The sequence below is a fragment of the Hypanus sabinus genome, chromosome 4 (assembly GCF_030144855.1).
Source record: "Hypanus sabinus isolate sHypSab1 chromosome 4, sHypSab1.hap1, whole genome shotgun sequence".
NCBI lineage: Eukaryota > Metazoa > Chordata > Chondrichthyes > Myliobatiformes > Dasyatidae > Hypanus > Hypanus sabinus.
This window is the reverse complement of record NC_082709.1, coordinates 79,338,845-79,401,910: the sequence shown is the minus strand read 5'-3', so window position 1 is coordinate 79,401,910 and position 63,066 is coordinate 79,338,845. Positions and strand designations below refer to the sequence as shown.

The following is a 63,066-nucleotide window of genomic DNA, read 5'->3' as shown; positions in this document are numbered from 1 at the left end:
GAGGGTGTGGATGGGTTTGAGTGGGGAGTTGAGGTGGGTGTGGATGGGTTTGGGTGGGTGCTTGAGGAGGGTGTGGATGGGTTTGGGTAGGGTGTTGAGGTGGGTGTGGATGGGTTTGGGTGGGTGCTTGAGGAGGGGTGTGGATGGGTTTGGGTGGGGAGTTGAGGAGGGTGTGGATGGGGTTGGGTAGGGTGTTGAGGACGGTGTGGATGGGTTTGGGTAGGGTGTTGAGGAGGGTGTGGATGGGTTTGGGTAGGGAGTTGAGGAGGGTGTGGATGGGTTTGGGTAGGGTGTTGAGGAGGGTGTGGATGGGTTTGGGTAGGGTGTTGAGGAGGGTGTGGATGGGTTTGAGTGGGGAGTTGTGGATGGGTTTGGGTGGGTGCTTGAGGAGGGGTGTGGATGGGTTTGGGTAGGGTGTTGAGGAGGGTGTGGATGGGGTTGGGTGGGTGCTTGAGGAGGGGTATGGATGGGTTTGGGTAGGTTGACGAGGGTGTGGATGGGTTTGGGTAGGGTGTTGAGGAGGGGTGTGGATGGGTTTGGGTGGGGAGTTGAGGAGGGTGTGGATGGGGTTGGGTAGGGTGTTGAGGACGGTGTGGATGGGTTTGGGTAGGGTGTTGAGGAGGGTGTGGATGGGTTTGGGTAGGGAGTTGAGGAGGGTGTGGATGGGTTTGGGTAGGGTGTTGAGGAGGGTGTGGATGGGTTTGGGTAGGGTGTTGAGGAGGGTGTGGATGGGTTTGAGTGGGGAGTTGAGGAGGGTGTGGATGGGTTTGGGTGGGTGCTTGAGGAGGGGTGTGGATGGGTTTGGGTAGGGTGTTGAGGAGGGTGTGGATGGGGTTGGGTGGGTGCTTGAGGAGGGGTATGGATGGGTTTGGGTAGGTTGACGAGGGTGTGGATGGGTTTGGGTAGGGTGTTGAGGAGGGGTGTGGATGGGTTTGGGTGGGGAGTTGAGGAGGGTGTGGATGGGTTTGGGTAGGGTGTTGAGGAGGGTGTGGATGGGTTTGGGTGGGGAGTTGAGGAGGGTGTGGATGGATTTGGGTAGGGTGTTGAGGAGGGTGTGGATGGGTTTGGGTGGGGAGTTGAGGAGGGTGTGGATGGATTTGGGTAGGGTGTTGAGGAGGGTGTGGATGGGTTTGGGTAGGGTGTTGAGGAGGGTGTGGATGGGTTTGAGTGGGGAGTTGAGGAGGGTGTGGATGGGTTTGGGTGGGGAGTTGAGGAGGGTGTGGATGGGTTTGGGTAGGGTGTTGAGGAGGGTGTGAATGGGTTTGGGTAGGGTGTTGAGGAGGGTGTGGATGGGTTTGGGTGGGGAGTTGAGGAGGGTGTGGATGGGTTTGGGTAGGGAGTTGAGGAGGGTGTGGATGGGTTTGGGTAGGGTGTTGAGGAGGGTGTGGATGGGTTTGGGTAGGGTGTTGAGGAGGGTGTGGATGGGTTTGGGTGGGGAGTTGAGGAGGGTGTGGATGGGTTTGAGTGGGGAGTTGAGGAGGGTGTGGATGGGTTTGGGTAGGTTGTTGAGGAGGGTGTGGATGGGTTTGAGTGGGGAGTTAAGGGTGTGGATGGGTTTGAGTGGGGAGTTGAGGAGGGTGTGGATGGGTTTGGGTAGGGAGTTGAGGAGGGGTGTGGATGGGTTTGGGTAGGGTGTTGAGGAGGGTGTGGATGGGTTTGGGTAGGGTGTTGAGGAGGGTGTGGATGGGTTTGGGTGGGGTGTTGAGGAGGGTGTGGATGGGTTTGGGTGGGGAGTTGAGGAGGGTGTGGATGGGTTTGAGTGGGGAGTTGAGGAGGGTGTGAATGGGTTTGAGTGGGGAGTTGAGGAGGGTGTGAATGGGTTTGGGTAGGGTGTTGAGGAGGGTGTGGATGGGTTTGGGTAGGGTGTTGAGGAGGGTGTGGATGGGTTTGGGTGGGTTGAGGAGGGTGTGGATGGGTTTGGGTAGGATGTTGAGGAGGGTGTGGATGGGTTTGGGTGGGGTGTTGAGGAGGGTGTGGATGGGTTTGGGTAGGGTGTTGAGGAGGGTGTGGATGGGTTTGGGTGGGGTGTTGAGGAGGGTGTGGATGGGTTTGGGTAGGGTGTTGAGGAGGGTGTGGATGGGTTTGAGTGGGGAGTTGAGGAGGGTGTGGATGGGTTTGGGTGGGGAGTTGAGGAGGGTGTGGATGGATTTGGGTGGGTTGAGGAGGGTGTGAATGGGTTTGGGTAGGGTGTTGAGGAGGGTGTGAATGGGTTTGGGTGGGGAGTTGAGGTGGGTGTGGATGGGTTTGGGTAGGGAGTTGAGGAGGGTGTGAATGGGTTTGGGTGGGGAGTTGAGGAGGGTGTGGATGGGTTTGGGTGGGTGTTTGAGGAGGGGTGTGGGATAAAGAGGGGTGGGGAATGGGAAGTGGCTGGTGGGATGGGGCAGTGAGACTGGGAGAAAGGGTGTAAGTGAAGTGGAGATCGAGGAGGTGGTGAGATGAGGGATCGGGGCTGGATGAAGAGATGGGGAGAAGTGATGGAGGTCGAGTGAAAAGTGAGATGGGGGGATGTGATGGGCAGATGGAGGAGTGCAGATGACGGGTGGAGTTGAGGAAGGTGGAGATTTACGGATTGGGTTCAGTGCGAGGGGTGGTGGGACTGGGATTGGGTTGGATTGTTATATGTGAGGGATGATGGGGACCCGTTGGTGATTCTGTCCCTACCCCCCACCCACACCCAAGCCGTCAGGAAAGGGTGGTGGTTGAGCAGGGAGGGAGGGAGAGACCGGCCTGTGGTAAGAGGGGCTCAGATTGCAGCCTGGGTGCTGCTGCAGGGAGCTCAGGGCTGACACATCACATCTTTATTGATGCCTCTCAGGTCCGGGTCGTAGCTGCTCCGGGAGAAACAGTCGACCAGCTTCTTGTCGCAGTCACAGACAGAGCGTGCACACGTTCCATGGGGGTCAACTGTGGGTGTGTGGGAGGAGAGAGAGGAGAGGCATCAGTACAGTCAGCCCACAGCCTGTCTGAGGGACAATCAGCTCCCTCACACATTCCCTCGGGAGCCCCGACTCTCAAAGTAACTGATCTCAAAGTCCCTTCACTGGAGGGTCCTAGAACATGGAACGTAGAACACAGAACATACAAAATGCTGGGGAACAGGGCAGGCAGCGTCTGTGCAAATGAATAAACAGTCATTGTTTTGGACAGAGACCCTTCATCAGGACTGGAAAGGAAAGGGGAAGATGCCAGCCCACGATGTTCTGCTGACCTTTTAACCTACTTTAAGATCAATCTAATCCTTCCCTCCTCCACAGCCTTCTATTTTTTAAATCTATCTACCTACGAGAGGTGACCTGATAGAGGTGCACAAAATAATAAGAGGCATAGATCTAGAGCAGTGATTCTCAACCGTAGTTTGGCTAATGCCCCCTTAGGAGCTCTTCTCAGGTTCCAGGGCCCCCCTTTCAAACCGGGATACAACACGAAGAGACAGACAGAAAATCATCTATTATTGAACACCAGGAAAACTTGAACATGAAGTATGGCGATAATGGATGCGAGAACCCTTGATTAAATATGTTGACCCGGTGCAGTCTGATTCGCAACTGACTCTGAAGTGAGGCTGTGTGGGAGGAGCTAAAGCAATGAATTTACCAGGTGCGCAGAATTCAAACGGTGTGTTGGAAAGATATTATAAATAGGGGGGAAACTACTGATTCCAATGAAGGGTGCTGCTTTTGGGTATTTCATCGGTTCAGTTACCAGGGCCCCCATAAACACTTGGGGCTCCCCTTCTCACAGTTTTCCGTCTGTGGCCCCCTTCAAACGTGCCAGAGAATGGCTGATCTAGAGGATAGCCACAGACTTTTTCCCAGGCTAATATGAGGGAGCAAAATTTTAAGATGCTTGAGGAAAGTATATGAAGGATGTTACAGGTAACTCTTTTTTCAGACAGTGGTGAGTGTGTGGACACACTGCAGGGGTGGTGGTAGCGACAGACACATTAGGGGCATTTAAAAACTCATATATGGGTAATAGAAAAATAGAGGTCTACATAGGATGGAAGAGTTGGATTGATAGCAGGTTAAAAGGATAGCACAACATTATGGGCTGAGAGCACATCCTGAACTGTGATGCTGTATGTTTAACAGGATGTGAGCTCCCAGTGAGCACAGGGTGCACCCAGAGAGCAGTGTGACAATAGACAACAGACAATAGACAGTAGGTGCAGGAGTAGGCCATTCGGCACTTCTAGCCAGCACTGCCATTCACTGTGATCATGGCTGATCATACACAATCAGTACCCCGTTCCTGCCCTCTCCCCGTATCCCTTGACCCCGCTATCTATAAGAGCTCTATCTAACTCTCTCTTGAATGCATCCAGAGACTTGGCCTCCACTGCCTTCTGGGGCAGAGCATTTCACATAATCACCACTCTCTGGGTGAAAAAGTTTTTCCGCAGCTCTGTTCTAAATGGCCTACCCCTTATTCTTAAACTGTGGCCTCTAGTTCTGGACTCACCCATCAGCGGGAACATGCTTCCTGCCTCTAGTGTGTCCAATCCCTTAATAATCTTATATGTTTCAATCAGATCCCTTCTCATCCTTCTAAATTCCAGTGTATACAAGCCCAGTCGCCCCAATCTTTCAACATATGACAGTCCCGCCATTCCGGGAATTAACCTTGTGAACCTACGCTGCACTCCCTCAATAGCAAGAATGTCCTTCCTCAAATTTGGAGACCAAAACTGCACACAATACTCCAGGTGTGGTCTCACCAGGGTCCTGTACAGCTGCAGAAGGACCTCTTTACTCCTATACTCAATTCCTCTTGTTATAAAAGCCAGCATGCCATTAGCTTTCTTCACTGCCTGCTGTACCTGCATGCTTGCTTTCATTGACTGATGTACAAGAACACCTAGATCTCGTTGTACTTCCCCTTTTCCTAACTTGACTCCATTTAGATAGTAATCTGCCTTCCTGTTCTTGCCACCAAAGTGGATAACCTCACATTTATCCACATAGTGTGGAACACTCACAGGATGAGTGTGTGGTCAGTAGTGCAGAATGTGACCCAACACAGCAGAAGTGGGGGACAGGTAGAACGAGAGTCACTAAACATCAAGATGGGAGATGGGAGCAGTACTAGGGTCATGTTGCACAATGTGTAACATCCTTCTCACCCTGTTGATGCAGGGAGAGACGCTGATCTCAGAATGAGTTAATAATGAACAGTTCATCGACGTGGAGGCTGAGGGGGACACACAGGAGTCAGGAGCAACACAGAGATGCAGGGGGATCTCAGAAGACCGGTCAGCATCCGTGGGGAGGAGTGGGCTGTCAACATTTCCTGTCAAGTCCCTTCCTCTAGTCCCTGGAAGAATATGATGTGAACCCTGACAAAACCCCACTAGTGGCTCCATCACAGGCACACGCATGACCAGAGAATAAAGGTGACATCAGACAAGTAGACATCTCTATGCCTGAGACCGTGTTCTGCTGAAATCCAAGGACCCTCTGGAATGAGTGAAGGATGGTTACTGACCGCATCGGAGGACAGACCCAACCTGGGATGGTCAGTCAGGCGTGAATGTAAAACATAGAACTTGGGACAGTACAACACATAAGTGGGCTTTTCGGCCCACAAAATTGTGTTGAACCAATTTAATAAGTAATCAAACGGCCAACTAATCAATCCCTTATGTTACACAGAGATCATATCCTGCCATTTCCCTCCCATTCATGTGCCTATCTAAACATCTCTTAAATGCCCCTGATGTATCTGCCTCTACCACCATCCCAAACAGCACATTCCACACACCCACCTCTCTCTGTGTAAGAGACACATCTTACATCTTGCCCCTTACATCTCCTTTGAAATTACCCCCTCTCACTTTAAAGCATGCTCACAGGTATTAGATATTTCAACCCCGGGGAAAAGATAGTGTCTGTCTACTTTATCTATGCCTCTAAGTCCTATAAACCTCTATCAGATCTCCTCTCAGCCTCCACTGCTCCGGAGAAAATGACCCAGGTTTGTCCAAACTCTTGTTTTAGCACATACCCTCTAATCCAGGCACCATCCTGGTAAACGTCTTCTGCACCCTCTCCAAAGCCGTCCTATAATGAGGTGACCAGAACTGTACTCAATACTCCAGATGTGGCCTTGTAAAACTGCAACATAACTTTCTGACTTTTAAGCTCAGTGCTTCGACTAATGCCTTGCTTTGCAGGCATGTCATATGATTTCTTAACCATCCTATCAAACTGTATAGCCGCTTACAGGGAAGTACAAACTTACACCACAAGATCCCTCTGCTCATCAATATTGTTAAGGGTCTTTCCTTTAACAGTCTATTGCCTCTTTGCATTTGACGTATCAAGGTGCAACACTTCACATTTGGCCAGGTTAATCTCAATCTGCTATTTCTCCACCCACGTATAAAACTGATTTATATCCTGCTCTGTTCTTTGCTAGTCTTCTCAGCTACCTACACTATCAACCTTCATATCATCAGCAAACTTTCTAACCAGACCATCTACATTTTCATTCAGATCATTTATACAGGTCACAAACAGCAGAGGTCCTAATACAGATCCCTGTGGAACGCCACTAGTCACAAGCGTCCAGATAGAATCAGTCCCTTCAACCAAGACGCTCTGTCTTGCATGGTCAAGACAGTTCTGAAACATATTTATGAACATACTTAGAACATAGAACAGTACAGCGCAGGACGTTTGGCTCACAATGCGGTGCTAACTTCTTAATTAAAATCAGATTCAGATTTATTATCACTGACGTACAGAATGTCACAACTGATTTATTTTCCCTCTCAACCCCACTTTTGCCTTCTCCCTGTAACCTTTTACACCCTTAATAATCAAGAACCTCTGCTTCAAATATACTCAATGACTTAGCCTCCACAACAGACTTTGTCGATCAATTCCACAAATTCACAATCCTCTGGCTAAAGAAACTCCTCCTCAACTCTGTTCTAAAGGGATGTCTCTATTCTGAGGCTGTGCCCTCTGGTCCTAGACTCTCCCACTATTGGAAACACCCTCTCCGTGTCCACTCTATCTTGGTCTTTCAATATTCAAGATCCCCATTCATTCTTCTAAACTCCAGCGAGTGCAGTCCCAGAGCCATCAAGTGGTTTCATTCCTGGGATCATTCTCATCTGGACCCACTCCAATGCCAACACATCCCAAGGGGCAGGAGGAACAGCCAGAGGTTGTGGTGCATATTGGCACCAATAACTTGGGCAAAAAAGGAGAAGAGGTTCTACACAGTGAGTATATAGATTTAGGAAAGAGGGTGAAGAAAAGGACTTTTCTTCAGTATTTACCAAGGAAAAGGATATGGAGGACCAGGAGACCAGTGTTGAGTGTATAAATATGTGAAGATATTTAGACATCAAGGAGGAGGAAGTATTGGGCTTCCTAATGAGTATTAAGGTGGATAAGACCCCGGGTTATTGAAGGAGGCAAGAAATTAGATTGTTGGGCCCTTGACCTGTATCTTTGTGTCCTCTCTAGTCACAGGCGAGCTCCCGGAGGACTGGCAAGTGGCTAATGTTGAACCTCTGTTTGAGAAGGGAACAAGGGAAACTCCTGGGAACTATAGACTGGTGTGCCTTGCGTCATTTGTAGGGATATTGCTGAAGAAAACTCTTAGGGATGGAATATATGAGTATTTGGAAACCCATGGAATAATTAGGGAGAAACACCATGGCTTTGCGCGTGGCAGGTCATGCCTCACCAACTTGATTGAGTTTTTTGACAAGCTGACAAGAAGGATTGATGAGGGTAGGGCAGTGGATGACAAATGTGTTTGATGAAGTCCCTTGTGAGAGGTTAATCCGGAGGATTAAGATGCTTGGGGTCCACAGCGAATTAACTGTTTGGATTCAGAACCACCTTGTGCATAGAAGACAGAGGGTAGTGGTTGAAGGGATGTATTTGAGCTGGAGGTCTGTAATTTGTGGAGTTCTACAGGGATCTGTGCTGGGACCTCTGCTGTTTGTGGTGTATATAAATGACATGCATGATACCAAGATTGGTGGAGTTGTGGATCGTGTGGAAGACTGGCGAAGGATACAGCATGATATAAAACAGTTGCAGATATGGGCAGAGAGATGGCAGATGGAGTTCAACAGAGATGAATGTGAGGTGTTGCACCTCGGTAGGAGACAGTCCACGGTTAGGGGCAAAATCCATACAGTGTTGCTGAGCAGAGAGATCTTGGGATTCAAGTTTATAGCTCCATGGAAGTGGCTACACAGGTCGATAAGGTGTTTAAGAAGGCTTATTGAATATTAGTCAAGGCATTGAGTTCAAAAGTCAGGAAGTTATGTTGCAACTTTATAAAACTCTAGTTAAGTCTCATCAGGAGTGTTGCTACAGTTCTGGTCACCCCACAATAGGAAGGATGTCGAGGCTTTGGAGAGGGTGCAGAAGAGGTTCACCAGGATGCTGCCTGGTTTAGAGAGCATGTGCTGTCACGAGAGGCTGGACAAACTTGAGTGCTAGAGGCTGAAAGGAGATCTGATAGAGGCTTACAAGATTATGAGAGGCATAGGTAGAGTGGACAGAGAGTATCTGCATCGCAGCGTTGAAATGTCTAACACCAGAGGACATGCATTGAAGGTGAGAGGAGATAGGTTCAAGGGAAATGTAAGGGGTACGTTTTTTACTCAGAGAGTTGTGGATACCTGGAATGTGCTGCCTGGTATAGTGGAAAAGGTAAAAAAGGTAGAGTCTTCAGAGATGTTTAAATAGACACATGGGTGTAAGGAAGATGGGGGGGACACAGACACGGTGTAGGTTAGAGAGATTAGTGTTTGGGTGTTTTTGATTTGCTTTTAAGCTGGTTCAGCACAACATTGTGGGCCAATTGGCCTGTACCTCTGCTGAACTGTTCTGTCTTTTCTTAGATAAGGGGCTCAAAGCTGTTCACAGTACACCAAGTATTGTCAGGAGATCAAAGGACAGGGTACACAGCCCCCTCCATATACATGGAGAGGTAGTGGAAAGTGTGAAAAACCTGAGGTTCCTTGGAGTTGTGTTGTCAAAACAGCCGACATGGACCACCAACACCTCGCTGACATGGACCACCAAACCAACACCTCGCTGACATGGACCACCAACACCTCGCTGACATGGACCACCAACACCTCGCTGACATGGATCACCATCACCTCGCTGACATGGACCCCCAACACCTCGCTGACATGGATCACCAACACCTCGCTGACATGGACCACCGACACCTCGCCGACATGGACCACCGACACCTCGCTGACATGGACCACCAACACCTCGCTGACGTGGACCACCAACACCTCACTGACATGGACCACCAACATCTCACTGACATGGACCACCAACATCTCACTGACATGGACCACCAACATCTCACTGACATGGACCACCGACACCTCGCTGACATGGATCACCAACACCTCACTGACATGGACCACCAACACCTCACTGACATGGACCACCAACACCTCACTGACATGGACCACCAACACCTCGCTGACATGGACCCCCATCACCTCGCTGACATGGACCACCGACACCTCGCTGACATGGATCACCAACACCTCACTGACATGGACCACCGACACCTCACTGACATGGATCACCAACACCTCACTGACATGGACCACCAACACCTCACTGACATGGACCACCAACACCTCACTGACATGGACCACCAACACCTCGCTGACATGGATCACCAACACCTCACTGACATGGACCACCAACACCTCACTGACATGGACCACCGACACCTCGCTGACATGGACCACCGACACCTCGCTGACATGGACCACCGACACCTCGCTGACATGGACCACCAACACCTCGCTGACATGGACCACCAACACCTCGCTGACATGGACCACCAACACCTCGCTGACATGGATCACCAACACCTCGCTGACATGGATCACCATCACCTCGCTGACATGGATCACCATCACCTCGCTGACATGGACCACCAACACCTCACTGACATGGACCACAAACACCTCACTGACATGGACCACAAACACCTCGCTGACATGGACCACCAACACCTCGCTGACATGGATCACCAACACCTCGCTGACGTGGACCACCATCACCTCGCTGACATGGACCACCAACACCTCACTGACATGGATCACCATCACCTCACTGACATGGACCACCAACACCTCACTGACATGGATCACCAACACCTCGCTGACATGGACCACCAACACCTCACTGACATGGACCACCAACACCTCACTGACATGGACCACCAACACCTCGCTGACATGGATCACCATCACCTCACTGACATGGACCACCATCAACTCGCTGACATGGACCACCAACACCTCGCTGACATGGACCACCAACACCTCACTGACATGGACCACCGACACCTCACTGACATGGATCACCAACACCTCACTGACATGGACCACCAACACCTCGCTGACATGGACCACCATCACCTCGCTGACATGGACCACCAACACCTCACTGACATGGATCACCATCACCTCACTGACATGGACCACCAACACCTCACTGACATGGATCACCAACACCTCGCTGACATGGACCACCAACACCTCACTGACATGGACCACCAACACCTCGCTGACATGGACCACCAACACCTCGCTGACATGGACCACCAACACCTCGCTGACATGGACCACCAACACCTCGCTGACATGGACCACCAACACCTCGCTGACATGGACCACCAACACCTCGCTGACATGGACCACCAACACCTCGCTGACATGGACCACCAACACCTCGCTGACATGAACCACCAACACCTCGCTGACATGGACCACCAACACCTCGCTAACATGGACCACCAACACCTCGCTGACATGGACCACCAACACCTCACTGACATGGACCACCAACACCTCGCTGACATGGACCACCAACACCTCGCTGACATGGACCACCAACACCTCGCTGACATGGACCACCAACACCTCGCTGACATGGACCACCAACACCTCGCTGACATGGACCACCAAACCAACACCTCGCTGACATGGACCACCAACACCTCGCTGACATGGACCACCAACACCTCGCTGACATGGATCACCATCACCTCGCTGACATGGACCCCCAACACCTCGCTGACATGGATCACCAACACCTCGCTGACATGGACCACCAACACCTCACTGACATGGACCACCAACACCTTGCTGACATGGACCACCGACACCTCGCTGACATGGACCACTAACACCTCGCTGACATGGACCACCGACACCTCGATGCCTGTAAAAAAGACACAACAAAGACTCCTCTTCCTCAGAAAGCTGAAACAGGCCGAACTCCCACAAAAGCTGTTGCTTAACTTCTACAAAGGACAATTGAAACCATCCTGAGTCACAGTGCCACAGTGTGGTATGCCAGCTGCACAGCCGCTGAGCGACAAGACCTGCATCGCGTGGTGAAGGCGGCCCAGTGAATTGTCAGGATGGAGCTCCCAGGACTGGACACCGTCTATTCCAGCAGACTCAGGAGGAAAGTAATCAGCATAACCTGAGACACCACACACCCCGGCCACTCCCTGTTTGACCTGCTGCCATCCAGCAAAAGGTTCAGGACACTAAAAGCCAAAACAAATAGACTGAGGAACAGCTTCTACCCCAGAGCTGTGGCCTCCATCACACCACTCCCACAGAACAATGACTGAAACTGTGAGCACACACAAGGACTCAAATACTTGCACTAACGGCACTTTGTGCATTACTGTGATATTCTGGTGCTGCTGCAACTTATTTTCTGCTACTGAGCTATTTAATACTGTTTTTGTATTACTGTCTTGTTTTTATCTACCACTTTGTTTGATTGCCTGAGAGGAAGCCAAACAGAGTTTCATTGTATCTATGTATAATGACAATACAGGTCATTCATTCATTCAAAGATCATTCATAACCAATGCCTTATAAAGCCTCAGCATCCTTGCTTTTAATTTCTAGTCCCAACAAATGAATTCTAACATTATATTTGCCTTCCGTGTTACTGACTCAGCCTGCGTGTTAATCTTCAAGGAAACCTGCTCTTGGACTCCCAACCCCCAAGCACCTCTGATTTCTGAATTTGCCCCCTTTTAGAAAATAGTCTCCATCTTTTGGTAAGACGGCAAAGCGGTTACACACAGCAGCCTCTCGGGGGCCAAGCGAAGGTGCTTTTCTCTTTGTTAAATGTGTTTTTATACATGGTAAGACTATTCTTGACTCCACGAACTACGAGTACAGCAGCTCAACTGTACCAGCGGACTGCTTACTGCTGGCCGCGGTGGTTCAGAGAAGGCAAGTCAGCCCATCAGGCCAAGAGAGTTGGACCGGGCTATCGGGCTGCAGGAGGAGCTGGTTTAAGTTTGGAAGAACTGACCCTGGTGCAGACCATTCTGCTGCTTGCTACTCAGAGGCACTAGATCTGATGTCTTCATTTGGCGTGCAGTGAAACCATGAGCGACTGACTTGGAATTTTCTTTTGCAAACACAAGACCCTGCTGGACACTGATTGACACAAAGCTACTTCCTTGTTTGGTGGCGAGGCAGCAGTGTCGCCTCAGTCATAATGAGGAGTTGGTCTCAAGACACAGGCTTGCGTTGTAGTGTGGCGTTTGTGGTGGTGGGGGGGAGGCCTCCAATTGGTGCTGCCCTCCAGTGTTGGATCAGTGGAATTACAGCGTGGACTTCAGGAAACAATCAATTTGCTGGACATTGCTCAGGGTCTTGGGCTGAAAATTCTTAAATGACTTTGTTCTTTGTTTTCCCTTTCTCGCTATTTTAAATGTGCACGTATGTTTTAGCACCTTGGCCCCAGAGGATCACTGTCATTCAGCTGTATCCATGAATGACATTTAAACTTGATTTGATATTGTTGATCTTTATTCCTTCTACCAAAGTGCATGGCCATACCCTTCCAAACACTGTACTCTATCTGCCACATCTTTGCCCATTCTCCAAAACTGTCTAAGTCATTCTGCAGGCTCCCTGCTTCCTCAACACCACTTGCCCTCCCATCTGTCTCTGTAATGTCTGCAAACTTGGCACCCAAGCCATCATTCTGCCATCTAAATCATTGGCATATAACGTGAAAAGAAGCAGTCCCAACACCAGCCCCAGTGGAACACCGCTCGTCACCAGCAGCCAACCCGAAAAGGCCCCCATTCCTTGCCTCCAGCAAGTTAGCCAGACTTCTGTCTGTGCTGGAATCATTCCTGTAATACACTACACGCTGCATCTGCAAAGGAAACAGCATTCTGAAGGACCCCACGCACCCCTCATACAATCTCTTCTCCCTCCTGCCGTCTGGGAAAAGGCTCCGAAGCATTCAGGCTCTCACGACCAGACTATGTAACAGTTTCTTTCCCCAAACTATCAGACTCCTCAATACCCAGAGCCTGGACTGACAACTTACTTCCCTATTGTCTTGTTTATTATTTATGGTAATGCCTGCACAGTTTTATGCACTTTATGCAGTCCTGGGTAGGTCTGTAGTCTAGTGTAGTTTTTTTTCTGTGTTGTTTTTTACATAGTTCAGTCTAGTTTTTGTACTGTGTCATGTAACACCCTGGTCCTGAAAAACATTGTCTCATTTTTACTATGTACTGTACCAGCAGTTATGGTCGAAATGACAATAAAAGTGACTTGACTTGACTTCTGCTGAGTGACACCCTCAAATTTCTGTCATACTGCTGGTGTCTCCCACAATGAAAACTAACGCAAAATAGTTCCTGAGTTTCTCTGCCACTTCTTTCCCCCAATACTACCTCTCCGGCATCATTTCCAGAGGTCTGATATCCACTCTCACCTCTCTTTTACTCTTTATATCTCTGAAAAAGGTTTTGGTATCCTCTTTTATATTACTGGTAACCCACAGGTATGTAACACATCGGTGTATAACATGCAAAAGCATAATGTGCAGGTTTGTAACGGACCGGTGTGGTGTATAATATACAGGTGCACAATGTGTGAGGATGTAACGAATGGGTGTATGACCCACTGCTGCAGTCCGAACAGGCATTTTGCCTGCTCAGGGACAGAATCCCTGACGCATTGATTTCTGTGAAGGATCCTCAGCTGGAGTCTGCACTTACCGCAGGCGAGGGACTGCTTACGCCCACAGATCCACGTGTAGTGGGTCCAGTAGGGGTAGTGATACCAGCGGCACCCACCTTTGGACTCCAGCTTCCCGTAGCAAATATCATGTAGACGGCAACATCTGGGAGAGACAGAGGCAGAGTCAAGCATTACGGGGAGTGTCAAGATGACAGGAGGTGTAGGGAAGCGCGGAGTGTGTCTGGCAGTGCAGGGTGTGTTAATCAACAATAACATTGGCAGCTGGACCACTGAGAGACTGTTCAAACTGTTCAACCTTCTCCCCACACCGCCCCCACCAAACCTCGTCCATCTGCTCCTTCGTTTATTTAACTCTCGTTTTACCTGATCCAGTCCCCAGCACTGCCCCTCCCCAATGACTCTTATCTTCCCCAGACCCACATACAGTGACCCTCACAACGGGACGGTCAAAGAGGCATCGACCGATTCGAGAACATAGCTCATGAGGATACGCTGAGTGAGTTAGGGCTTTCCTCTTTGGAGTGAAGGAGGATGAGAGGTGACTTGATAGGGGTGTACAAGATGATAAGGGGCATAGGAGCAGACAGCCAGAGGCTTTTTCCCACGGCAGCAATACAAGGGGGCACAATTTTCAGGTGATTGGAGGAAAGTATGGGAATGGAGGGGATGTCAAAAGCAAGGCTTTTACAGATATAGTGGTGGGGTGTGGAATACCCTAACAGGGGTCGTGGTTGAGGCAAATACTTTAGGGACATTTAAGTACTTTAGGGACATTTGATAGACACGTGGGTGATAGAATATTGGACAGTTATGTGGGAAGGAAGGGTTAGATGAATTTTGGAGTAGGTTAAAAGGTTGACACAATATCATGGGCCAAAGGGCCCGTACTGGGCTATAATGTTCTACTTTCAATGTATTGATGGTCTCAGTTGAAACGGCAACTCGTCATTCTTTTCCCTTGATGCTGCCTGACTTGCTGAGTTGTTTCTTTATGTTCTATGTTCATCCCACCAGCTGCAGTTGAGCCAGTTTTCACTGCGACTTCTTTGTTCCTGTACTGTGTCTCTGAAGACAATAGGTGCAGGAGTGGCCATTCGGCCCTTTGAGCCAGCACCACCATTCAATGTGATCATGGCTGATCATTCACAATCAGTACCCCGTTCCTGCCCTCTCCCCATATCCCTTGACTCCGCTATCTTTAAGAGCTCTATCTAACCCTTTCTAGAAAGCATTCAGAGAATTGGCCTCCACTGCATTTTGAGGCAGAGCACTCCATAGATCCACAACTCTCTGGGTGAAAAAGTTTTTCCTCAACTCTGTTCTAAACCCCTACCCCTTATTCTTAAACTGTGTCCTCTTGTTCTGGACTCCCCCAACATCAGGAAGATGTTTCCTGCCTCTAGCGTGTCCAATCCCTTAATAATCTTATTTGCCCTGGTTGCCAAGGACATTGCCTGCCAGTCCCATCACTTTCAATGAACTCTGCTCACACCCCAGTCTTTTGTACACCGCCTTACCTTTCCCCTGTGACCACAGTTTGTACTGCAAGGGACTAGGGATTGTCAGCAAATGCAGGAATAGTCAATACAGGGAGTAAAATTCCTGGCCATAGAGGTCATTGCTGAGACTTCAGGTTGTAGGGATAGTTTTGGGAATAGAGAGGGGGGGTTAGGATTTAGGGACAGGGATGTGGGCGAGTTAAAGGTCGGGCCTCCTCCCCGCGCTTGAAGGTCTGCAATGGGGACAATGGACATTGGTAGGTGTTGGTCAGTGGATGAGGACTACTGAGACTGAGGGCTTCTGGCCCCCGGATCAGTGAGTACCCCCCTCCCCCACTCCCGGGACCGGATGGCCATGTGAGGGCTGGTGACCCCCAAGCTACGCGAGTCGTAGAGTCCAGAGTTCGAGTTCGGTGTCTCAATGCTGAAGACCGAAAGTTGATCAGGAGTTGAGGCCCGATGGCCAAAACTCTGGGCCTGCGATACCCGGGGCACGATATCGGTCTACTGGAGCCTAGAGGTTTAGAGGGCTGTCCTGGGGTTGGGGGATCATCGGTGTGTGGGGGTGCGTGAGAGGGAGGGTTGGAAGGAGGAAGGGGGTTTGTTTTGCTGTCATTGCTTGTTGAGTTCAGTTGTTCTGCTCCACATCGTGGACATTCAGTGTAGGGCCAGAACGTGTGGCCGCACTTGCGGGCTGTGCCCAGCACACCCTCTCACTCTGTAGGTCGTTGACAGAAGTGACACATTTCACAGTGTGCGTTGATGTACATTTGTCAAATAAATCTGAAGCTGAATCTATAATGTGTCAGGGAGTACTCTGGGTTAGCGAGCATCTGCAAGCTATAGGGAGCGTCTGTCAAGGGAGCATCATTCAATGCAATGATTAAGGGATCATCACTCAATTCTGAAAGAAAAGGACTATTAATGAAAGGGACTCACTCAATGCAATGAGTAAAGGAGCTGTGCTCATTGAGAGGGACTATCACTCATTGAAAGGAGCAAGGGACCATCTCTAAATCCAAGGAGTGAAGAACCGTTACTCAATGCAAGAAAAAGAGGGACCATCACTCAATGCAAGGAGAGAGTGCTGGATGAACTCTGCAAATCAGGCAGCATCTATGGAGGGGAACAAACAGTCAATACAGAGAACCTCTCAAGGGACTAGGGAACGTCCATCAATATAGGGCAAAAGAATGTTTGTCAATACTGGAAGCGAAGGAGAGTGCCAGACAGGAAGATTTAAAATGTCATTCATTGCAGGGAGCTGGGGAGTGTCCATCAATGCAGGCAACACAGCAAATTGTCAGATCATGCAGATGGGAAAATTTGGGCAAGAGTAGTTCAGTTAACCTGTGCTTTCAGAGTCATGAGCAGATTATTCATGCTTCAAAGTCTGGTCTGGTAATTACCGGCCAGGCCGTTACAGGATACACCATTACAGGGCAGGTAATTACTGGGCAGTCCATTACAGGACTGCTGATGTACATTGGGTCTGGACCCTTTAGGACTGGGGGGGTGGGGAATGAGCTGGTCCAACAAGGGAGTGACTCTGATGAGCAGAGGATAAGAACTAAGGAAGTTAAACGAGGATAGGACTGGAGTAGGCCACTCGGCCCCTCAGTCCTGTCCACCATTCGATGTGATCCCACCTGATCTGCCCCACCCAGGCCTCATCTTACGTTCGGTGCCACTTCCCCGTCACCCTCAATCCCCTGATCTGTCAAAACTATCTCTCCCTCCCCCAGTGATCCGGCTCCCTAATCCTCCAGTGCAGAGCATTCCAGAGGCTTCCCACTCAAAATTAGGAGATTTAGATCAGATATTTGGAGGGAACTCAGTCTGGGGAGGCCTGGAATGGGAACTGCTTTGCCCCTAACTGTGGAGGGTTGTGGGCACAGCTCAACACGGCACAGGAACCAGCCTCCCCTCCATCGACTCTGTCTGCACTCCTCACTGCATAATCAAAGACCCCACCCACCCTGGGTATTCTCTCTTCCCCCTCTCCCAATGGGCAGGAGATACAAAAACCTGAAAGCACATCCCACCAGGATCAAGGACAGCTTCTAACCTGCTAATATGACTATTGTACGGTTCCCTAGTATGATAAGATGGACTCTTGACCTTATTATCTACATCGTTATGATAGACTCTCAGTGCAGAAACAGGCCCTTTGGTCCATCTAGTCCATGCAAACTGTTATTCTGCCTAGTCCCATTGATCTACCCCTGGACCATAATCGCCTTCCTCAACTCTCTTGCCAATGCAGCCACCCAGGTTTCTCATTAACGTTACAATCGAACCCATTTCCACTGGCAGCTCGCTCCACGCTCTCACCATCCTCTGAGTGAGGAAGTTTCCTCACAGATTTTTCTTAAATATTTCACCTTTCAACTTTAATGCAAAAACCTCCAGCTCCAGTCTCACCCAACCTCAGTGAAAACAGCCAGCTTGCATTTACCCTGTGTATACCCCTATATACCTCTATCAAATCTCCCCTCATTCTCCTACACTTCGGTGAATAAAGTCCTATCTTGCACCTTATTGTCAGCCTGCACCGCACTTTCTCAGTAGCTGTTACACTTTAGTCTGCACTCTCTTATTTTTCTCTCAATACAATGTGTAAGGATTTGATCTGTAGGAATGGATTGCAAAACAAGGTTTTCACTGTATCTCACTACATGCGAAAATAACAAAGCACTTGCAATTCCAGGGCCTGTGGAACATCCCAAAAGATACCTACAGTGTTAGGAGCTCAGGGGCAGGAGACTGGACCCCTATGTCCATCTGGACTCTTTCTGTGCCTTCACCCCAGGGTGCTGCAACCACACCTCCTGGGAGCAACAACCCAACTCTCAGTGCCAACAACCCCTTCCCTCACCAAAACAACCCCTTCCCTCACCAAAACAACCCCTTCCCTCACCAAAACAACCCAATTGGGGGCCAAGGTGGTGAGCAGTTAGCACGAAGATGTAACAGCCTGGAGTGACAGAGTTCAGAGCTTAATTCAACCTTCCTCCATAAGGAGTTTATATGTCCTTCCCATGAGCCCGCTGGTTTCCTCCGTGTCCCCCGGTTTCTTCCCGCAGAGTTACGACGTACTGGTCAACAGATTAATTGGTCATTGTAAATTGTCCCATGTTGATGCTAACTTTAAGTTGGGGTTGCTGGGCACTGAGCTCGAAGGGGCTATTCCATGTTGTATCTCTAAATTAAAAAAATAGATAAATCCAACTCACTTCCAAACGTCCACAGACTGTGGGGCCGTGTGGTGAAGGGTGCAGAGGTGTGGAGAGGTGTCTGGGGCAGGGTGGTGAAGGGTGCAGAGGTGTGGAGAGGTGTCTGGGGCAGGGTGGTGAAGGGTGCAGAGGTGTGGAGAGGTGTCTGGGGCAGGGTGGTGAAGGGTGCAGAGGTGTGGAGAGGTGTCTGGGGCAGGGTGGTGAAGGGTGCAGAGGAGTGGAGAGGTGTCTGGGGCAGGGTGGTGAAGGGTGCAGAGGAGTGGAGAGGTGTCTGGGGCAGGGTGGTGAAGGGTGCAGAGGAGTGGAGAGGTGTCTGGGGCAGGGTGGTGAAGGGTGCAGAGGTGTGGAGAGGTGTCTGGGGCAGGGTGGTGAAGGGTGCAGAGGTGTGGAGAGGTGTCTGGGGCAGGGTGGTGAAGGGTGCAGAGGTGTGGAGAGGTGTCTGGGGCAGGGTGGTGAAGGGTGCAGAGGAGTGGAGAGGTGTCTGGGGCAGGGTGGTGAAGGGTGCAGAGGAGTGGAGAGGTGTCTGGGACAGGGTGGTGAAGGGTGCAGAGGAGTGGAGAGGTGTCTGGGACAGGGTGGTGAAGGGTGCAGAGGAGTGGAGAGGTGTCTGGGACAGGGTGGTGAAGGGTGCAGAGGTGTGGAGAGGTGTCTGGGGCAGGGTGGTGAAGGGTGCAGAGGAGTGGTGACATGTAGAGGGCAGAGAGTTGAAGGGTGCAGAGGTGTGGAGAGGTGTCTGGGGCAGGGTGGTGAAGGGTGCAGAGGAGTGGAGAGGTGTCTGGGGCAGGGTGGTGAAGGGTGCAGAGGAGTGGAGAGGTGTCTGGGGCAGGGTGGTGAAGGGTGCAGAGGTGTGGAGAGGTGTCTGGGGCAGGGTGGTGAAGGGTGCAGAGGTGTGGAGAGGTGTCTGGGGCAGGGTGGTGAAGGGTGCAGAGGTGTGGAGAGGTGTCTGGGGCAGGGTGGTGAAGGGTGCAGAGGAGTGGAGAGGTGTCTGGGGCAGGGTGGTGAAGGGTGCAGAGGAGTGGAGAGGTGTCTGGGACAGGGTGGTGAAGGGTGCAGAGGAGTGGAGAGGTGTCTGGGACAGGGTGGTGAAGGGTGCAGAGGAGTGGAGAGGTGTCTGGGACAGGGTGGTGAAGGGTGCAGAGGTGTGGAGAGGTGTCTGGGGCAGGGTGGTGAAGGGTGCAGAGGAGTGGTGACATGTAGAGGGCAGAGAGTTGAAGGGTGCAGAGGTGTGGAGAGGTGTCTGGTCCGGGCTGTTCCCGTGCCTCACCCGTCTATGCCGTCTAGGGGCTGGCCTTGGCCGCCAATGCCGCAGTAACAGCCGTAGTCTAAGTAGTCGATCCACGTGAGCCAGCGGCCTTCACCCACACGACATTCGATCATGCTCCCCAGCTGTTCCAGTTGACGCTTGAAACGGCCTCCACCCACGGGCAGTACCAGACCTGCGGGGACAGACAGGAGGATCACTGAGAGTCACCAGGGAGGGGGGAGGAATGTGGAGAGGGGGAGTGGTGAGTGACATGGAGGAATATGACAGGGGGAGGGGTGAGTGACATGGAGGAATATGACAGGGGGAGGGGTGAGTGACGTGGAGGATTATGACAGGGGGAGGGGTGAGTGACGTGGAGGATTATGACAGGGGGAGGGGATGAGTGATTTGGAGTGGGGGGGGATGTGGAGAATGGTGAGGGATGTGCAGGGGGACATCGGGAGGGGTTGAGTGATGTGGACTGGGTGGGAGATGTGGAGAGGGGTGAAGGATGTGGAGAGGGGTGAGGGATGTGGAGAATGGTGAGGGATGTAGAGAATGGTGAGGGATGTGCAGGGGGACATGGGGAGGGGTGAGAGATGTGGAGGGTGTCAGAGGGAGGGTTGACTGATGTGGAGGGGACGGGAAGGGTGAAGGATGTGGAGGGGGACAGGGGAGGGGTGAAGGATGTGGAGGGCGGGACAGGGGAGGGGTGAGGGATGTGGAGGGTGTCAGAGGGAGGGTTGACTGATGTGGAGGGGACGGGAAGGGTGAAGGATGTGGAGGGGGACAGAGGGAGGGGTGAGGGATGTGGAAGGGGACGGTGAGGGATGTGGCGTGTGTGGTGGATGTGGGGAGGGGGCAGAGGGAGAGGTGAGGGATGTGGAGGGGGTGGGGGATGTGTAGAGGCAGAACGGGGAGGGGTGTGATGTGGAGGGGGACAGAGTGAGGGATGGGGAGGGGACATGAGGAGGGGTGAGGGATGTGGAGGGTGTCAGAGGGAGGGTTGACTGATGTGGAGGGGACAGGAAGGGTGAAGGATGTGGAGGGGGACAGAGGGAGGGGTAAGGGATGTGGAGGGGACAGCAGAAGGGTGAAGGATGTGGAGGGGGACAGAGGGAGGGGTGAGGGATGTGGAGGGGACAGGGGAGGGGTGAAGGATGTGGAGAGGGGGGACAGAGGGAGGAGTGAGGGATGTGGAGGGGACAGCAGAAGGGTGAAGGATGTGGAGGGGGACAGAGGGAGGGGTGAGGGATGTGGAGGGGACAGGGGAGGGGTGAAGGATGTGGAGGGGACAGGGCAGGGGTGAGGGATGTGGAGGAGGGGGACAGAGGGAGGAGTGAGTGATGTGGAGGAGGGGGACAGAGGGAGTGTTGTGGGATGTGGAGGGGTGACAGAGGGAGGGGTGAGCGATGTGGAGAGGGGGTATGGGGGAGGGGTGAGGGGTAGGGTGGACAGAGGGAGGGTGAGCGATGTGGAGAGGGGGGTACAGGGGGAGGGGTTAGGGTGGACAGAGGGAGGGGTGAGCGATGTGGAGAGGGGGGTACAGGGGGAGGGGTGAGGGGTAGGCTGGACAGAGGGAGGATTGTGGGATGTGGAGGGGTGGCAGAGGGAGGGGTGAGCGATGTGGAGGAGGGTACAGGGGGAGGGGTGAGGGGTAAGGTGGACAGAGGGAGGGGTGAGCGTTGTGGAGGAGGAGGACAGAGGGAGGGTTGTGGGATGTGGAGGGGACAGGGGAGGGGTGAAGGATGTGGAGGGGACAGGGCAGGGGTGAGGGATGTGGAGAGGGGGGTACAGGGGGAGGGTTGAGGGGTAGGGTGGACAGAGGGAGGGGTGAGCGTTGTGGAGGAGGAGGACAGAGGGAGGGTTGTGGGATGTGGAGGGGACAGGGGAGGGGTGAAGGATGTGGAGGGGACAGGGCAGGGGTGAGGGATGTGGAGAGGGGGGGACAGAGGGATGAGTGAGGGATGTGGAGCAGGGGGACAGAGGGAGGATTGTGGGATGTGGAGGGGTGACAGAGGGAGGGGTGAGCGATGTGGAGGGGGGATGGGGGTGGGGTGGGGGATGTTGGGGTGACAAGGAGGGATGTGGACGGGGGGTCGGGGAGGGGTGAGGGATGTTTAGTGGGGATGAGGGGAGGGATGTGGAGGGGACAGGAGAGGGGTGAGGGATGTGGAGGGGGGACAGAGGGAGGAGTGAGTGATGTGGAGGAGGGGGACAGAGGGAGTGTTGTGGGATGTGGAGGGGTGACAGAGGGAGGGGTGAGCGATGTGAAGAGGGGGTATGGGGGAGGGGTTAGGGTGGACAGAGGGAGGGTGAGCGATGTGGAGAGGGGGGTACAGGGGGAGGGGTGAGGGGTAGGCTGGACAGAGGGAGGATTGTGGGATGTGGAGGGGTGGCAGAGGGAGGGGTGAGCGATGTGGAGGAGGGTACAGGGGGAGGGTTGAGGGGTAGGGTGGACAGAGGGAGGGGTGAGCGATGTGGAGAGGGGGGTATGGGGGAGGGGTGAGGGGTAGGGTGGACAGGGAGGGGTGAGTGATGTGGAGAGGAGGGTATGGGGGAAGGGTGAGGGGTAGGGTGGACAGAGGGAGGGGTGAGCGTTGTGGAGGAGGGTGGCAGAGGGAGGGGTGAGCGATGTGGAGAGTGGTGGAGAGTATCAGAGGGAGGGTAGAGGAGGACAGAGGCAGAGGGAGAGGAGAAGGTGGGAGTGGGAGGGAGAGAGGGGGAAGGAGAGGAAAGATGTGGGGGTAGGAGAGGGAGGGAGGGAGAGTGGGATGGGGAGAGAGTGGGTGGGGGGAGAATGGAGGAGAGGGAGAGGAAGAAGGAGTGGGCAGAAGAGGGAGAGGGTGAAGAAGGGTAACAGGAGGTAGAGATAGGGAAATGGAGGGTAGGGGACAGGGAGGAAGGGAGGAACAGACAGATCTGAGGGGGAGAGGGTGGCACGTGGAGGATGAATGGGATATTAATGGGGGGGGCAGAGAGCCTGAACTTTGGGGTGGGGAGAGAGAAAGAGAGACAGATAGAGGCAGAGAGAAAGAGAGAGACACACACGCACACAGTGACATAGAGAGACAGAGAGAGGGAGCAAGAGAGAGAGAGAGAGAGATAAAGAGAGAGATAGAGAGAGATAAAGAGACAGAGAGAGGGAGATAAAGAGAGAGAGAGAGAGGGAGCGAGTGAGAGAGAGAGCCAAAAGCAGCGATGGAGTGATATTGGTGGGAGGGGGGAGATGGAGAAACATGGAGAGGGAATCTGAAGGAAGTAGATGGAGGCATATATTACTTTGAACATGTACTTTGAACTTTGAACACACAGAGGACAGCCCCCAAGAGTGGGGGGTGGAGAGAATAGGGCAGATAAAGTAAGAGAATTAGGGAGAAAGAGAGATTGGGAAAGTAGGAGAAACAGAGAGGATGAAATGGAGAGAGGGGGTAGATGAAGCGAGTGAGAGGGAGTGAGGAGGAGGGGGCTGAGGGTAGCCATTTCAGCAGTGGTCTCAGACTGCATGCCTCCGTCCTGCACAGACCCGGCAAAGTTGGGCTTGTTTCACTCGCCCGCTGGCTCAGCAATGCTGCTCCGTTCTGCTGACTCAGCAACGTTTCTCCAACCTGCCTGACTTGCCAGGAGCAGTTTAACCCCATCCTGTCCATGGCCAGGCGCTGCCACAGTCAGCCTGCTCGGGGAGAATCCCACAGACCTGTCAACGCTTGCCCTGTCCAAGGAGCCGGCTGTGAGGGGTGTTGCTGAAGTTCGGGGGTGGGAAAGGGGTCCCAGAGAGCGGTTCAACCGCTGTGCAGCATTCCTGAGGCACTGTCGCAACCCAGCAACTGGAACAGTCTAAAGCACGGTCAAGATGGGCTGAATGGCCTCATTTTGTGTCCTAGATTTCTTTGATTCCATTAACAATAAATTCAGAATGCAGTGAGAATACCTGGATAGCCCCTTGCAAGCCCACCGCCTCTACCAGCTGGAAGAGCAGTGAAGTACAGGACCCTCCGCTGGGAGTTTCCTCCAAGCTTCTCACCATCAAACTTAGAAATATATCAGCAATCCTTCAACGGGTCAAACCAGGGATCTCCCTTCCTAACAGCTCTGGGCTGGCAGCGGTCAAAGACGGCAGCGCACCACCAACTTCTCCAGGGGCAGCTAGGTAACGACAATTAAATCCAACACACACAAAGTGCTGGAGGAACGCGGCATCCGCAGAGAGGAATGAGCAGTCAATCTTTCCGGCTGAGAAGGAAGGGGACTGAAGCCAGAATAAGAAGATGAGGGTGGAGGGGATGGAGGACAAGCTGACAGGTGATCGGTGAGACCGGGGGAGGGGGAAGGCAGGTTAGTGGGAGAGGGGAGATGAAGTGAGGAGCTGGGAGGTGATCGGTGAGACCGGGGGAGGGGGAAGGCAGGTTAGTGGGAGAGGGGAGATGAAGTGAGGAGCTGGGAGGTGATCGGTGGAGGAGGTGAAGCGCTGAAGAAGGAATCTGATAGAGGAGAGTGGAACATGGGAGGAAGGAAAGGAGGAGGGACTCGAGAAGGAGGTGGTGGGCAGCTGAGGAATAAGCAAGGAGTGAGAGAGATCAGAATGTGGAATGGAAAATGGCAGGAGGGAGCAATTACTGTCAGAGAGTCAGAACGAGCGAGGGTGTGTGTGTGTGTGGCAGAGCAGTACAGAGTGTGGAGAGTCGATGTTCACAGTGAGGTTCAGGAGTGTAGTGTGTGGAGGGCAGAGGTTCACAGGGAGGTAGGGGAGTGAAGAGTGGAGAAGCAGAGGTTCACAGGGAGGTAGGGGAGTGAAGAGTGGAGAAGCAGAGGTTCACAGGGAGGTTCAGGAGTGTAGACCTAGTGCAGGATTGAGCCCTGTGACTCAGTAATAACCGGCTGTGTACATCAGCAAACCAGCTTTGCCCAAGAAAATCTGTTCACGTTACCATGGAGAACGGAGAGCGTGAGCAGGCAGCCAGCCTTCATGATTCCGGAGTGATGGACGTGTGGGTGCTGATTCAGATTCTGAGAGCTGTCGTCCTTATCCCCGGTGGTTCGCGACCCTGCAAAAACGCTCCAATGACAGACTACAAATCCCAGGCTGCCAGACCGTGCAATAACATTCTCCCCGGCAACCATGGCAACCACCCTCGTTATCGATGCAGACTCATGAGGTGAGGAGTGAGGAATGTGCAGTGACCATTAAATCGTGCTGCGTCCCAGCCAGGGCAGACGGCGTGCTCGAACCTGTGAGAGCAGCAGTCACACTCTCCTCTCTGTTCCCTTCACCTGCTGACAGAGACACGACCTCATCCCAATACAGGAACCACACGCAAATTCCAGTTTGCGAAGGACAGGGACAACTCTCCCTGCACTGCTCCATCACACACTCCCAGGGTCAGACACAGAGAGAGACTCCCTCTACGCTGTCCCATCACACACTCCCAGGGTCAGACACAGAGAGAGACTCCCTCTATGCTGTCCCATCACACACTCCCAGGGTCAGACACAGAGTGAAACTCCCTCTACACTGTCCCATCACACACTCCCAGGGTCAGACACAGAGTGAAACTCCCTCTACACTGTCCCATCACACACTCCCAGGGTCAGACACAGAGAGAGACTCCCTCTACACTATCTCATCACACACTCCCAGGGTCAGACACAGAGTGAAGCTCCCTCCACACTGTCCCATCACACACTCCCAGGGTCAGACACAGAGTGAAGCTCCCTCTACACTGTCCCATCACACACTCCCAGGGTCAGAGGCAGAGTGAAGCTCCCTCTACACTGTCCCATCACACACTCCCGGGGTCAGACACAGAGTGAAACTCCCTCTACACTGTCCCATCACACACTCCCAGGGTCAGACACAGAGAGAGACTCCCTCTACACTGTCCCATCACACACTCCCCGGGTCAGACACAGAGAGAGACTCCCTCTATGCTGTCCCATCACACACTCCCGGGGTCAGACACAGAGAGAGACTCCCTCTACGCTGTCCCATCACACACTCCTGGGGACGGACACAGAGTGAAACTCCCTCTACACTGTCCCATCACACACTCCCGGGGTCAGACACAGAGTGAAACTCCCTCTACACTGTCCCATCACACACTCCCAGGGTCAGACACAGAGAGAGACTCCCTCTACACTGTCCCATCACACACTCCCGGGGTCAGACACAGAGAGAGACTCCCTCTACGCTGTCCCATCACACACTCCTGGGGACGGACACAGAGTGAAGCTCCCTCCACACTGTCCCATCACACACTCCCAGGGTCACACAAAGAGTGAAGTTCACTCCACACTGTCCCATCACACACTCCTGGGGACGGACACAGAGTGAGGCTCCCTAAACACTGTCCATTTGCACACTCTGGGGGGGGGGGGTCAGACACAGGGTGAAGCTCCCTCTCCAGCCTCGGACAACGCCCTGTTTCGGTCGGTGAAAGTAGAACATGGGGTGCAATGTATTTTGTGTCCTGGACTTTTACTCTGGAGAAGTGTGCAGAGGCCATGGAGGACTTGCTAGGGAGAGATGGTATTTTGGCCACTGAGAAAGAGTTCGGGAAGGCAGTGTTTTATCTGGTGAATGATGAGTTGCTGCATCAGGCCCTCAGTAGGGGGATCACAGTGGAAGACATCTTTTTTGCAGATGGAGCTGGTGACAGCTCCCACACAACGCATCGTCCTCAGTCACGTTAAGCCTTTCATCCTCAATGAGGACCTGCTTCCTCCACTAGCCCGCTTGGGACAAGTAAGGTCAGAGATAACTGCCATCAGACATAAATTTAAGAGACGCACACTCCATAACATAATCCCTTCCCAGCGCCAGGTACTCATGCAGCTGGAAAGGGAGGACGATGTTGAGGGCCGGTTTACTGTCCGGCACGAGGGGGTAGACTATCACGTGTATTGAAGCTCTGAGCGCCCACGGTGCCATGTATGCAGGGAGGTGGGGCACTTTCGGAGGGACTGTCCTAACATCCAAAACCCTAGAGAGTCCACTCTGGGCACCAGTGCCCCAGCTACCTCTGCCCCGACCCTATTCCTGCACCTACACTAGCGTCTGCCCTTACTCGTGTCCCTATTCCTACATCTGTTTCAGTCCCTGCTCCTGCCCCTGTGGTTCAGGTGGGTTCTTGAGGCTACGTGCAGGGAGGTTCAGTCGAGGGATGGGGTGGAGCCTGTGCAGAGCAAGAAAGCGAAGAAGAAATCCAAACACTTTAAGAAGTCGGCCCCCGAGACCGCAGAGCTCACGCCCATTTGCCCCTGAAGTGGAGCGGGAGACTCGGGTAAGTGCACAGTTGGATGGGGTGATGGAAGCGGAGAGTACTGCTCTGTCGGTGAATCCTGCACCTGTGTGCTCCTCCGGCTTGAAGAGGAGAAGGGAATGTTCCCCCAAGAGGGCAGAGAATGTAGATGTGGGGGAGCCCCAGGAAGGGGTGGGAATCCGGGTAGAGGTTGGTTCTAACCCTAAATCCCCAGATGTAGCCACCAGTCCTGGGGTGGGTGGTGTGGTTGTGCAGGAAGCTAGTGCTAGGCCTGTTTGCACAACTAAAACAGACCTGGAGCCCTCCACCCAGGACTTAGCAGTAAGTGCCTCCCTGGAGGCAAGTGTATTAAATAGTATGAGCGGAGAGGAGACCAAGCTCTCTCACTGTCAGCATCAGGCTGCCGGTGAATCCCTTGGACCAGAGCTGCTGGGGTCCCCTTCATGCCTATCTCCTGGGGAGGGTGATGTAACCTGCATGCCGACCCCATCAACTAATAGCCTGCAGGGAGTCCCTGGGGAGTATCTCCAACACAACCCAGCATCGGCAAAAAAGTTAAAGGAGCTAGTCAGCTCCTTTGATTTGGACAGCTGGTGGAATCTTCTGACTCAAGAAGATCTAGAGATGGAGGTTCCCAGATGGACCACCTGTATATCTCTCGGGCTTACATCTCCCGCATGTCGGCGTCCTCCATGCAGCTGGTGTCCTGCTCGGGTCAGCACCTTGTGTGGATGGAATTTACTTCTCTGCACCCTTGGGTGGCTTCTGGGTATTGGTACTTAAACAACCGACTGCTGGAGGACAGCCGATTCCGGGAGTCATTCCGAGCGTTCTGGGTCACCTGGAGAGAGGGAGATGGAGAGAGTTCTGGTGGAACACAGCAGGCCAGGCAGCATCTATAGGGAGAAGCGCTGTCGACGTTTCAGGCCAAGACCCTTCGTCAGGAATCTGCAGCTTCAGCAGTCCTGAGGTGCATATGTGAGGTCGCGGATCCAAATACTGCAAGATTTGGACCGCGGCTCACCCTTCTACTTGTTGGAGAAATGGCGGGGAGTTCAAAAGCAGCTGGTGGAGTTACTGGCTGCTGATGGCTCCTCCATCACGGACCCGACGAAATTAATAAAGAAATCGGCACTTTCTATCGGTCCTTATTCTCACCAGATCCGTCAAATGCAGAGGCGTGCAATGAGGTCTGGGAAGATTTGCCCAAGGTCAGCCCAGTGGACACAGTGCATCTCGACACTCCCCTGACTCAGGAGGAGCTGTCTATTGCCCTTTAGCAACTCCGAAGGGGTAAATCCCCTGGCTTAGATGGTCTGAGTGTGGAGTTTCATCAGGCTTTTTGGGATGTCCTGGGGGATGATTACAGCCTTGTTCTAGGGGAGAGCTTAGCTACCGGGGAAATGCCCCTCTATGGCGGAGAGCTGTTGTGGTCCTACTGCCCAAGAAGGGAGACCTCCGCCTGCCAAAGAACTGGCGCCCGGTCTCCCTCTTGTGCGCGGACTACAAGATCTTCGCCCGGGCAATGGCCAACCGTCTTGGTTCAGTACTGAGCCAGGTGATTCATCCTGACCAATCTTACACAGTCCCGGGCCGCTCCATCCAGGACAATGTCCACCTAGTACGGGACCTGATCCACCTGCACCAGGAGACTGGGTCCCCGGCAGCGTTTCTTTCTCTTGACCAGGAGAAGGCCTTTGACCGGGTAGACCACAGTTTCCTGGTGGGCACTCTGCAGGCCTTTGGGCTCGGACCACACTTTGTGGCCCGAGTTTGACTCCTATACTCTGCCGCAGAGTGCCTTGTTAAGGTCAATGGATCACTGGCAGCACCCATTCCCTTCAGGAGAGGAGTACGTCAGGGATGCCCCATGTCCGGTCAATTGTATGCGATCCGTGTCGAGCCATTCCTAAGCCTCCTACGGCGAAGGCTGACAGGTCTGGTTCTGCGTGAACTGGACATGGAGGTCGTCCTCTCGGCCTACGCCGATGATGTACTCCTCATGATGACAGATCCCAATGACCTGCGGAAGATGCGCGAGTGCCAAGAAGTTTTCTCGGCGGCATCCTCCGCTAGGATCAACTGAGTGAAATGTTCCGGACTCTTAGTGGGTCAGTGGCAGGTGGACTCCCTGCCGGAGGAGATGAGAGCTTTTGAATGGAACACTAGAGGTCTCCTCTTTCTGGGAGTCTACCTGAGTCCTTCTGGGGAGACCTGGCTGGCGAACTGGCAGGACCTGGAGATGAAAGTCATGGCCCGGCTGGGGCGCTGGTCAGGCCTTCTCAGGGTCCTTTCCTATCGAGGCAGGGAGGTGGTCATAAACCAGCTAGTGGCCTCCATGTTGTGGTATCGGATGGTCACCTTGGCCCCTCCTGCCCCGTTTGTTGCGAGAATGCAGAGGAAGTTGTGAACTTCTTCTGGGGCAACAGGAAACACTGGGTCTCTGCAGCGGTCTTGAGTCTCCCAGTGGGAGAGGGCGGACTTGCTGGTGTACGTTTGAACGCGACTGGCGGCTCTCCACCTCAGGACTCTGCAGAGATTCCTGTATGCCGAGCACCCTCCCAGGTGGCACGTGTTGGCAACGTTCTTCCTCCAGAGGGGCTGCTGTCTTCACAAAGATATACGGCTACCACCAGTGGGCGTCAGGAAAAGGAGTGGGAGAGCTATAGTGATAGGAGATTCAATTGTAAGGGGAATAGATAGACGTTTCTGCGGCTGCAAACGAGACTCCAGGGTGGTATGTTGCCTCCCTGATGCAAGGGTCAAGGACGTCTCTGAGTGGCTGCAGGACATTCTGGAATGGGAGGGTGAACAGCCAGTGGTCGTGGTGCACATAGGTACCAATGATATAGGTAAAAAATGGGATGAGGTCCTACAAGGTGAATTTAGGGAGTTAGGAGATAAATTAAAAAGTAGGACCACAAAGGTAATAATCTCTAGATTACTACCCAGTGCCACGTGCTAGTCAGAGTAGAAATAGGAGGATATTTCAGATGAATACGTGGCTTGAAAAATGGTGCAAGGGGGAGGAATTCAAATTTCTGGGGTATTGGAACAAGTTCTGGGGGAGCTGGAACCTGTACAAACAGGACAGTCTGTACCTGGGCTGGACTGGAACCAATGTCCTAGGGTTTGCTACTGCTTTTCAAGAGGATTTAAACTAATGTGGCACGGGGATGGGAACAAGTGCAGAGAGACAGTGGGGTGTAAAATGAGGGTAGAAGCAAAAACTAGCAAGGTGAAAAGTAAAAGTGGCAGGCAGGCAAATCCAGGGAAAAATCAAAAAGGGCCAATTTTCAACATAGTTGTATAAAGGCTAAGAGTGTTGTAAAAACAAGCCTGAAGGCTTTGTGTGTCAATGCAAGGAGCATTCATAACAAGGTGGATGAATTGAACATGCAGATAGTTATTAATGAATATGATATAGTTGGGATCACAGAGACATGGCTCCAGGGTGACCAAGGATGGGAGCTCAACATCCAGGGATATTCAATATTCAGGAGGGATAGACAGGAAAGAAAAGGAGGTGGGATAGCTTTGCTGGTTAGAGAGGAGATTAACGCAATAGAAAAGAAGGACATTAGCCTGGAGGATGTGGAATCGATATGGGTAGAGCTGCATAACACTAAGGGGCAGAAAATGCTGGTGGGAGTTGTGTACAGACCACCTAACAGTAGTAGTGAGGTTGGGGATGGCATTAAACAGGAAATTAGAAATGTGTGCAATAAAGGAACAGTAGTTATAATGGGTGACTTCAATCTACATATATATTGGCTGAACCAAATTGGTAAGGGTGCTGAGGAAGAGGATTTCTTGGAATGTATGCGGGATGGTTTTCTGAACCAACATGTCGAGGAACCAACTAGAGAGCAGGCCATTCTAGATTGGGTATTGAGCAATGAGGAAGGGTTAGTTAGCAATCTTGTCATGTGAGGCCCCTTGGGTAAGAGTGACGATAATATGGTGGAATTCTTCATTAAGATGGAAAGTGACATAGTTAATTCAGAAACAAAGGTTCTGAACTTAAAGAAGGGTAACTTTGAAGGTATGAGACGTGAATTAGCTAAGATAGCCTGGCAAATGATACTTAGTGTTGATGGTGGATATGCAATGGCAAGCATTTAAAGATCACATGGATGAACTACAACAAGTGTTCATCCCAGTTTGGCAAAAGAATAAACTAGGGAAGGTAGTGCACCCGTGGCTGACAAGGGAAATTAGGGATAGCATCAAGTCCAAAGAAGAAACATACAAATTAGCTGGAAAAAGCGGCACACCTGAGGACTGGGAGAAATTCCAAGTCCAGCAGAGGAGGACAAAGGGCTTAATTAGGAAAGGGGAAAAAAATTATGAGAGAAAGCTGGCAGGGAACAGAAAAACTGACAGTAAAAGCTTTTATAGATATGTGAAGAGAAAAAGATTGTTTAAGACAAATGTAGGTCCCTTACAGTCAGAAACAGGTGAATTGATCATAGGGAACAAGGACATGGCAGACCATTTGAATAACTACTTTGGATCTGTCTTCACTAAGGAGGACATAAATAATCTTTCGGAAATAGTAAGGGACCGAGGGTCTAGTGAGATGGAGGAACTGAGGGAAATACATGTTAGTAGGGAAGTGGTGTTAGGTAAATTGAAGGGATTAAAGGCAGATAAATCCCCAGGGCCAGATGGTCTGCATCCCAGAGTGTTTAAGGAAGTAGCCCAAGAAATAGTGCTCATTTTTCAAAACTCCTGAGATTCTGGATTAGTTCCTGAGGATTGGAGGGTGGCTAATGTAACCCCACTTTTTAAAAAAGGAGGGAAAGAGAAACTGGGGAATTATAGACCAGCTGGCCTGACATCGGTGGTGGGGAAAATGCTAGAGTCGGTTATCAAAGATGTGATAACAGCACATTTGGAAAGAGGTGAAATCATCGGACAAAGTCAGCATGGATTTGTGAAAGGAAAATCATGTCTGACGAATCTTATGGAATTTTTCGAAGATGTAATTAGTAGAGTGGATAGGGGAGAGCCAGTGGATGTGGTATAGTTGGATTTTCAAAAGGTTTTTGACAAGGTCCCACACAGGAGATTAGTGTGCAAACTTAAAGCACATGGTATTGGGGTATGGTATTGATTTGGACAGAGAATTGGTTGGCAGACAGGAAGCAAAGAGTGGAAGTAAACGGGACCTTTTCAGAATGGCAGGCAGTGACTAGTGGGGCACTGCAAGGCTCAGTGCTGGGACCCCAGTTGTTTACAATATATATTAATGATTTAGATGAGGGAATTAAATGCAGCATCTCCAAGTTTGCGGATGACACGAAGCTGGGCGGCGGTGTTAGCTGTGAGGAGGATGCTAAGAGGATACTGGGTGACTTGGATAGGTTAGGTGAGTGGGCAAATTCATGGCAGATGCAATTTAATGTGGATAAATGTGAGGTTATCCACTTTGGTTGCAAGAACAGGAAAACAAATTATTATCTGAATGGTGGCTGATTAGGAAAAGGGGAGGTGCAACAAGACCTGGGTGTCATTGTACACCAGTCTTTGAAAGTGGGCATACAGGTACAGCAGGCGGTGAAAAAGGCAAATGGTATGTTGGCATTCATAGCAAAAGGATTCGAGTACAGGAGCAGAGAGGTTCTACTGCAGTTGTACAAGGACCTGGTGAGACCGCACCTAGAGTATTGTGTGTAGTTTTGGTCCCCTAATCTGAGGAAAGACCAGATTGATTCCTGGGATGGCAGGACTTTCATATGAAGAAAGATTGGATTGACTAGGCTGATACTCGCTGGAATTTAGAAGATTGAGGGGGGATCTTATTGAAATGTATAAAATTCTAAAGGGATTAGACAGGCTAGATGCAGGAAGATTGTTTCCGATGTCAGGGTGTCCAGAATGAGGGGTCACAGTTTAAGGATAAAGGGGAAGGCTTTTAGGACCGAGATGAGGAAAAACTTCTTCACACAGAGAGTGATGTCCTTTTACGAGGGGGTTCTTCCCATGCACCTGGGGGATCTCGGCTGGAGGGTGCTACATAGAGCGGTGGCGTGCAATAAGTTCTTCAGTTTGTACACGGATCTCCCACCCGCATGTCACTTCTGTGGGCTGGAGGAGACCGTGTACCACATGTACATGGAGTGTGCGAGGCTGCAGTTCCTTTTTGCATACTTGTGTGGGCTGCTTCTCGCCTTTTGGTTGCATTTTAGCCCACCCTATTTGTATATGGGCCCCATCCTATTATTTATAAGGAGTGAGGCATGGAGGGATGAGGATGTCCTTGTTAACTTGCTCCTGGGGCTGGCGAAATCAGCCATCCGAGTGTCTTGGAAACGGAGGATCTGCCCGGGCAGACTGCCTGGCAATATTTAGGGGGTACGTTCGAGCTCAGGTGAATATTGAACAGGAACACATGCAGTCCACGGTGACCTTAGAGGCGTTCCGGGACCATTGGGTTATGCAGGATGTAAATGTCATCATTGATAGAGATGGGAACATTTTGGTGTAATGTGTATAGTCTATTTGTAGTGAAGTAATTGTGTTAGTCACTGTTTTGTATATATTGTATAGCACCGAAATTTGTAATAAAGGATTTTGTAATAAAAAAAAAGGGTCAGACACAGAGTGAAGCTCCCTCTACACTGTCCCATCACACACTCCCAGGGTCAGACACAGAGTGAAGCTCCCTCTACACTGTCCCATCACACACTCCCGGGGTCAGACACAGAGTGAAGCTCCCTCCACACTGTCCCATCACACACTCCCAGGGTCAGACACAGAGTGAAGCTCCCTCTACACTGTCCCATCACACACTCCCAGGGTCAGACAGAGTGAAACTCCCTCTACACTGTCCCATCACACACCCCTGGGGTCAGAGGCTGCAGTTGTTCATAAACTGTGGATTGAACAGCCGGAGAACACTGCCACTTGTCTGGCCCTGAAACCCTACCCAAAGGAACAGGTCCAGAAGCTGCTAAAGAAACTAAAGCTGCTGAAATGACCATGGAGGAGAGATCATTATACTCTGTCTCATCATAGCTCCCTTGGTGCCTTGTGAAACTGACTGTACTGAAGCATCACTTCAGGAACTTGGGTTTTCCAAGTAGATCAAGGGAGAATCATTTTCTTGCAGGCGTTCATAGTAAATATTCTGAAGAACAATGGAATGAATGAAAGACCGCACACAAAGACAAACAACCAATATAAGAATGTAGAAACGAATAAACCAAATAATGATGAATAAACAAGTATTAAAAAAAAGGGGGTCAGACACAGAGTGGAGCTGTTCTGATTGCGCTGGGAGAAATCGGGGAAAAACTACTTTATGAAGGTCTTGAATTGCTTGGAAATTGGTTTCCAACGTCCCTTGAACATCTCAGTGAGCGGCTGGTTTAGAGTGGAGCTTCGTTTGGAGTTTTTCTGCCAGTTTGGACGGGGTTCGTTGACGGCTTCGAACTGCGTAGCTCCCAGCTGTGGCGGCTGGCGACTCGCCGTGAAGCAGTTTCGCTCCAAAAACCGGAGGCAAACGACGTTGTTTGGCCCCACTGACATCGGGGCAACCTCCTTCCATCTCTATCGTCTGGATTCTCGTTCGGTGTTGGAGCCGAACCGTCGTTTGAGACATCTCGACCTCTCACGGCCTGGAAGTTTCTACAGGACTAACGGAGCCTTTCCTGGCGTTGGAATTTCTGGCACGGAGCCAGCAAGGTACCGTCGAGTACAAACTTTTCCCGCCAGTTACTCAACTCACTCCGAGACTTTATAACCAGCACCACCGTATCATTCTCGATTCGGACACAGAAGCAACATGCCGGACCAGTCTGCAGGGAGTCGCAGGCCTGCGGGGAGTTATGCAAAGGCGGCTGCCTCTCCGGCCTCGGACAACGCCCTGTTTCGGACGGTGAAAGTTCAACGCGGGGTGCAATGTATTTTGTGAACTGGAACTACCCTGGAAAAGTGCGCGGAGGCCATGGAGGACTTGTTGGGGAGAGATGGTGTTTCGGCCGCTGAGAAAGAGTTCGGGAAGGCGGTGTTTTACCTGAGGAATGATGAGTTGGTGCATCGGGCCCTCAGTAGAGGGATCACGGTGGAGAACATCTTTATACCGATGGAGCTAGTGACGGCTCCCACACAACGCATCGTCCTCGGTCACGTACAGCCTTTCATCCCCAACGAGGACCTGCTTCTCGCACTGGCCCGCTTGGGGCAAGTACGGTCAGAGATAACTGCCATCAGGCACAAATTCAGGAGGCGCACCCTCCGGACCGTAATCTCTTTCCGGCGACAGGTATTCATGAAACTGGAAAGGGAGGATGAAGTTGAGGGCCGGTTTACTGTCCGGCACAAGGGGGTAGATTATCAGGTGTATTGGAGCTCTGAGCGCCCACGGTGCCATGCATGCGGGGAGGTGGGGCACTTTCGGAGGGACTGTCCTAGCACCCGAAAACCCAGGGAGTCCACTTCAGGAACTTGTGCCCCAGCTACTTCTGCCCCTGATCCCATCCCTGCTCCTGCCCCTGACCCTGTCTCTAACCCTGCCCCTATTCCTACGTTTGCTCCTACCCCTGTGGTTCAGGCGGGTGATCCTGGGGCTACGTGTGGGGAGGTTCAGGTGAGGGACGGGGTGGAGTCCGGGCGGGGCAAGAAAGCGAGGAAGAAGTCGAAACACGTGAAGAAGTCAGCCCCCGAGACCGCAGAGCTCACGCCCATTTGCCCTGAGGTGGAGAGGGAGGCTCGGGGAAGCGTACGGTTGGACGGGGCGATAGGAGCGGAGAGTACCGCGCTGTCGGTGAATTCCGCACCTGTGTGCTCCTCCGGCTTGAAGAGGAGATGGGATTGTTCCCCCAAGAGGGCAGAGAATGCAGATGAGGGGGAGTCCCAGAAAGGGGTGGGGATCCGGGTGGGAGTTGTGTCTAATCCTGAATCCCCAGATGTAGACACCAGTCCTGGGGTGGGTGGTGTGGTTGTACATGAAGCTAGTGCTGGGCCTGTTTGCACGCCTAAAACAGACCTGGAGCCCTCCACCCAGGACTTAACAGTAAGCGCCTCCCTGGAGGCAAATGTATTAAGTAGTACAGGTGGAGAGGAGACCAGGCTCTCTCACAGTCAGCATCAAGCTGCTGGTGAATCCATTGGGCCAGAGCTGCTGGGGTCCCCTTCATGCCTGTCTCCTGGGGAGGGTGATGTAACCTGCATGCCGACCCCATCAACTAATGGCCTGCAGGGAGTCCCTTGGGATTTTCCCTCCATCGTCGCAACTGTGGGTAAGACTGCTGCGACGGTGGAGCGGGAAGGTATGAGTGAGGTACCCGCTGTGCAGTGTAGGTTACAGGGGCAGCCACCTTATACACCACATGAGGAGGACGGTGGGGGATCTGTCTGCAGTGAGGGGTTGGAGGGGGATTCATTTGATAGCGAGACAATGGACATCCTCACCCCTCCAGTGAAGTCCCCTCTGATACCTGTGGAGGAGATCAGAGAGTTTATTCACTCCTCCGTGGGTGCAAAGCATCGGCCTAAACTAGCCTCGCTTCGCTGGCCTAGCATGCCGAGGCTGGTGAAGTCCCTGAGGGTCATCCTCAGACGGAAGGGGAAGGGGAAGAGGAATGCTGTGTCGGGGAATGACAGGCGGCAGCTGAAATCCTTCCTGGATGACCTGGTGCGGGACATCAGGATGAAAAGCAGCCTCGCTCCTTCGGGAGATGGTGGGTCACAGGGTAGCGATGGTAGCAGTCGGGCACGGAAAGCGAAGGATATTCTTGGTTTTCTTCGGGATAGTGCGGCTGAGGGCGCCATCGCTCTCAGTGGGAAGGGGACTGGTGCTGAGGCCTAGTGTGCTTCCGACATGAAGCTTACCATAGCTAGTCTCAATGTAAACAGTAGCAGGGGTCCTCTCCGCAGGTATAACAATCTCTCAGTCCTCAGGGACGGGAGATACGTGGTGAGTTTCCTGCAGGAAACACATACCACCCCGGGGGACGAGTCCGCTTGGCTCCTGGAGTGGCAGGGCGGGGTCTACATGAGTCACCTTAGCTCCAACTCTAGTGGGGTGGCGATCCTGTTGGCCCCAACCTTCCGGCCAGAAATCGTAGGAGTCCAAGATGTTGTGCCCGGCCGTCTGCTCCACCTGGCTGTGCGCCTGGATGGTGTACCGTTACATTTTATCAACGTGTACGCTCCGAGGCGCGGGGTGATGCAGACGCGCCTATTCTGTCAGCTGTCCGCCTTGCTGAGTTCCATCGACCCGGGGGACTGCGTCGTCCTCGGGGGAGACTTCAACTGTACCCTCGAGGTGGAGGACCGCTCGGGCCTCCAACGCGACCCGGCATCGGCGAAAAGGTTAAAGGAGCTAGTCGGCTCCTTTGACTTGGTGGACAGCTGGCGGAATCTTCACCCCGACTCTAGCGCCTTCTCCAGAAGATCTAGAAAGGGGGGTTCCCGGATAGACCGCCTGTATATCTCTCGGGCTTATGTCTCCCGCGTGTCGGCGTCCTCCATGCGGCCGGTGTCGTGCTCGGATCATCACCTTGTGTGGATGGAATTTACTCCTCTGCACCCTCGGGTGGGATCCGGGTATTGGCACTTTAACAACCGGCTGCTGGAGGACAGCCGATTCCGGGATTCATTCCGAGCGTTCTGGGCCACCTGGAGAGGGAGACGGAGAGAGTTTGGCTCCCTACGGCTGTGGTGGGATGTGGGCAAGGCCCACATCCGGTTTTTATGTCGGGAGTACACTAGGGGGTCGACGAAGAGGCGGGACTCTGAGATTGAGCGGCTTGAGAGAGCGTTGCTTGACCTAGAGTCCCGTCTTGGTCCGACCAGTGGAGCCCATCAAATGTGGCAGGAATACCAGGAGAAGAAGGACGCACTCAGGAATCTGCAGCTTCAGCAGTCCCGTGGTGCGTATGTGAGGTCACGGATCCAAATGCTGCAAGATTTGGACCGCGGCTCACCCTTCTTCTACTCGTTGGAGAAGTGGCGGGGAGTTCAAAAGCAGCTGGTGGAGCTACTGGCTGCTGATGGCTCCTCCACCACGGATCCTGACGAAATTATCAACGAAGTCCGCACTTTCTATCGGTCCTTATTCTCACCGGATCCGTCAAATGCGGGGGCGTGCAGTGAGGTCTGGGAAGATTTGCCTAAGGTCAGCCCTGATGACGCAGCGCGTCTGGACGCCTCCCTGACTCGGGAGGAGCTGTCTGCTGCCCTTCGGCAACTCCGGAGGGGTAAATCCCCTGGCTTAGATGGTCTGAGTGTGGAGTTTTATCAGGCTTTTTGGGATGTCCTGGGGGTCGATTACAGCCTTGTTCTAGGGGAGAGCCTAGCCACCGGGGAATTGCCCCTCTCATGGCGGAGAGCTGTCGTGGTCCTGCTGCCCAAGAAGGGAGACCTTCGCCTGCTAAAGAACTGGCGCCCGGTCTCCCTCTTGTGCGCGGACTACAAGATCTTCGCCCGGGCAATGGCCAACCGTCTTGGTTCAGTACTGAGACAGGTGATTCATCCTGACCAATCTTACACAGTCCCGGGCCGCTCCATCCAGGACAATGTCCACCTAGTACGGGACCTGATCCACCTGCACCAGGAGACTGGGACCCCGGCAGCGTTTCTTTCTCTTGACCAGGAGAAGGCGTTTGACCGGGTAGACCACAGTTTCCTGGTGGGCACTCTGCAGGCCTTTGGGCTCGGACCACACTTTGTGGCCCGAGTTCGGCTCCTCTACTCTGCCGCAGAGTGCCTTGTTAGGGTCAATGGATCACTGGCAGCGCCCATTCCCTTCAGGAGAGGAGTACGGCAGGGATGCCCCATGTCTGGTCAATTGTATGCGATCTGTGTCGAGCCATTCCTGAGCCTCCTACGGCGAAGACTGACAGGTCTGGTTCTGCGTGAACCGGACATGGAGGTCGTCCTCTCGGCCTACGCCGATGATGTACTCCTCATGATGACAGATCCCAATGACCTGCGGAGGATGCGCGAGTGCCAAGAAGTTTTCTCGGCGGCATCCTCCGCCAGGATCAACTGGGTGAAATGTTCCGGACTCTTAGTGGGTCAGTGGCAGGTGAACTCCCTGCCGGAGGAGATGAGAGCTTTTGAGTGGAGTACTAGGCGTCTCCTCTATCTGGGAGTCTACCTGAGTCCTTCTGGAGAGACCTGGCTGGCGAACTGGCAGGACCTGGAGATGAAAGTCATGGCCCGGCTGGGGCGCTGGTCAGGCCTTCTCAGGGTGCTTTCCTGTCGAGGCAGGGTGGTGGTCACAAACCAGCTGGTGGCCAACATGCTGAATTATCGGATGGTCACCTTGGCCCCTCCTGCCCCGTTTGTTGCAAGACTGCAGAGGAAATTAGTGGACTTCTTCTGGGGCAACAGGAAACACTGGGTCTCTGCAGCGGTCTTGAGTCTCCCAGTGGGAGAGGGCGGACAGTCGCTGGTGTGCGTCCGAACGCAACTGGCGGCTCTCCGCCTCAGGACTCTGCAGAGATTCCTGTACGCCGAGCACCCTCCCAGGTGGCACGTGTTGGCGACTTTCTTCCTCCGGAGGGGCTGCTGTCTTCATGAAGACATGCGGTTACCACCGGCGGGTGTCAGCCGTACTGCTTTGCAGAGTCTGCCCGGCTTCTATCAGGACCTACTGAGAGTCTGGAACATGGTCGCCTCAGGCCGGGAATCCCCTCCTCAGGCAGAGGGCGGGGTCCTGGCCGACCCTTGCCCTACCTCAGTGGCTGTCGGTGCGGCTCAGTTGTGTGGACCGACTCAGGCCGAGCTGCTGGTCGGGCCCAGACCCCGCAATCTTCTCCGGGAGCCGTGTCCACACAACTTGAGCCGTCTCTCATCGATACCCACAGTCCCATTCAGGGATGCAAGTAGGAGGTATCTGTATGGGCTGCTAATCCACATCCTCCACTTCCTTGCCCTTGTACACCGTCCCGACACGCCATGGCGGTCGGTCCTTCCACCCAGAGGTGAGGAGGGTCCCCACTGGAAGTCCCTTTACGCCGGGGTTCTTCCCATGCACCTGGGGGATCTCGGCTGGAGGGTACTGCATAGGGCAGTGCCCTGCAATAAGTTTTTCAGTTTGTACATGGACTTCCCACCCACATGCCACTTCTGCGGGCTGGAGGAGACCGTGTACCACATGTACATGGAGTGTGTGAGGCTGCAGCCTCTTTTTGCATATTTGCGTGGGCTGCTTCTCGCCTTCTGGCTGCATTTTAGTCCCACCCTGTTTATATATGGTCATCCAGTAAGGAAGGGGGCATGGAGGGATGAGGATGTCCTAGTCAACTTGCTCCTGGGGCTGGCGAAATCCGCCATCCGTGGGTCTTGGAAACGGGTGGCGGGAGGATCTCCCCGGGCAGACTGCCTGGCAATGTTTAGGGGGTATGTTCGTGCCCGGGTAACTATTGAAAAGGTACACGCGCAGTCCACAGCGGCCTTGGAGGAGTTTCGAGACCGTTGGGCTCCGCGGGGTGTAAATGCCATCGTAGATAGGGATGGCAACATTCTGGTGTAATGTCTGTTGTCTATTTGTAGTGCAGTAATTGTGTTTGCCACTGTTTTGTATATATTGTATAGCACCGATATTTGTAATAAAGGATTTTGTAATAATAAAAAAAAAGGGTCAGACACAGAGTGAACCTCCCTCTACACTGTCCCATCACACACTCCCAGGGTCAGACACAGAGTGAAGCTCCCTCTACACTGTCCCATCACACACTCCCAGGGTCAGACACAGAGTGAAGCTCCCTCCACACTGTCCCATCACAGACTCCTGGGATCAGGCTCAGTGTGGAGCTCCCTCTACACTGTCCCATCACACACTCCCAGGGTCAGACACAGAGTGAAGCTCCCTCCACACTGTCCCATCACACACTCCCGGGCTCAGACACAGGGAGAATCTCCCTCCACACTGTCCCACCACAAACTCCCAGGGTCGACACGCCATGGCGGTCGGTCCTTCCACCCAGAGGTGAGGAGGGTCCCCACTGGAAGTCCCTTTACGCCGGGGTTCTTCCCATGCACCTGGGGGATCTCGGCTGGAGGGTACTGCATAGGGCAGTGCCCTGCAATAAGTTTTTCAGTTTGTACATGGACTTCCCACCCGCATGCCACTTCTGCGGGCTGGAGGAGACCGTGTACCACATGTACATGGAGTGTGTGAGGCTGCAGCCTCTTTTTGCATATTTGCGTGGGCTGCTTCTCGCCTTCTGGCTGCATTTTAGTCCCACCCTGTTTATATATGGTCATCCAGTAAGGAAGGGGGCATGGAGGGATGAGGATGTCCTAGTCAACTTGCTCCTGGGGCTGACGAAATCCGCCATCCGAGGGTCTTGGAAACGGGTGGCGGGAGGGTCTCCCCGGGCAGACTGCCTGGCAATGTTTAGGGGGTATGTTCGTGCTCGGGTAACTATTGAAAAGGAACACGCGCAGTCCACAGTGGCCTTGGAGGAGTTTCGAGACCGTTGGGCTCCGCGGGGTGTAAATGCCATCGTGGATAGAGATGGCAACATTCTGGTGTAATGTCTATTGTCTATTTGTAGTGCAGTAATTGTGTTTGCCACTGTTTTGTATATATTGTATAGCACCGAAATTTGTAATAAAGGATTTTGTAATAAAAAAAAAGGGTCAGACACAGAGTGAAGCTCCCTCTGCACTGTCCCATCACACACTCCCGGGGTCAGACACAGTGAAACTCCCTCTACACTGTCCCATCACACACTCCCGGGGTCAGACACAGAGTGAAGCTCCCTCTACACTGTCCCATCACAGACTCCTGGGGTCAGACACAGAGTGAAACTCCCTCTACACTGTCCCATCACACACTCCCAGGGTCAGACACAGAGTGAAACTCCCTCTACACTGTCCCATCACACACTCCCAGGGTCAGACACAGAGTGAAGCTCCCTCTACACTGTCCCATCACAGATTCCTGGGGTCAGACACAGAGTGAAGCTCCCTCTACACTGTCCCATCACACACTCCCGGGGTCAGACACAGAGTGAAACTCCCTCTACACCGTCCCATCACAGACTCCTGGGATCAGGCTCAGTGTGGAGCTGTTCTGATTAAGCTGAGAGAAATGGAGGAAAAACTGCTGCATGAAGTTCGTGAGGTACTTCGGAGGGGAGTCGAAGGGTCTGAGTGAGTGGCTGTTTTCGTGTGGAGGCTTCGTTCTGAGTTTTTCTGCCAGTTTACACTGCGTTTGTTGTCGGCTGCTAACTCACCGAGTAGCTCCCAGCTGTGGCCGCTGCGAAAACGGTCGTTCCCCTCTAACACCGGGGAAACGTCTCTCCTCCTCTGTCGGCGTGGAGGCGGACCTCTCACGGCCTGGGAATTCTTCAGGACCGACGGAGCCTTTCCTGGCTTTGTAATTTCTGGCGCCGGGCCAATCAGGTACTGTCGAGTGTTGGGTGCCTTCCCACTGCCCCAGCAACAGAAGAATCCTCTCTCCATTCCAGCTATTTAAGGGAATCTGATCCGTCCGTACCACGTTCCGGCTTCTCGGGACCGAAAACGCTCCAGGACTTTATCACCGGCCCCGCCGCATAGTTCTCGATTCCGACATAACGCCGGACCGGTCTCCAGGCCTTCGGGGAGTTCTGCAAAAGCTCGGACAATGCCCCGTTTCAGACGGTGGAAGACGAACGTGGGGTGCGATGTATGTTTCGTCCTGGATCAATGTGCGGAGGCCCTGGAGGACTTGGCTGAGGGAGAGAAAGAGCTCGGGGAAGGCAGTGTTTATCTGGGGAATGATGAGTTGGTGCACTGGGCTCTCAGTTGGGGGACCACGGTTGAAAATATCTTGTTATAGATGGAGCTGGTGTGACAGCTCCCACGCAATGAATCGTCCTCGGTGTCGTCAAGCTTTTCATTCCCAACAAGGTCCTGCTTCCCTATCCAGCCTGCTTGGGACAAGTAAAGATAACCGCCATAAGACACAAATTTAAGAGAGACAATCTCTTTCTGGTTCCAGCTGTTCATGCAGCTGGTACGGAGGGATGACGCTGAGGGGGGGTTTACTGTCCGGCACAAGGGGGTAGACCATTAGGTGTACTGGGACTCCATATGTGCGGGGAAGTGAGGCACTTTCGGAGGGAGTCCCAACACTCAAAACCCGAGGGAGTCCACTTCCGGCACCAGTGCCCCAGCTGCCCCTGCGCCTGCCCCTACCCCTGTCCGTATTCATGCGCCTGTTTCAGCCTCTCCTCTTGCCCCTGTGGTCCGGGTGGGAGATCTTGAGGCTACGTGCAGGGGACGGGGACGAGCTCCGAGGGTCACGAACTCCAAACACCCTGAGAACGCAGAGTCACGCCCGCTCCGGCGTTCTGTTGCGAGAAACACACTTGCCCTGAAGTGGTGCGGGAGGCTCGAGGAAGCGGAGTGTGTCCCTGCATCGGCGAATCCTGCAGCTGCGCGCTCCTCCGGCTTGAAGGGGATCTTCCCCCAAGAGGGCAGGGAATGTCGAGGTGGGGGAGCCTCAGAAGGGGTGGGAATCCGAGGGCAGGCCGGTTCTAAACCTGAAACTCCAGACGTGGCCTCCAGTCCTGCAGTAGGTGGAATGTTTGTGCAGAAGGGTTGTGTTAGCCCTCTTCCCGCAACCGAGACAGCCCTCGAGCCTTCCACCCAGGATTTAGTAGCTAGTGCCTCCCTGGAGGCAAGTGTATCAAATAATGTTCACGAAGGGGAGACCAGCCTCTCTCAGTTAGCATCAAGCTGCCGTGTACCCCTAGAACCAGAGTTGCTGGGGTCCCCTTCATACCTGTCTCCTGGGGAGGGTGATGTCCTCTGCATGCCGACCCCATCTACTCATGGCCTGCGGGGAATCTCTGGGGATTATCCCTCCATCGTCGTAACTGTGGATGAGGCACACTATTGCGACGGAGGAGCAGGCAGGTATGAGTGAGGTACCCGCTCGCAGTGTGGGTTACAAGTGCAGCCGTCTATTAGTACACAGGGGGAGGAAGATGGGGGGTCTATTTGTAGTGAAGGGGTGGAGGGAGACTCCTTTGATAGCAAGACAGTGGACATCCTCACCCCTCCTGAAAAATCCCCATTGATACCTGTGGAGGAGATCAGACAGTTCATTCTCACCTCTGAGGGTGCAAAGCATCAGCCTAAACTAGCATTCCTGCGCTGGTCTAGCATGCCGAGGCTGGTGAAGTCCCTGAGGGTCATCCTCAGACGGAAGGGGAAGGGGAAGAGGAATGCTGTGTTGGGGAATGACAGGCGGCAGCTGAAATCCTTCCTGGATGACCTGGTGCGGGACTTCAGGGTGGGAAGCAGCCTCGCTCCTTCGGGTGACGTTGGCACCACTCGGGCCCGGAAAGCAAAGAGCATTCTTGCTTTTTTTCCGGGATAGTGCGGCTGAGGACGCCTCCGTTCTCACCGGGAAGGGTACTGGTGCTGAGGCCTAGTGTACTCCCAAGATGAAGTTCACCGTAGTTAGTCTAAATGTAAACGGTAGCAGGGGTTCTCCCCGCAGATATAACAATTTCTCAGTCCACAGGGATGGGAGGTATGTGGTGAGTTTCCTGCAGGAAACCCATACCACCCCGGGGTACGAGTCGGCTTGGCTCCTGGAGTGGCAGGGAGTGGTCTATGTGAGTCACCTCAACTCCAACTCTAGTGGTGTGACAATCCTGTTGGCCCCAACCTCCCAGCTGGAAATCGTAAGAGTCCAAGATGTCACGCCCGGCCATCTGCTCCACCTGGCCGTGTGCCTGGATGGTGAACCTTGGCATTTTATCACTGTGTATGCCCCGAGGCGCAGGGTGATGCAGACACACCTATTCTGTCAGCTGTCCACTTTGCTGAGTTCCATCGATCCTGGGGACTGCGTCATCCTCAGGGGAGACTTCTACTGTACCCTCGAGGTGGATTACCGCTCGGGTCTCCAACGCAACCCAGCATCGGCAAAAAAGTTAAAGGAGCTAGTCGGCTCCTTTGACTTGGTAGATACCTGGCGGAATCTTTACCCCGACTCTCGCGCCTTCTCCGGAAGGTCTGGAGGAGTAGGTTCCCGGATAGGCCACCTGTATACCTCTCAGGCGTACATCTCCTGCATGTCGCCATCTTCCATGCGGCCATTGTCGTGTTCAGACCATCATCTTGTGTGGATGGAATTTACTCCTCTGCACCCTTGGGTGGGATCTTAAAATTGGCATTTTAACAACCAGCTGCCGGAGGACAGCCGATTCCGGGATTCGTTCCGAGCATTCTGGGTCACCTGGAAAGAGAGACGGAGAGAGTTCTGCTCCCTCTGGCTGTGTGGGATGTGGGCAAAGCCCATATCCAGTCTTTATTTCGGGAGTACACTAGCGGGTCGACAAAGAGGCGGGGCTCTGAGATTGAGCGGCTTGAGAGAGCATTACTTGACCTAGAATCCTGTCTTGGTCCGACCAGTGGAGACCAACAGCTATGGCAGGAATACAAGGATGCACTAAGGAATCTGCAGCTCCAGCAGTCCCGAGGTGCATACGAGAGGTCACGGATCCAAATCTTGCAGGATTTAGACCGTGGCTCACCCTTCTACTCGTTGGAGAAGTGGCGGGGAGTTCAAAAGCAGCTAGTGGGGTTACTGGCTGCTGACAGCACTTCTGTCACAGACCCTGATGAAATCAATAAAGAAGTCCGCTCTTTCTATCGGACTTTATTCTCACCAGACCCGTCAAATGCAGATGCATGCAATGAGGTCTGGAAAGATCTGCCTGTGGTCATCCCAGAGGACGCAATGTGTCTGGATGCTCCCCGACTCAGGAGGAGCTGTCTACTGCCCTTCAGCAACTCTGGAGGGGTAAATCCAGATGGACTGAGTGTGGAGTTTTATCAGGCTTTCTGGGATGTCCTGGGGAATGACTACAGCCTTGTCATAGGGGAGAGCTGTCATGATCCTACCGCCCAAGAAGGGAGACCTCTGCCTGCTAAAGAAATGGCGCCTGGTCTTCCTCCTGTGCGCGGACTACGAGATCTTCGCCCGGGCAATGGCCAACCGTCTAGGTTTGGTAATGAGACAGGTGATCCATTCTTTGGGCCACTCCACCCAGGACAATGTCTATAGTACAGGACCTGATCCACCTGCTCGAGGAGACTGGGTCCCCCGGCAGTGTTTCTGTGTCCTGAACAGGAGAAGGCATTTGACCGGGTAGACCACAGTTTCCTGGTGGGCACGCTCCAGGCACTCGGGCTCGGACAATACTCAGTAGCCTGAGTTTGACGCCTATACTCTGCCACAGTGTTCCTCAGGTCACTGACAGTACTCATTCCCTTCAAAAGAGGAGTATGTCAGGGGTGCCCCATGTCTGGACAGTTGTATGCGATCTGTGTCGAGCCATTCCTGAGCCTCCTACGGCGAAGGCTGACAGGTCTGGTTCTGTGCAAACTGGATATGGAGGTCGTCCTTTCGGCCTACGCTGACAACGTGCTCCTAATGGGGACATATTCCAATGATCTACGGAGGATGCGGAAGTGCCAAGAAGTTTTCTCGGCGGCATCCTCCGCCAGGATCAAATACGCGAAATGTTTTGGAATTTTAGTGGGTCAGTGGCAGGTGAACTCCCTGCTGGAGGAGATGAGAGCTTTTGAGTGGAGTACTAGACGTCTCCTCTATCTGGGAGTCTACCTGAGTCCTTCTGGGGAGACCTGGCTGGCGAACTGGCAGGACCTGGAGACGAAAGTCATGGCCTGGCTGGGGCGCTGGTCAGGCCTTCTCAGGGTGCTTTCCTATCGAGGCAGGGTGGTGGTCATAAACCAGCTGGTGGCCTCCATGTTGTGGTATCGGATGGTCACCTTGGCCCCTCCTGCCCATTTGTTGCAAGACTGCAGAGGAAATTAGTGGACTTCTTCTGGGGCAACAGGAAACACTGGGTCTCTGCAGCGGTCTTGAGTCTCCCAGTGGGAGAGAGCAGACAGTCGCTGGTGTGCGTGCGAACGCGACTGGTGGCTCTCCACCCCAGGACTCTGCAGAGATTCCTGTATGCCGAGCACCCTCCCAGGTGGCACGTGTTGGCAACTTTCTTCCTCCGGAGGGGCTGTTGTCTTCACGAAGACATGCGGTTACCACCGGCGGGTGTCAGCCGTGCTGCTTTGCGGGGTCTGCCCGGCTTCTATCAGGACCTACTGAGAGTCTGGAACATGGTCGCCTCAGGCCTGGAATCCCCTCCTCAGGCGGAGGGCGGGGTCCCGGCTGACCTCCCTACCTTAACTGATGTCGATGTGGCTCAGGTGGGTTTACCTCTGTACTGCTTGTTGGGCCCAGGCCCCGCAATCTTGTCCGAGAGTCGAGCCCACACCTTGAGCCGTCTCTCATTGACACCCACAATCCCATTCAGGGATGCAGGTAGGAGGTATCTATATGAGCTACCACTCCACACCCTTCACTTCCGAGCCCTTGTCCACCGTCCCGTCAAGGCATGGTGGGCTGTCTTTTCACATGGAGGTGAGGGGCTGCTGGAGTCCCCAAAGGGAAGTCCCTTTACGAGGGAGTTCTTACGGTGCATCTTGGAGATCTGGGGTGGAGGCTGCTGCATAGAGCAGTGCCCTGTAATAGGTTCTTTAGTTTGTACAGAACACAAAAGATTCTGCAGATGTTGGAAATCCAGAGGTATACACACAAAAAGCTGTAGAATTGCAGCAGATCAGGCCGAATAAAGAGTCAACATTTCAGGGCGAGTCCCTCCATCACAACCTTGGTGATTCCTGATAATTAATCTCAGATGGAAAAGTTAACTCTCTTCTTTTCCATCGATGCTTCCTGACCTGCTGGGTAGCTCCAGCATTTTGTATGTGTTACTCTCTAATCCAGGCAGCACTCTGGTAAATCTCCTCTGCATTCTCTCTAAAGCTTCCACGTCTTTCTGATAATGAGGTGTCCAGAAATAAACACAATGTTCCAAATGCAGTCTACAAGTATTTTATTGAGCTGCAACATTACCTCTTAGCTCTTGAACACAATCCTGAACTTATGAAGTTCAATACAAGGAGATGACAGATGAACCAAATGAGTATTTTGTATCAGTCTTCACTGTGGAAGACACTAGCAGTGTGCCAGGTGTTGAAGGGAGTGAGGGAAGAGAAGTGAGTGCAGTTACAATGATAAGGAAGACATTGCTCAAAAAACTGAAAGACCTAAAGGTACATAAGTCACCTGGACCAGATGAACTGCACCCTACTGTTCTGAAAGAGGTAGCTGTAGAGATTGTGGAGGCATTATTAGTGATATTTCAAAAATTATTGGACTCTGGCTTGGTGCCAGACGACTGGAAAATAACAAATGTCACTCACTCTTTAAGAAAGGAGAAAGGCAGCAGAAAGGAAATTATAGACCAGTTAGCCTGACCTCAGTGGTTGGGAAGATGTGGGAGTCAGTTAAGGATGAGGTTATGCAGTACTTGGTGACACTGGACAAGATAGGACAAAGTCAGCACAGTTTCCTTAAGGGAAAATCTTGCCTGGCAAACTTGTTGGAATTCTTTGAGGAGTTGACATGTAGGATGGATAAAGGGGATGCAGTGGATGTTTTATATTTGGACTTTAAGAAATCTTTTGACAAGGGGCCATACATGAAGCTGCTTACCAAATTAAGAGCCTATGGTATGACAGTAAAGTTACTGATGTGGTTAGAGCATTGGCTGATTGGTAGGAGGTAGCAAGTGGGAACAAATGGATCCTTTTCTGGTTGGCTGCCAGTGACTAGTGGTGACTCCGACAGGAAATGATAGAGTATTGGCGATTGGGAGTGTTGAGGGTGAGTTAGTGGGTGGAGGTGTTGATCAGCCTTACTGCTCGGGGAAGGTAATTGTTTCTCAGTCTGGTGCTCCTGGTGTGGATGCTATAAAGCCTCCTTCCTGATGGGAGTGAAGCAAACAGTCCATGAGTACAGTGGGTGGAATCTTCATGATATTACAGGCCTTTAATGGTAGCTGTTTGTATATATGAGGGGCGATTGATAAGTTCATGGCCTAAGGTAGAAGGAGTCAATTTTAGAAAACCTGGCACATTTAATTTTCAACATAGTCCCCTCCTACATTTACACACTTAATCCAGCGGTCATGGAACATACGGATCTTGGACCTCCAGAAAGTGTCCATAGATGGGTGATTGATAAGTTTGTGGTCTAAGGTAGAAGATGAGTTATACAGCTCTCCTTATAGGCACACGCAGTTCAACTGTTTGAGTGATTATGCAGAAAATTTGAAGTTAATAAGTCATCGGGGTGATTGACAAGTTTGTGGCCTGAGGTAGAAGGAAATGAGTTATTAACTTCAAACTTTATGCATAATCACTCAAAGAGTTGTGCATGTACCTATAAGGAGAGCTATATAACTCATCTCCTTCTACCTTAGGCCACAAACTTACCAATCACCCATCTGTGGACATTTTCTGGAGGTCCAAGATCCGTATGCTCCACGACTACTGGACTAAGTGTGTAAATGTAGGAGGGGACTATGTTGAAAAATAAATGTGCTAGTTTTTCTAAAATTGACTCCTTCTACCTTAGGCCACTAATTTATCAATCACCCCTCGTACGTCCTTGATGGCGGATAGGCTGGTGCCAGTAATACAGTGGAGTCTTCCTGTCCGCCACAGTGCAGACTGTGATGTAGCTTGTTAGGATGGTCACTACTGCATATCTGTAGAAGGATGTGAGCACTGATGTGCATAGTCTAGCTCTCTTCAACTTCCTCAGAAAGCAGGGGCATTGGTGAGCCTTGCTGATTGTGTAGGATGTGTTCTAGGATCATGAGAGATTGTGTGTGATGTGCACCCCCTGGAGTTCGAAACTGTTTCCGTTTTTCACTGCTGTGCCTCCGATGTAACGAGGGTGTGAGTGGTGCAAGTTGATAACCATCTCCTTTGTCTTATTGACATTAAGGAAGAGGTTATTTGTCAGACACCAGGCCATGAGCTCTTTAACCTTCTTTCTGTTGGCCATGTCATCGTTGGTGATGATCCATGTTGTGTCATCGACGAACTTGATGAGGTGATTACTCGGGTGTTTGGCCATGTGGTCATGTGTGAACAGGTTGTAGAGCAGTGGGTTCAGCACACAGGCCTGGGGGGGAGGGAAGAGTCTGTGCATCCTGACTGTCTGAGGTCAGTTCATTAGGAAGTGCAACATCCACTTGCACAGTGATGTATTCAGTCTGAGGAATAAGAGTTTGTTCACCAAAGTCTGTGAGACAATAGTGTTAAATGCTGGACTGATATCCAGAGACAACATTCTGACATGTGTCCTTGTTTTCTAGGTGTGGCATGTCAAGTCAAGTCACTTTTTATTGTCATTTCGACCATAACTGCTGGTACAGTGCACAGTAAACATGAGACAATGTTTTTCAGGACCATGGTGCTACATGAAACAGTACAAAAACTAGACTGAACTACGTAAAAGCAACACAGAAAAAAACTACACTAGACTAAAGACTTACCCAGGACTGCATAAAGTGCACAAAACTGCAGGCATTACAATAAATAATAAACAAGACAATAGGCACAGTAGAGGGCAGTAAGTTGGTGTCAGTCCAGGCTCTGGGTATTGAGGAGTCTGATGGTTTGGGGGAAGAAACTGTTACATAGTCTGGTCGTGAGAGCCCGAATGCTTCGGTGCCTTTTCCCAGACGGCAGGAGGGAGAAGAGTGTGTATGAGGGGTGTGTGGGGTTCTTCATAATGTTGTTTGTGGATACAGTGTGTAGTGTAAATGTCTGTAATGGTGGGAAGAGAGATCCCGATGATCTTCTCAGCTGACCTCACTATCCGCTGCAGGGTCTTGCGATCCGAGATGGTGCAATTTCCAAACCAGGCAATGATTCAGCTGCTCAGGATGCTCTCAATACAACCCCTGTTGAATGTGATGAGGATGGAGGGGGGGGGTGGGAGATGGACTTTCCTCAGCCTTCGCAAAAAGTAGAGACGCTGCTGGGCTTTCTTTGCTATGGAGCTGGTGCTGAGGGACCAGGTGAGATTCTCTGTCAGGTGAACCCCAAGAAATTTGGTGCTCTTAATGATCTCCACCAAGGAGCCGTGCATATTTACCAGGTGAATAACAGATGTATGGCATCTGTTGTAGAGTGGTTCTGTCGGTAAGCATATTGGTGAGTGATAAGCATGTGGCAGGAATGGAGTTCTTAATGCTTGCCTTTACCAGCCATTCGAAGCACTTCATGGCGATTGGCATCAGTGCCACCAGGCAGTAGTCATTTAGTTCTGAAGGTGTCGAATTCTCTGGTCCAGGGACGATGGTGGCTGATTTGGGGGCAGCAGCCTGGATGAGTGAAGTGTTGAAGATGTCCACAAGGTTATCAGTTGCACACTGGCTGAGTAGTATTCAGGCTATGATGTCTGGCCTGACTGCCTCATGGGGGGTTGAATCTCTACAGCGTCCTCTCATGTCTGCTGTTACAGACAGTGGCTGCTCATCTGGGAGAAAGGGTCGTTTTTGAGGCCAGCGCTCTGCTGCATGCCTCAAAATGTGCATAAAAGTTGTTTAGTGTGTCAGGGAAGGAGGTATCTTCCTTCCCTGTCGATACTGTGTGTTCTTCCACGTCAATAATGCTCTTGATGTTCAGCCACATACTGTAAGACACAGGAGAGGTATTAAGCCATTCGTCTCATCGAGTCTGCTCCACCATTCCATCATGGCTGATTTATTATCCCTCTCAAACCCATTCTGCCTTCCCCCTGTAGTCTTAGACACACTTACTGATCAGGAACCTACCAACCACCACTCTAAATAGACACAATGACTTGCCGTGAACAGCCATCTGTGGCAAAGAATTCCACAGATTCACTACCCTTTGGCTAAAGAATTTCTTCCTCATCTCTGTTCTAAAGGGACGTCCTTCTGAGGCTGTGCCCTCTGGTTCTAGACTCCCCCGCTATAGGAAACATCCCCTCCACATCCACTCTATCTGTATCCTCTGGTCCTAGACTCCCCCGCTATAGGAAACATCCTCTCCACATCCACTCTATCTGTGTCCTCTGGTCCTAGACTCCCCCACTATAGGAAACAACCTCTCCACATCCACTCTATCTGTGCCCTCTGGTCCCAGACTCCCCCACTATAGGAAACATCCTCTCCACATCCACTCTATCTGTGTCCTCTGGTTCTAGACTCCCCCACTATAGGAAACATCCTCCCCACATCCACTCTATCTGTGTCCTCTGGTCCTAGACTCCCCGCTATAGGAAACATCCTCTCCACATCCACTCTATCTGTGTCCTCTGGTCCCAGACTCCCCCACTATAGGAAACATCCCCTCCACATCCACTCTATCTGTGACTTCTGGTCCTAGACTCCCCCACTATAGGAAACATCCTCTCCACATCCACTCTATCTGTGTCCTCTGGTTCTAGACTCCCCCGCTATAGGAAACATCCCCTCCACATCCACTCTATCTGTGCCCTCTGGTCCCAGACTCCCCCACTATAGGAAACATCCTCTCCACATCCACTCTATCTGTGTCCTCTGGTCCCAGACTCCCCCACTATAGGAAACATCCCCTCCACATCCACTCTATCTGTGACTTCTGGTCCTAGACTCCCCCACTATAGGAAACATCCTCTCCACATCCACTCTATCTGTGTCCTCTGGTTCTAGACTCCCCCACTATAGGAAACATCCTCCCCACATCCACTCTATCTGTGTCCTCTGGTCCCAGACTCCCCCACTATAGGAAACATCCCCTCCACATCCACTCTATCTGTGACTTCTGGTCCTAGACTCCCCCACTATAGGAAACATCCTCTCCACATCCACTCTATCTGTGTCCTCTGGTTCTAGACTCCCCCGCTATAGGAAACATCCTCTCCACATCCACTCTATCTGTGTCCTCTGGTCCCAGACTCCCCCACTATAGGAAACATCCCCTCCACATCCACTCTATCTGTGACTTCTGGTCCCAGACTCCCCCACTATAGGAAACATCCCCTCCACATCCACTCTATCTGTGACTTCTGGTCCTAGACTCCCCCACTATAGGAAACATCCTCTCCACATCCACTCTATCTGTGACTTCTGGTCCTAGACTCCCCCACTATAGGAAACATCCTCTCTACATCCACTCTATCTGTACCCTCTGGTCCTAGACTTCCCACTATAGGAAACATCCTCTCCACATCCACTCTATCTGTGTCCTCTGGTCCTAGACTCCCCCACTATAGGAAACATCCTCTCCACATCCACTCTATCTGTGTCCTCTGGTCCTAGACTCCCCCACTATAGGAAACATCCTCTCCACATCCACTCTATCTGTGCCCTCTGGTCCTAGACTTCCCACTATAGGAAACATCCTCTCCACATCCACTCTATCTGTGCCCTCTGGTCCCAGACTCCCCCACTATAGGAAACATCCTCTCCACATCCACTCTATCTGTGTCCTCTGGTCCTAGACTCCCCCACTATAGGAAACATCCTCTCCACATCCACTCTATCTGTGCCCTCTGGTCCTAGACTTCCCACTATAGGAAACATCCTCTCCACATCCACTCTATCTGTGCCCTCTGGTCCCAGACTCCCCCACTATAGGAAACATCCTCTCCACATCCACTCTATCTGTGTCCTCTGGTCCTAGACTCCCCCACTATAGGAAACATCCTCTCCACATCCACTCTATCTGTGCCCTCTGGTTCCAGACTCCCCCACTATAGGAAACATCCTCTCCACATCCACTCTATTTAGGCCTTTCAATATTTAATACATTTCAATGAGAGCCTCTCCCCCTCATTCTTCTAAACTTCAGTTAGTTCAGACACAGAGTCATCAGACACCCCTTATACATTAACCCTCTCATTCCCAGAATCATTCTCGTGAACTTCCTGTGGACCCTCTCCAAAGCTAGCAACATACGCCAGGGTTTGTTATCGGACAGGTGTAGGTGACCTTTGCCCTCTTCTGCACATCCTTCTATAGCGGGAGACCAGGCTTAAAATCAAGATTACTTAAATGCATAAAATTATATGATCCGTTAACTCTGTACAGACATGAAATGATCACCTGGCAATAACATCTCACTAAACACACATTCACATCCTCCTTTGGCGAGGCGTAACTGACGTTCCTAAAGTGTCAGCAGGTCCAGTTGACCACCTTTCTCTCGAGGAGGTTCAGCACATCGGTGGTCTATTTGAAAGAAAGATTATTTGCCACATGCATGGTACCTCGAGATACCAAACATGCAGTGAAATTCGTTTGTGTCAATGACCAACTCAGTCCGAGGACATGCTGGGGGCAGCCTACAAGTGTCACCATGCTTCTAGTAGCGGCACAGTATGCCCACAACTCACTAACTCAAACCTGCATGTCTTGGACTGTGGGAGGAAACCAGAGCACCCTGAGGAAACCCACACGCTCACAAGGAGAACATACAAACTCTTTACAGAAAAAAATGTAGGCATCCATTAGTCTCGTGAGACCATGGATTTGCGCCTTGGAAGGTTTCCAGGGTGCAGGCCTGGGCAGGGTTGTATGGGAGACCAGCAGTTGCCCATGCTGCACTCCTCCCCTTGTCCATGCCACCGATGTGTCCAAGGGAAGGGCACTAGGACCCAAGCAGCTTGGCACCGGTGTTGTCACAGAGCAATGTGTTGTTAAGTGCCTTGCTCAAGGACACAACACATTGCCTCAGCTGAGGCTCGAACCAGTGACCTTCAGATCACTAGACCGATGCCTTATCCACTAGGCCATGCACCAACACGGGACAACAGTGGGAATTGAACCCAGATCGCTGGTGCTGTAATAGTGTTATATTAACCGCTACACTACTTTGCCGCCTCACTATCTGTGACCTTAATGTATCTTTCTTCGAGATTATTCATAATATAAAATCTTACTATTGTATCACTTGATGTTAGAGGATTAAACTCTCCCTACAAGTGTTCAAAGGTTTTGGATTTCTTACGCAGAAAGAAAATAGATATCGCGCTGTTACAGGAAACACATCTTAAACCTAATGACATTCCCAGGGTTCAAAACTGCTTTTATAAACCAGCTAACTTAAAAGATCTTCTGTTAAAATAGGAATGCTCTATCTGTGTATTCAGTTGGTTGGTGGAGGGGAGAGGGGTGGGGATGACGGTTGGGAGGGTGGCTGGGTTAAACAATCAAAATGTAATCGGCAGCTGGTTATATTGTATGTGATTTGTTGGTGTTGCAATAAAATTAGTGATAAAAAAAGATTAGTCATAATATAGTGTGCAAACATATTCATCTGTTAACATCAAGTCTCAGTTATATATTACATGATGAAATTTGTTCTTTTGCTGCAGTAAATTCATAAATAACAAAAATAAATAAATATTCCAAAAATAAAGGAACGACAAGGTAGTGTTTCACTCTCCACTCAGTGCCATTAAAATGTTACCATGCCTGCCCCAATCAGGTATGGTAAAGAGAATTTTCTCTAAAGAAAACTGTCCCAGCCTGTCCAGTCAATTCGTCTAACTGCAGTCTCTCATAAGACTATAGGATATAGGAGCAGAATTAGGCCATTTTCATCGAGCATCATCATGGCTGATCCATTTCCCCTCTCAGCCCCATTCTCCTGCCTTCCTCCCGTATCCTTTCATGCCCTGACCAATCAAGAATCTACTGACCTCGGCCTTAAATATACCCAATGATTTGGCCTCCACAGCTGCCTGTGGCAATGAATTCCACAGATTCACCACCCTCTGGCTAAAGAAACTCCTCCTCATCTCCATTCTGTGGCTGTGTCCTCTGGTCTTAAACTCCCCCATCATAGGAAATATCCTCTCCACATCCACTCTATCAAGGCTTTTCAACATTCGATAGGTTTCAATGAGGTCACCCCTCATTCTTCTGAATTCCGGTGAGTACAGGCCCAGAGCCATCAAAAGCTCTGTGTATGGCAAGCCTTTCGGTCCTGGAATCATTTTCCTGAACCTCCTCAGTACATCCTTTCTAAGATAAGGGGTCCAAAATTGCCTCGATACTCCAAGCAAAGCCTCACCAGTGCTTTATAAAGTCTCAATGTTACATCTTTGCTTTTCTATTCCAGTCTTCTCAAAATGAATGTTGACATTGCAATTGCCTTCCTTGCCACCTGCAAATTAACCTTTAGGAATCCTGCACAAGGACTCCTGAGTTCCTTTGTACCTCAAGACCCATTCTTGTGAAGTGTGTGTATGACAGGTGTGTTGGGGGTGGGTGCTGAATAGGTATTTGCACTCTGCACTGGTTTGTTGACACTGGAGAATGTTCCAAAGTTCAGGAACATTGAAATGTTGAGCAAGGACATTGTCATCATCTGGGCAGGTTTTCCAACAACAGAGTGTTGAAGCTGTTAATTGCTGCCTGGTATCCGTAACGGGGCGAATAGGCTGCAGTTACTATGTGATTACCATCCTGGATACAGTATCAGACTAACTGTAATTATCCCTGACAGCTCCTGTTCTCCACAGATTATTAGTTATGAACATTTAGATTTTCTCTGAACGGAGCGGCCATGAGACAGACAGAGATAATGGGAGGGAGACTGAAAGTTTGAGCGAGCTGGAGACAGAGAGAAATCTGAGAGGTCGCTAGTGTATGCATGCAAGTGTGTATGTGGGTGTGTGTGTGTGTGTGTGTGTGTGTGTGTGTGAGTATGCTATGTATATTTATTATTGAAGTATGTATATGTAACCTATCACCTTGAGATGCATTTTCTTGCAGGCATTCATGGGAAAATAAAGCCACACAATAGAAGTTATGAAAACTGTACAAGGACAAAGACTGAAAAATAATCAATATAAAAAAGAAGACAAATTGTGCAAATAAAAAAAATACTGAGAACATAAGTTGGTGAGACCTTAAAAGTGAGTTTGTGTGTTGTGGAATAATTTCAGGGTTACAGTGAGTCAAGCTATCCATGATAGTTCAGGAGCCTGATGAGTGTAGGGTAATAACTATTCCTGAACCTGCTGATGTGGGACCCAAGGCTCTTGTAACTGAATAGTGAACAGAGAGAGTTAACGAGAGGTAGTGTTCACAGACTGTTCAGAACTCCGATGGTAGATCTGATGACTCTTGTTCCTGAATCATTGACTGTGAGTCTTCAGGCTCCTGTACCTTCTCCCTGATGGTAGAAACAAGAAGAGGGCATGTGGTGAGGAGCCCTCGTGATGGATGCTGCCTTCTTGTGTGTGTAGTGCAGAGAGATCTTGGAATCCCAGTGTGTCAAAAGCAGCTACCCAGGAAGCTCACAGACTTTACACTTCGTTACAAGTGGTACAGAGGTAAAATAAGGGAAGTCTTGACACAATTTTATGGGCACTGGTGAGACTTCTGAAGCACTGAGAATAGTGTTGTTCTCTATAATTAAGGAATCAGGTATATGCTCATTGTCTTATATGTCAAGAAATTTATTTTGTGGCAGCAGTATGGAGCAATATATAAAATCATTATAAATTACAAAATCAATAACTAGTGCAAAGGAATAGTGAGGTCGTGTAGTACGTGGGTTCATTGTTCACTCAGAAATCTGATGGCAGAGGGAAAGAAGCTGTTCCTGGATCTCCTCCCTGATGGTAGTGATGAGAAGAGGCTATGTCCTGGGTGGCGAGTGTCGTTCGTGGTTGACGTCACCTTATTGAGGCCCTGCCTTTTGAAGATGTCCTCGATGGTGGGGAGGTTTTGCCCATGAAGGAGCTGGCTGAGTCTGCAGACACTCGCAATCCTGTTTAATGGAGCCTCCAGAACAGGTCGTGATGTAACTCCATCTGTAGAAAACTGCTAGTCTTTGGTGACAAACCAAATCTCCTGAAATTCCAATGAAATATAGGCCCTGACATGCCTTCTTTGTGATTGCACCAATATATTGGGCTGAGGATAAATCTTCAGAGATGTTGACATCCAAGGCCTTGAAGCTACTCACCCTTTCCCCCACTGATCCCTTGTTGAGGACGGGTGTGTGTTCCCTCGACTTCTCCTTCCTGAAGACAACAATCAAGGTTCTGGAAGATTGTTGTCGTGACACCACCCAATCAGCTGATCTCTCACCCCTATACACCCCCTCGTCACCATCTGAAATTCTGTCAACAATAGTTGTGTCAAGGATGTGTCCCACTGCTATACTCTCCATATACACATGACTGTGCAGCTAGGCATAGCTCAAATACCATCTATAAACTTGCTTACCATTGTTGGTAGAATCTCAGGTGGTGAGAGGGCGTACAGGAGTGAGATATCCCAACTAGTGGAGTAGTGTCACAGCAAAAACCTTGCACTCAACATCAGTAAGACAAAAGAGCTGATTGTGGACTTCAGAAAAGGTAAGACAAAGGAACACACACCAATCCTCATAGAGGGATCAGAAGTGGAGAGAGTGAGCAGATTCAAGTTCCTGGGTGTCAAGATCTCTGAGGATCCAACCCGGTCCCAACATATCGATATAGTTATAAAGAAGGCAAGACAGCGGCTATACTTTATTAGGAGTTTGAAGAGATTCGGCATGTCAACAAATACACTCAAAAACTTCTGTAGTTGTACTGTGGAGAGCATTCTGACAGGCTGCATCACTGTCTGGCATGGAGGGTCTAATGCACAGGACCGAAAGAAGGGTTGTAAATCTAGTTAGGTCCATCTTGGGAACCAGCCTACAAAGTACCCAGGACATCTTCAGGGAGCAGTGTCTCAGAAAGGCCGCATCCATTATTAAAGACCTCCAGCACACACATGCCCTTTTCTCACTGTTACCATCAGGTAGGAGGTACAGAAGCCTGAAGGCACACAGTCAGTGATTCAGGAACAGCTTCTTCCCCTCTGCCATCCGATTCCTAAATGGACACTGAACCCTTGGACGCTGCCTCACTTTTTTTAATATATAGTATTTTTGTTTTTTTGCATGTTTTTTTAATCTATTCAATACATGTATACTGTAATTGACTTATTTATTATTGTTATTTTTATTTCATTTGTTATTTTTTCTATATTATGTATTGCATTGAACTGCTGCTGCTAAGTTAACAAATTTGACGTCACATGCCGGTGATGATAAATCTGATTCTGATTCTGTTATCGGCAAATTTATAGATGATATTTGAGCCTTGCTTAGCCACACTGTCAAGGACGTAGAGAGAGCGGAACAGCGGCCAAGCAATGCCTCCTCTATTGGACACCGGATTGACCTTCCGCTGTGTTTGTATTGGGCGCGGCGCTGAGAAGGTTCATTTGGTTGGTCCCTGAGTTGAAGAGGGTGACGTATGAAGACAGGGTGCATGGTCACCACACTACAGGTAGGACATGATTGCTCTGTGCTGTCATGCTCTATGTCTCTATGACACTAGAGAGATGTAGAGGAGATGAGACTCATCAGGATGTGGCCTGGGACAGGAGGAAACCAATCGGCCCTTCAAGCCTGCTCCACTAAGTTATAAGATCACAGCTGATCCATCTTAATCTCAACGTCACTCTCCTGCTCTCTCCCCACACCCCTCCAGTCCCTTCTCATTCAACCATCTGTCAACATCCATCTTGTTGGGAAACTGGATGGGTCGGGCCTGTTTTCCCTGGACGGGAGGATGCTGAGGGACTGCACAAAGTTATGAAAGATTTTGATAGACTACACTCTGTGAAACATTTTTTTCCACAGCAGAGGTATCTAAAACCAGAGAACTGGAGATACACATAGATGCAAGGTTCAAAGGTGAAAGGTTAGCTTTATTTGTCGCAGGTACATTGAAGCATCGAGTCATACGGTGTGATGCGATGCTTGTGAAATCGACCAACACAGTTCGAGAATGTGCTGGGGGTGGCGTTGTCATGCTTCAAGCCCCGATGTAGCATGCTCACAACTTGCTAAGCATAACCTGTACATCTTTGGAATGTGGGAGAAAACCAGAGCACCCAGAGGAAATCCACACTGTCACGGTAAGAATGTACAAACTCCTTCCAGACGATGGTGGGACTGAACCCCGGGTCGCTGGCACAGTAACCACTATACTGCCTAACTTGGGGAAGAAGGTACTCCAGCAGTGGGGAGCTGGGGTCAGGAGTTCACAGCCAGTTCGTGGAGGCGTGGACTTCCACAGCGTTGTTCAGACTTGAGTTGTAGTGGGTTTAGAACCATTAGTACTCGATGGACAGCATGAGTTTGATGGGCTGAGTGGCCTGTTTCTACATTGTGGGACACTGCAATGGGGGGGGGGATGTTTACAGAATCACATCACCCCACTTGTTTCTCTACAACCTCTTCTCCCCACAATCTCACCCACCTCTCCCCCCCCCACTGATTCTACCCTTCACTCACCCATTGGAGGCAAGTTATGGTACCCCCCCAACCCTGCGTGACCTTAGGATGTGGGAGGACCTGGGGGAGACTAATGTGGCCGTCTAGACCCTATACCGACAGCGCCTGAGGCGGGGATTGAACCCGGCGCACTGAGTATGTGTCTTCAGACTCCTGTACCTCTTCCCTGATGAGAAGAGAGCATGTCCCAGATGACCCCTCCATTAGAATTCTCTGCCCCAGAGAGGGGTGGAGGTTAGTCATTACTGAGATTGGCGGCGGTAATTGACAGATATTTAAACTACAGGGAAATTATAACTTGTGCACCAGGCTCGAAGGACCGATTGGCCTCTTCCTTGTGTAGGTCTTCGATTTTCGGAAGGCACTAGAATCAGGCAGCCCCACGTTCTTCAGCCCGTCCAACTCCACCCCAGCCGCCGTGAATGAGGCAGGCACAGTGATCCAGCAGATCAGTTCTCGTCTGCACAACACCGGCGCTAAGACCCGGCGGCGCCCTTCCTTTCCCGAAAGCTTGCTGGAACCGGCGGACCAGTGCTCTCCTTGAAAACCTCCGGCTCCAGCACTTGCTGGTCTTTCCCCTCCCTACCACAGGAGCTGGAGCCCGGCAGAACCCCACTTGTTACCCGTCCGTGCCGGGACCTTGCGAACCCCCACCCATCCCATCCCATCCCACTGTTAGTAGCAGGCAAGCACTGGGATCCTGCGGATACAACATATCCGGCGCTAAGACCCAGTGGAGCCCTTCCTCTCGGAAAGCGGCTGGGAACCAGTGGACCCGTTGTTATACCACCGGCATTAAGACTGAGAGGAAGCCTCCCTCCTGCGAGGACTTGCGCCTCGGCTCCCGGAACCCTCCCTTCGGTAAACCGGCAGTCGCTGGGACCCGGCGCTGCCCCGCTCCACCTGCCGGTTGGACGCCGCCGAGTTGGTGCGCGGCAGACAATGGGCGCCGCCGGGCTGGTGGGACTGGCGCTGCTGGCGCTGCTGGCGAGCGGCGGGGCGGCCGAAGTGGCTTTCCGCTGCCCGCCCTGCAGCAGCGAGCAGCTGGCGAGCTGCACGGAGCCGGCCGACTGCAGTGAAACGGTGCGGGAGCCGGGCTGCGGCTGTTGCTGGAGCTGCGCCCGCACCCTGGGAGAGGCGTGTGGGGTCTACACTCCGCGCTGCGGCGCCGGGCTCCGCTGCTACCCCCGCAGTGACACCGAGTTCCCGCTCCAAGCTCTCGTCCAAGGGCACGGGCTGTGCGCCAAGCGCAGGGATCTGGAATATAATCGCTCCCGGGACGCAGGTAAAACTCCGGCAACTCCTCCACCCCCAACCCGCGTAAAAAAAGTTTGCAAGGTGCCAAAAGTTGAGCAAAGTTTGGGTTTATAGTATTGACGAGTAGAGGGATCTTCGGGTCTAAATTCATAGCTCCCTGAAAAGTGGCTACACAGGTTGATAGAGTGGTTAAGGCATGCTTGCTTTTATTAATCGAGGCATTGAGTTCAAACGTTAGAAAGTCACGTAGCAGGTCTACAAAGTTGGTTAGATCACACTTGGAGTATTGTGTGCAGTTTTGGTCACCTCATTGTAGGACGGATGTCAAGGCTTTGGAAAGAGTGCCGGAGAGGTTTACGAGGATGCTGCTTGGATTAAAAGGTATGTGCTATAACGAGAGGCTGGATAACCAGAGCAACTTGAGTGGTGTTCTCATGCTCTCATCACATTGTGGAAAGCTAATGGAGACTTAACCAAAAAGACTACTGCGAGATGTGGCTCAACTAACTACTGAGCAAAGAAGGATGAATACTTCTGATTTACCAACATTTCGGTTTTTGAATATTTAGTTTTTCAAGCTTTATATTTTCCCTGTCTTTTGGGCTCTACTGTGAAGAAAGGAGCATGAGATTCACAAATAAAAATTCCAGTTAAATTGATCAAAATCCCTGGTTGTCATACTCAGTTACAGTTGCAAGAAAAAGTTTTGTGAGCCCTTTGCAATTACCTGGTTTTCTGCATTAATAACTCAAAATGTGGTCTGATCTTCATGTAAGTCACAACTCTAGACAAACATAATCTGCATACATGATAATACAAACAATGATACTGCTCCTTGTCAATCACCGAGTGTACCACTTAAGCGATCAATTTACGTTTAAAAAAAAAGAGTATCTGAACCTCTGGGGTAATGCCTTCTACAACAGCTATTTGGAGTCAAGTGTTCCAATCAGTGAGCTGAGATTGGAGGTGTGGGTTGTAGAGGTGCCCTGCTCTATAAAAAAGACACACACAGTCAGTTTACTGACAAAGCCTGCTGTTCTCGAGTGATCGGTTTAGTGCACCATGTTTGATCAAAACATCTTTCAGAGGACCTTAGAAAAATTGTAGAGATGCATGAAGCTGGAAAAGGTTACAAGAGCATTTTTAAAGACCTGACTGTTCATCAGTCCACGTTAAGAGAAATTGTCTATAAATGGAGGAAGCTCATTACTGTTGCTACTCTCCCTAGGAGTGGGCATCCTGCAAAGATCACACCGAGAGCACGGCGTGCAGAACCAAAGGAAGTGAAAAAGAA

The 63,066-nt window shown here is 51.4% G+C and overlaps 2 protein-coding genes across 5 annotated transcripts in view; one reads left to right on the top strand and one right to left on the bottom strand.

Annotated features, from left to right (window-relative positions):
* Positions 1-2,432: 2,432 nt before the first annotated feature.
* Positions 2,433-45,445, bottom strand: LOC132392915 (acidic phospholipase A2 E-like). 2 transcript variants are annotated; one of them, XM_059967480.1, is made up of 5 exons: positions 42,500-45,445; positions 24,966-25,082; positions 20,059-20,230; positions 14,077-14,201; positions 2,433-2,904 (listed from the first exon to the last, which is right to left on the bottom strand). In XM_059967480.1, exons 1-5 carry the CDS (start codon positions 42,726-42,728, stop codon positions 2,777-2,779), a joined length of 771 nt encoding a protein of 256 aa, XP_059823463.1. In that variant the 5' UTR covers positions 42,729-45,445; the 3' UTR covers positions 2,433-2,776. The 2 variants fall into 2 exon arrangements, with proteins under 2 accessions (XP_059823463.1, XP_059823464.1); XM_059967481.1 differs by lacking the exon at positions 24,966-25,082 and having other exon boundaries at positions 2,572-2,904.
* A 15,676-nt stretch (positions 45,446-61,121) lies between these two features.
* LOC132392914 (insulin-like growth factor-binding protein 2) overlaps positions 61,122-63,066 on the top strand; it is a 102,995-nt gene continuing 101,050 nt past the window's right edge. For 2 of the 3 annotated variants that reach the window (XM_059967477.1, XM_059967478.1), the window contains exon 1: positions 61,122-61,797. In XM_059967477.1, the coding sequence (XP_059823460.1) occupies positions 61,455-61,797 (343 nt within the window). In that variant the 5' untranslated portion in view covers positions 61,122-61,454. The remainder of the gene's footprint in view (positions 61,798-63,066) is intronic. The other variant, XM_059967476.1, reaches the window with a different exon arrangement.

Coding starts and splice junctions, on each gene's coding strand:
- LOC132392915 (XM_059967480.1), bottom strand. CDS start 42,728: ATGGAGAGAGGATTCTTCTGTTGCTGGGGCAGTGGGAAGGCACCCAAC. Junction 14,202..20,058: donor CCCCTAGACGGCATAGACGG/GTGAGGCACGGG, acceptor TGTCTCTCCCAG/ATGTTGCCGTCTACATGATA. Junction 2,905..14,076: donor TAAGCAGTCCCTCGCCTGCG/GTAAGTGCAGAC, acceptor ACACACCCACAG/TTGACCCCCATGGAACGTGT.